The sequence below is a fragment of the Macrotis lagotis genome, chromosome 1 (assembly GCF_037893015.1).
Source record: "Macrotis lagotis isolate mMagLag1 chromosome 1, bilby.v1.9.chrom.fasta, whole genome shotgun sequence".
Taxonomy (NCBI): Eukaryota; Metazoa; Chordata; class Mammalia; order Peramelemorphia; family Peramelidae; genus Macrotis; species Macrotis lagotis.
Window position 1 is genome coordinate 548840983 of NC_133658.1, and position 72089 is coordinate 548913071.

A 72089-nucleotide genomic window follows, 5' to 3' on the forward strand; every position below is an offset into this window, starting at 1 on the left:
CAGAATCCCTTCAGAATCTGATAAATACTTTATAAAATTATCTCTTTTGTATCTCTTTCCCTTAATCTTAATTCCTCATACTGAAAATTAGTAATCTCTAAGTATGTTTATCAAAATATGTATGTACAATGCTAACCTGAGTGTTTACTGGTGAAGAGTGGGAAGGGAAGACAGAAGGAATTTTGCAGCTTACAAATGTACATGTACAAATGGATGAAAATAAATAATTAAGTTTTTTTAAAAGAGAGAATGAAAAGAAACAACAATCCAGTCAGTTACCAAATATTTTCATTTCTAATAAAGATAGGAGCAGCATTTATGCTTCTTTCCTTCCATTCACAACATGAGGAAGCTTGAGTTAAAGGAAGAAAAAGTTATCCCTATGACCTAATTTTTCTGATTCAACTTCCTAGTGCTCTAAAGACATGAAATGTAACAGCCATATAAATCTTTCAGACTTGGTGGATTTTTGAGGACTAAGTGAGTTATCATGTCCTTTACTATAGCCTGCTCTGATACCCAGATACATCTCCACAGAGACAAGCTGAATGAAGTCTATAGAAACTAAGTACCGCAATATTCTTCTTGAATATACCTACTATATTACAGCAAAGGACACCTCCTTTCTTAAAAATGTTCAATGATATTAGTCAAATTTCATATCAACATTAAACTTGAACCAAGAGAATGGATGAGGTAGCCCTTGATACTATCTCTAAAATATATTAAGTATGCTCCTCTTTTCTTCTCACACAACCACTTTAGTTCAAGGCACCAACATTTGTTATTGGACATTTGTCATTGAAATGTTCAAGGAGGTCTAGTACCTGTGGCATGAGAGTTTGCTAAACCTTTTTTCAGATTGTCTATCCACCTTTTGTTTCCTCCTGTCATTCAGCTTTTTTTCTGTGGTTTCAGAAGTTATGGTAGGTGTAGTGACTACACATCTGTAACACCATCCTGGCAGAGGAGTCAAGCCAGGTTGAGGTTTGCTAACATTTATCAAACCCATCATTTAATGAATATCTACTCAAAGCATGTGAAGACCTCACCAGTTGAAATGGGCAAATGAGAATAACTTGTTAAAATGGCCATGAAGGCAGCTAAAGTAGAGGCTATAAAGTTTAGTCACACTGTAAATGTCAAGGTTATCCACTACATCTCATTCCATCACCAGTTTTCTTGTTCTAATACTTAACTTTGATGACTCTGGAAGAAAGAATAAAATTGATGACTTTGCACAACTCTATCTCACTTAAATATAATTCATACAAGAGTCAAGACATCAACCATAGTATCATTTGTTCTCTTGTAAAACCAAGGTTGAAAAACAATAGTAATATACTCTCATGTTGGTTCTTTTCTTCAAGTCTCTCCTTTCTATATTCCATCTTATATACAGGTACAAAACTGATTTCTCTAAAATGATGATATGAACATGGCAACACACTACTCAAAAGTACTTCCAGGATCAAACAGAAATGTGTCTATTGCCATGTGAAGTTTTTTTTTAACCTTCCTAGTCTTCATGTACTCTGGGATCAATCATAATAGCACATGATGTTACATTTCCCATCCTGGGACTTTGTTCTAGTTTCTTAACTCATCTGTACTTTTATTTTTGAAATAATCTTTTTCCTTATCTTAACCTATAAGAATCAATGGTTAGATTATTATTATATTCAGATTGAACTAAAATTATTTCCTACAGGATTGTTTGTTTTTTTTTTAGCAGCTAGTGCCTGTTCTAGGTTACTTTGTGTCTTTGAATGAGTCTTATACATATTTATATATGTTCATGTCTTCTCCTCTAGAATGAAATTTCTTAAGAATAAGTATTGTTTTGAGTTTACTTTTATAACATTATCTGATCAAGTGGCCACATCTGCCTATATATATAACATTATGCCCTCAACATTTCATTTGTGTCTGACTCATTATCCAGTTCCCTACAGTTATTCTTCCAAATATTTTCATGCCTCTTCAAATTTTCATATAATCCCCTCCTATTTTTCTCCAATTATTGTTAATCTTTTAATTTTAAAATCTCTTCTCAATCCTGATTCTGCTCTACTTCTCTGAAGTGCTTTATATTTTGATCATCTTCTTCTGAAAACTCTCTCTCCATTAGATTTTCAAATTACTATTGTCTTCTTGTTTTCTTACTATCTGACTTACTTTGTCCCTTATTGGTTCTTCAAATATTCAATACCTGTTAACTGTGTGTTCCCCATTGTCCTGTCTTGGAGACTTCTCTTCTTATACTAATTTTATTGATGATTTTAGTAACTATTGAAAATTGAATCATCAATTATCACAGTTGCTATATCTATATAGTCAACCTTATTATCTCTCTTTAACATTAATCCTGTAGGCCCTGTATTCTTTTTGAACTCTATGTTTATAAAGTAAAGCTCAAGCTTTCCCCATAACCTCTCCCTTCTTAATAAATAGCTTATCATTGTGGAGGACACCATCATATTCTAAGTGACTCCAAGTCATCTAATCTATCAACCTCAGTGTCATTATGAACTCCTCACTCTCATTCAGTATTTCCAGATATTGCTAAATCTTGTCATTTCTACTTTCATAGCTCTAATGTCACCTTTTTCTAACTTATACAACTACAACATTAGTTCAAATACTAATATCTTATCGCTTATACTTTTGAAAAAGCTTTTTTAAATGAATTTCCTTGCCTCAAATATTTCCTCAAACTGATTTATTCTCTACTAACCTGTTAATGTGACTTTTCTAAACTCTATCTGTCCAAGTTAAATTTTATTTTTTCTTTAAAACTCTATGAAGCTGAGTTCCTTAAGAGACTACTAGCCTTCTTGTACTTTATTCTTCTCTATACAGTCTATGTTCTAATAACCCTGGCCTATCTAAAGTTACTCAAGACTTCTGGCCAAGATGGCGGAGAGAAGACAGTGCTGATATTTCCCTATCTATCATATGAAACAAACCTCTTAACAGAAATCCAACCCACAAAACCCATAAATAAAAGCCAGGAGAAAGCACATCTACCTCAGGATTTGTCTTCCAGGGCAGGATTGGGTGAATTTGGGTGGGTGAGTCTAGGCAAGAGGGTGGATCAGCCCCAGATCAGCCAGATTAGCTGCTGAATTGGAGCCAGGGAATCTGAAGTCCAGAGAGCCAGACCTGCTGGATCAGTGATGGGGCAAGATGATGGGGGCTGTATTCAACTAGGGAGCAGAGGCACTGGTGTTAGTGCTGACTCTCTGGAGCTTGCCCACAGGGCTGGGGGGAGAGTACAGGTACAGGAGAGCTGTGGACACCATCCCTGTGCTACTCTGGTCTGAGGAACTCTGAGTCCACACCTCCATTACAGCTGAGGCCTTTTGGGGAAAAAAAAACAAAAAACAATTGCAGACTACTTCTGCCTCAGGCACAGGTGTGTGAGCAGAAGAACCAGCCCACCTGAATAGGGAGAGGAATGACCTCACCCCAGGGTAAAGCCCACTATTGATTGAAGGTAAAATGATTCAATAGCTCCAACCCCTCCCTTCAAGCTAAAGGAGAAAGCCTCAAACAATGTCACAAACACCCCAGAGAAAGCAACCACCACCTCCTACTGGCCAGCCAGAGAAACTGCACTCAGTGATTAAACCTCCAATGATCCCAACACCAAAGCCCTGTAAACCAGCCCCTCCCCAACTCAAGGTTTTAGCAAAATGAAGAAGGGTCAGTGGAAAGGTGGATCCATGGAAAAATTGCTGGAAGCAAAAGACCCTAAAGACATAGAATTTCTGAGGAGAATATGATCTGGCCTTCCCCACAGAAAGACTTCCTTGAAGAAATAAGGAAGGAGTTAAAAAATCAACTGGAAAATTTGGGAGAGACAATTGATACCTTGCAAAAAGAAGACAAATCCTTAGTAAATACAATTGTACAAATACAAAATGAGAATAAATCTCTCAGATCCTCAATTGGGCAAATGCAAAAAGAAAATAATTCTTTCAAAACCTCAAATTGTTACATGGAAAGCTCTTTCAAAAGTAGAATTGACCAATTGGAAAAGGAGTTGCAAAAGGTTAATGAAGAAAACTCCTCCCTAAAAACAAAAGAATGGAGTGTGCAGAAACTAATGACTTTATGTAACAGCAAGATCCAGTTAAACAAAATAAAAAAAATAGAAGAAAATGTAAAATACCTCATCAGCAAAAGCACTGACTTCCAGAATAGTTCGAAGCAGGGCAACCTGAGAATTATTGGATTTCCTGAAAACATTGAAGAGAAAAAAAAAGGCCTGGACTTAATAATATAGGATCTAGCCATGGAACACTGCCCTGATATCATGATAGGGCAAAATAGTTATTGAAGGAATACATCAATCCCCTCCAGAAAAAAGATCCTAAAATGATCACACCAAGGAATGTTATGGCTAAATTCCAGAACTATCAGATAAAAGAGAAAAGCCTGCAAGCAGCTAGAAAGAAACAATTTAAATATCAAGGAGCCACAGTAAGGATTACACAGGATCTGGCTGCATCAACATTAAGGGATTGAAGGGCCTGGAATGAAATATTTCATATATCAAGGGAGCTTGGAATGCAGCCAAGAATCCACTATCCTGCAAATCTGAGCCTTCTCTTCCAGGGAAAACAATGGGCATTTAACAAAATGGAAAAATTCAAAAAATTCCTGATGAAAAGACTAGAGCTGAATAGAAAATTTGCACAGCAAACAGGAGGTTCAAGAGACAAATGAAAAGGTAAAAATAAAAAGGGGGGGGAAGGAAAAAAAAAACTTCTATCCATTAAGTTGAAACTGGCTATATGCCAGCATGGGGAAAAAGATTCTCATAAATCTTGAGAATTGTAACTCTGACAGAGAGAATATACCTGGGCAGAAGTAATGGACCTTCATGACCTATCCATAAGACTGCTAGCCAATGGGATGTAACAGGCTTTAAACCCACTTGGGAGAAAGACTCTAATAACTCTCAAGAATTTTAACTCTATTAGATATAATGTACTTAGCTAGAAGTGACAGATATTCAGAATTTTCTATGACTCAGATAGAATGATCTAAAAAACACTACGTCCTTATAAAGGGGGGACAGGAAGGAGACAGGAGGAGGGAGGGGATTGAATGGGGGTAAATCTCATTACACTAAGAGGTACAAAATACCTATGGTAATAGAGGGGAAGAAGGGAGGAGATAAGAAACACCTGAATCTTCTTCTCATCAGACTTGGGCTTAAAGTCAACTTACAGATACTTAGTTAACTTAAAAAAACATCTACCCTTTCCAGTATTAAAAGGGGAAATGGGGAGAGGGGACAGGGAAAGGTACATGGAGTGGGGAAAACAAGGGAAACTAACAAGAGGAAGGGAAGGGAAAAGGTAAAAAGGGAAAGGGAAAAGAAAAGGTAGGGGGTGATATAGGAGGGCAAACACACTGAAGGGGGTGGTATTCAGAAACAAAATACTAGATAATATGGATAAGGGGGAGAAGGGGGAAATACAACCAGAGGGAAGATAGCATGAAGGGCAATAAAGAATTATTAATCATAATTTTGAATGTGAATGGGATGAACTCTCTCTTAAAACATTAGTGAATAGCAGAGTGGATTAAAAACAAGAATCGTACAATATTCAGCTTATAAGAAACTCATTTGATGCAGAGAGATTATTAGAGGAGAAGCTGGAAGAACTACAGGAAGACATAGACAGCAAAACTCTACTAGTGGGAGACCTCAACCTTCCACTCTCAGATCTAGATAAATTGAATCATAAAATAAGCAAGAAATAAGTTAAGGAGGTAAATAGATTGTTAGAATAACTAGATATGGTAGACGTATGAAGGAATTTGAATGGGGATAAAAAGGAATATACCTTTTTCTCTGCAGTACATGGAACTTATACAAAAATTGACTATGTACTAGGACGTAAAAACCTAATGATCAACTGAAGAAAGGCAGAAATAGCAAATACATCTTTCTCAGATAACAATGCAATAAAAGTCATATGCAATATTGGGCCAAGCAGATATAGACCCAGAATCAATTGGAAACTGAATGGCCTCATTTTAAAGAATGAGTGGATCAAAATACAAATTATAGAAAGAATTAACCATTTTATCCTAGATAATGACAATAATGAAAAAACATACCAAAACCTGTGGGATTCACTCAAAATGGCTCTCAGGGTTTTTTTTTTTATAGCTTTAAATGTTTACATGAATAAATTGGAGAAAGAGAAAATCAATGAAATAAACATGCAACTTAAAAAATTAAAGAAAGAACAAATTTAAAAATCACCAATTAAATGTCAAGTTAGAAATTCTAAAAATTAAAGTAGAAATTAATAAAATCAAAAGAAACAAAGCTATTGAATTAATAAATAAAACCAAAAGTTGGTATTATGAAAACCCAATAATATTGATAATCTTCTGGTCAATTTGATTAAAAAAAAGAAAGAAGAAAACCAAATTGTTGTATCATAAATGAAAAAGGTGAACTCACCACCAATGTGGAGAAAATTAAAGTAATATTTCAAAATTATTTTTCCCAACTCTATGGCAATAAATTTGATGATCTAAGTGAAATAGATGAATGTTTCCAAAAATATAAGTTGCCCGGGTTAATTGAAGAGGAGATGAAATATCTAAACCACCCTATCTCAGAAAAAGAAATTCAACAAGCCCTCATTGAACTCCCTAAGAAAAAAGTCTCCAGGGCCTGATGGATTCACAAGTGAATTCTACCAAACATTTAAGGAAAAATTGGTTCCAAGTCTATATAAATTATTTGGAAAAATAGGGAAAGATGGAACTATGCTTAATTCTTTCTATGAAACCAATATGATAATGTTACCTATACCAGGAAGAGTTAAAACAGAGAAAGAAAATTATAGACCTATCTCCCTGATGAATATAGATGCAAAAATCTTAAATACAAATCTTAGTAAAATGATCACAACAAATTATCGCTGGGATAATACATTATGATCAAGTAGGATTTATCCCAGGAATGCAGGTTTGGTTCAATATTAGGAAAATTGTTAGTATACTCAATTATATGAACCTATCAGAAATTATATGATCATATTAATAGATGCTGAAAAAGCTTTTGACAAAATATAGCATCCATTCCTACTAAAAACACTGGAGAGTGTAGGAATAAATGGACTGTTCCTTAGAACAATTAGCAGTATCTACTTGAAAGCATCAACAAGCATTATATTCAATGGGGAGAGGCTAGAGGCATTCCCAGTAAGATCGGGGTGAAACAAGATTGCCCAATATCTCCATTACTATTCAATATCATATAAGAAATGTTGGCTTCAGCAATTAGAGAAGAAAAAGAAATTGAAGGAATTAGAATTGGGAAGGAAGAGACAAAAATACACACTATTTGCACATGATATGATGGTAAACCTAGAGAATCCCAAGAAATCATCCACAAAACTACTGGAAACAATTGACAATTTTAGCAAAGTTGCAGGATGTAAAATAAACCATTGTAAATCCTCAAATTTTCTATATATGTCTAGCAAGATATAGCAGATAGAGCTAGAAAGAGAAATGCCATTCCAAGTAACCTCAGACAATATAAAATACCTGGGAGTCTATTTGCCAAGACAGACTCAGAAACTTTTTGAAAACAATTATAAAACACTTCTTACACAAATTAAATCAGATTTAAATAACTGAGCAAATGTCAACTGAACACGGATAGACAGAGTTTATATGACAATTCTACCTAAACTAAACTACCTGTTTAGTGCCCTACCAATCAAAATTCCAAAAAATTACTTTAATGAATTAAAAAAAGTTTGTAAATTCAAATGGAGAAATAAAAAGTCAAGAATTTCCAGGAACTTAATGAAAAAAAGTGCAAAAGAAGGGGGCTTAGCCCTACCTGATGTAAAATTATATTATAAAGCATCAATCATCAAAAGTGTTTGGTATTGGCTAAGAAATAGAGTGGTGGACCAGTGGAATAGACTAGGTGCAAAAACATGAGATGATTACAGTAATTGGCTGTTTGATAAACCCAAAGATTCCAGCTATTGGGATAAATTCTCTCTTTGATAAAAACTGCGGGGAAAATTGGAAGTTACTATGGAAGAAACTTAGGTTAGACCAACACCTAACACCCTTTATGCAGATAAAATCTAAATGGTTACAGGATTTAGACTTAAAAAAAATAATACTTTAATCAAATTAGTAGATCAAGGACTAGTTTACCTGTCAGATCTATGGAAAGGGGAGCAGTTTATGACTAAGGAAGAGTTGGAGAGAATTATCAAAAACCAACTAGATGATTTTAATTACATTAAATTAAAAAGCTTTTGCACAGATAAAACTACTGTAACCAAGATCTGAAGAAATGTAGTAAATTGGGAAACAATCTTTACAACTACTCTGACAAAGGACTCATTTCTTAAATATTCAGAGAACTGAGCCATATTTTTAAAACAAAAAGCCATTCCCAATTGACAAATGGTCAAAGGATATGCAAAGGCAATTTACAGATAAGGAGATCAAAGTAATCCATAGTCATATGAAAAATTGCTGTAAATAATTACTTATTAGAAAAATACAAATTAAAGCTTCTCTGAGGTACCAACTCACACCTCTCAGATGGGCCAATATGACCAGAAAGGATAATGATCATTGTTGGAAGGGTTGTGGGAAATCTGGGACACTATTACACCATTGGTAGAACTGTGAAATCATCCAACCTTTCTGGAGAGAAATTTGGAACTACTCCTAAAGAGCAACAAAAGTGAACATAACCTTTGATCCAGCAATACCCCTACTGGGTCTATACCCTGAAGAGATGATGAAAAAGGGTAAAACCATCACATGTATAAAAATATTTATAGCATTCCTGTTTGTGGTGGAAAAGAATTGGAAATCATGTAAATGTTCTTCAATTGGGGAATGGCTTAGCAAATTGTGGTATATGTATGTCATGGAAGACTATTGTTCTATTAGAAATCAGGAGGGATGGGAATTCAGGGAAACCTGAAGGGATTTGCATGAACTGATGTTGAGTGAGGTGAGCAGAACCAGAAAAACACTGTATACCTTAACAGAAAATTGGGGGTGATGTTCAACCTTGAAAGACTCGCTCATTCCATCAGTGCAACAATCTGGAACAATTTTGGGCTGTCTGCAAAGGAGCATGCCATCTGCATCCAGATAAAGAGCCATGGAGTTTGAACAAAGTTCAAGGACTATTACCTTAAATTTAGAAAACCAACAGACATCTTATTGTCTGATCTTGTTATCTCTTAGACTTTTTGTCTCTTACTTAAGGATATGATTTCTCTCTCATCACATTTAATTTGTATCAATGTACAACATGTAAACAAATTAAAGAATGACAGAGTGCTTTCCATGGGGGGGGGCATTGGGGGGAGTGAAGTAAGATTGGGGGGAAATTGTAAAACTCAAATAATATCTTTAAAAACAAATAAAAATATAATAAGTAAAAATTAGAGACATTAAAATATAAAACAAAAAATAAAGTTACTCAAACATGATACTTTATTTCCTATCTAATTTCCTTTAAATTTATTGTCTTTAGTCCTGGAATGTTCTACCCTGTCCTCTTTGCCTCTTAATTTTCCTGATTTTATTTCTTCTATTCAGCCTCAAGTATGACTATTTTTCAAAAACTGCTACCTTCCCCAGGAATCCTCAACCCTCTCCCAAAAATTAATGCTTACCCTTCAAAGAGTAGGTTCAATTATCTCTAGCAATAACTTACATATACCCAGTAATTTGTATATTGCATCCTTCATTTAAATGTTGAGTGTTAATTGGACAATATTCAAGACGGAAAATGCCATCCACGTTCAAAGAAAGAAGTATAGAGTCTGAATGCAGTTTGAAACATATTATTTTCATTTTTTTTGTTTTTTTGTGCTTTTTTTCCCTTTTTATTCTGTTTCTTATTTCATAACATGAATATGATAGAAATATGTTTCTTTGACTGCACATGGATAGGCTATATTAGATTTCTTATTATCTTGGGGAGGAGGGAGGGAAGGGAGATGAAGAAAATCTGAAACTGAAAGTCTAACAAAAATGAATGTTAAGAGGCAGAGCCAACATGGCAAAGTAAAGGTAGGAAGTTGCCAGGGCTCTCCCCCAACACTCTCTAAATATCTTTAAAATAATGACTCTAAAAAATTCACAAAAAATGGAATTAAACAATTTTGTACAACAAGACAACTTGAAATTTGGTAAGAAAAGTCTTTTGCACCAGGGTGAAAGTGGAGCACAATTCAGGAAAAAATAAAACAGCCCTACCCCAAGAAAACTAGGAGCAAGCTTTGGGGTGACTGAATCAGTGGCAGCCATGCAGGTTTTCAGATGCTCAGCCCACTGATGATAAAGATAACTTTGAAGATCAGAAGGAAAATTCTGTCACACCTGGGAAGAGTGGAGCACATTTCAGGACTGGTCATGACAGAGAAGTCCTAGACCCAGTAAATTCAAAAACTGAATTAGCAGCAATAGATGATTCTGGAGCACAACCCACAGAATGTAAGGGGTGGGGGGCCCAACAGCTGGTCAAAAGGAGATTATAGGGGTCACTTTGCTATCCCTGAGACAGGACTTTACTACTTTGCACAAGTACAAACTAGTTTGCAGTCATGGGTCACAGTCAATGGGAGAGGACCAGTAATACATCAGGATTTCAGGCCTTAGGGGAGTAGGTGTCTTTCTCATAGTTCAAGGATAAAAAAGAACTCACAGACCAGATGTTTGGACTGGACAGCAGCATATATCTTTCCTTGGACCATACTTAGAGTTCCATAGAATTATGTCTGAAAACAACTGTACAAAATTGTAGAAATTCCAGAAATTGTAATTTCCTCCCTATAAGCAGAACTCTACTTTGACAGAGTAAAAATCAATTCAAAGATTGGAAAAATGGACAAATACTAGAAAAAAAAATCTGATTGTAGAAAATTACTATGGTGACAAAGAAGATCAAAACATACACTCAGAATATAGCAAAATCAAAGCTCCTACACCCAAATTCTCCAAGAAAAAAATATGAATTGGTCTCAAGTCATGGAAGGGCTCAAAATGAATTTTGATAATCTAGTAAAAGAGATAAGGACAAAAAACTAGGAAGAAAAATAAGAGTGATGCAAGATAATCATGAAAAACAGGTGATCAACATGATAAATGAGGTACTAAAAATAGTGAAGAAAATAATACTTTAAAAACCAGACAAGGGCAAATGGGAAAAGAGTCCAAAAGGGCAATGAGGATAGCAATGCATAAAAAGCAGAACTGATCAAATAGAAAAACAGTATAAAAATTCATTGAAAAACAAAACTACTTAAAAACTATAATTGGTCAGATGCAAAGGGTACAAAAACTCACAGAAGAATTAATATTCCTTAAAAATTAGAATTGAGCTAATGGAAGGTAAAAATATTAAGAAATCAATAAACAATAAAAAGCAACCTCCAAAAACAAAGAAAAAAGAGGATAATATGAAATATCTCTGGAAAAAGAACTTCCCTTCAAAATAGATACAGAAGAGATAACTTAAAAATTATGAAACTAACTGAAAGCAATGATCAAAAAAGAGAACTTAGAAAACATCTTTCAAGTAATTATTCAAGAAATTATTTCAAGAAAATTTATTTGATATCCTAGAACCATAAAGTAAAATAAAAATTGAAAGAATCCACCAATCATCTCCTGAAAGAGACTCAAAAATGAAAACTCCCAGGAATTTTATTTTCAAATACCAGAACACCCGGGTCATGAAGAAAATATTGCAAGAAGTCAGAAAGAACAAGATTTAACAACTTCAACATTAAAGGATCATAGGACTATAAATACGATATTCCATAAGGCAAACAAGTTTGGGTTACAACCAAAAAATCAACTACTCAGCAGAATAGAGCATACTCTTCAAGGGGAAAAGAAGGGCATTCAATGAAACATGAGACTTTCAAACTTTCCTGTTGAAAAGACCTTGGCGAACAGAAAATTTAATCTTCAAATATAATATCTAGGTTCTTTTTAAAAATAGCTTTCACATAGTTTAATATCTTTCAAATTACCTCTCAATGTTTTTTCATATTCAGATGTGAGCCATATAAAAACCATATATATATATATATATATATATATATATATATATATATATAATTCTTTTGATTTTTTTATTGTTTTAAGGTTTTTATTTTAGGTAGTTTTGAGTCTGTTTTAGCATCTGATCTATTCTTTTTGAACTTATTTTCTTCAGTTTTTTGCATCTTCTTTTTTTCTGTAAAGTCTTCCTTTTTATGTTGTAGTTGATTTTCTAGTATGTAAATAAATTTCACAGTTAGTAAAATATGCTTGTCTGAATCAATGAAACATGAAGATTACAAATGTTGTCTCAGAAGGAAATAAATCCTAGAAATGAAAAAAATGTCAGACATACCAAAATCCTGTGATTTTATATGTCTCCAAGCTGATATTTCTGGGTGCAAGAATCAATAAGAATAAATTTTAATATTTAGAAATCTTAATACAGTATCAGACTTTTACTTTACTCTAGTGGCTTGTGCCTCCCATGGGTTCTATAAAGTCAGGATCACACATAATAATTGCCATTTGAAATTCATGAAGGCTGCCCCCTTTTAACATTTTTTATGTAATATATAAAAATAAATCAATTTCTTTAGCCTTCTAATTTTGCTTATTAATGCCCTTTGACTATTAAAGGTATCAAGTAGGTAGAACTGACTTGGCAAATGATGAAGACTCCAATTTTTGTAATTGGTAATAACTTCATTTAAGTACTTTATGGAATGGTATTTGTCAGAAGGATCCTGAAGGCATACTAATGTTTTAACAAAGGCATAAAACCTTAACATACATACAAAACAGATAAAGTGATAACGTACAAAAACAAAAGGGAAGAGATAAAGTTTTGGCAACTGCCATATTTGTCATTAAAAAAAAGCTTTCAAGATCATTTAAATAATATAAACATGGTAAAAGAAACTACTGCTGTTTTAAAATTTTATTTTAGCCATTTAATTTTGTGACTACAGAAATTTCCTTTAAAACACATTCTATTCCTCAGCCATTTACTTTTTAAAATTTTAGAGTTGTTAATGATGTGTATACATACATATATGTATATATGTTAGCGTGTTGCCTAGTTTTTACATTTTAATGATCTAGACTGAACAATTTAATAAATTGAAGTCCTGATTTTCAGGGATACTCTTAAAAAGCAGGAAAAAATAATTTTCTTCCTCTGTAACTTCTAACTCATCATCTTCATCATCTTGTTGATCTTTTCTTATCCGAGTTGTGGGAATCTGCTGTCCTGTTCCAATTACACACTTGGCAGAAATAGATCTCTGAAGAGGGGATTTTGAGTTTGCTCGAACAATATCTGAACGAGTTGAATAGTCAGGTGGATACAGAGAGCTCCAAAAAAATCTCTAGATCTTCTTCTTCATCAATCTTTTGTATATTTTGATAAGTAGCAGTGTAGACTTCTAAAGCTTTGCCATGGAACAGCATTCCAATTGTTATAATTCTGAAAATATATTCATGTCCTTTATTTTTTGCTTTTCAAAATTGTCACTTGTTTCTTCCAGATGCCAACTTGTTCTGGTAGCATCCATTGTAGCTCTCTGTAATTCAGTTTCTGCTTTAATGATCCATCGTGAGAAACTCCATGCAATTATCCACCTGTGATATAATATGTCGATCTGATGGATTCCGTTGACGTGTCCTTTCTAGTTGAGTTAACTGCTTAGCTTCTCGATTCTTTGCTGTTAGAATTGCTCTGAGGTCCTCCTGTAGACATATTTACGTTCTGGTAAGTTACTGCTTTATTTACCCATTAACTCGGAGCCGTTTCATTTTCACGATAGTTCCATAAACTTACAAAGGTTCAACTACTTTGGCTTCAAGTCTTTCAACCTCGGCCTGCCGGTGGTCCTGAAGTTTGGCAAACTCCTGGGCGAAGTTCCTGAGGCCGTGCCTGAGGTTGGGCATCTCGGTGGCAGAGTAGGCACTGACCTCTGTCACCAGCAGGTTGGCCTTGTCCCACAGCCGTGCCATCTTGCGCACGTAGCCCGCGAAGATCTGGCACAGCTCCCCGAAGAGCTTCACCACTTTGGAGACCACGTCCTGCAGCAGGCGGGTCTGCTTTTTGCATCTTCTTAACCAATCTTTTAGCTCTTTTTAAAATTTTTATTTATGTATTTATTTAGATTTTTCAAGGAAATGGGGTTAAGTGGCTTACCCAAGGCCGCAGGGCTAGGTAATTATCAAGTGTCTGAGGTCGGATTTAAGCCCAGGTACTCCTGACTCCAAGGCCGGTGCTCTATTCACTGCGCCACCTAGCCGCACCAGCTCTTTTTTTCAATTCTCTTGAATTGCTTCCATTTCTTTTCTGAATTTTCCCTCAATCTCTCTTACTTTTTTCAAGAAAATTTTGAGTCGATCCAAACATGTTTTTTTAATTCTAAGACCAATTCACCTTTGTATTTGTGACTTTGTATGTAATTGTTTTCACATTGTGGTCACCTGCATTTGTTTTGATATTCTCTCTCACATAGTAACTTTCTTTTTATATTTTTACTCATTTTCTAGCCTATTTCTTTATTTTTAACTTCATGTTAAAATTGAGTTCTATTCCCAGGCAGAGGATTTTTTGATGTAGTCATTTTCAGAATCATTTCATGGAGGATCTGTAAGTTTTCAAGTTTTCCAAGGTAGCATGAACTGAGAGGCATAGTTACTGTTCTAGTTTTTGCTATGGTATGCAAGTGACTACATTATTTTCCACTCTGGAGCTGTTTCTAGTATCCCTACTGCTCTTTGCCCTGAGATTGTGACTCATAACCGGGTATGGTCAATGAAACTATGCACAATGAATCAAACTTTATGCGTTATCTTTCAGAAAGTTTGCTAATCCCCAACTATCTTTACATTGAGTGTTCTGGAAGCTAAAATTGCAGCTACAATTGCAGGTACAATTGTCCTCATGGCCTAGTTTTCAGTTGCCAGGTTGTGGTACTCCACTCCTACTCTAGTGAGTCAGACCTTTCCTTCAAACCTTCTAAGTACTTTTGACCCAGAAAATTTTTTCACCTCCTTTTCTTAGGTTTTGGGTTTAGAATTATTATTGTTTGCAGGGGAATTTGGTAGAGTATGAGCGAGTTCCTATATTTGCTTTGTCTTCTAATTTCTTTTCTGCTTCTTTTTCCTCTAACATTCTTGCTTCAGTTGTAAAATTATTTTAAAATATTTAATAATAAAAACCCTACTTACTTAATTTCTTCCAAGTATTTCATTTATATTTGTGACAAAATTGTTCATAAGATTTCTGAACTACAGGTTTGTGTTTATTATCATAGTTCTTTTGTTATTAATATATTCTCACATATTCTGAGGCTTACTTCAGTCTGGGAAAGGGAATAGATCTGACTTTCTGCTCTACTACAGGATACGAGCTTCTGTTTTGTATTGCTCGTTAATTAGTTCATATTATAAGGCTACTGTGAAGTCCTTGTTGTGGACGGCCACTCAGAACACCCATATGACATATCCTTGTTCTTCATTCTTAGTCACAAATCCCTGCCTCAGCCCATACTTGATTTGTGACCAAACTCTGAGTCATGAACAATACAGTTCCATTTGGTTTTTACTCCTCTTTCTTCAGTAGTATGAGAATCCCTTTTTAGGATGTAGAACATTTCATTGTCTTGGTACACATCTTCTATCCATTATTCAGGATGTATTGAAAGGCTCTTCTTATGTACTATTGACAAGCCATTGTTCTCAGCATACTATTTTGACCTAAGTTAGAAACTATGATTCACTTTGCATTTCTTTATCAGAACCTGATCTGGTATTCTTTTATGATCATTTGAGATTAATTATAGGGGGTAGATGTGCATATTACTTTTTTATGCTTTAATTTTTCAATGACTCCCCTGAGCTGTCATGAAGGGAATTAGGAATTTCAAGAAGTCAAAATAAGAAATTCTGGTATAGATGTTAGGCATTGCAAAGATGTGAAAATAAAGGTGGTATAAAAAAATAAGCAGGCCAGTATGAGTGCATTGCAAGCTATGAGAAAGGGAATAAAAAAAAGACAAGACAAAAAAGAAAAGGATCTCATTTCAAATAGATTTAGATGTAAAATGAATGGATTTGTATTTGATCCAAGAGGATATGGGGAAGCTTTGAAGTTTATTGAATTTCAGTGGCAGATGTGGTTGCTATTATGAAAAGGACAGAAATGAACTGTGGGAAAATCACTGCGGGGAAGGAGATCTAGAAAAATATAGGGAAATTGCATCATGCTAGGGCATAAGAAATCTTAGATTACTATTAAACATGCTATTTGGGCATATTGAGTCACCACCCCAATAAGACAAAAACATTCCAAGAATGTATCAAAAGGATCCTTGGAGTTATTTATGGATCTTAGAATAAATGAGCTTAGTAAGGTCGAGGTTGGAACCCAAAAGTAAAAGACATATGGTTCCCCATGGTTTTAAGTGGGTCCAGCACCTTTGTTTTTTTTTGAGGCTTTATTTTGTTTTACAATTTTCCCCTATTCTTCCCCATCCCCCACAGAAGGCTTTCTGTTAGTCTTTTCATTGGTTCCAAGTTATACATTGATCTCAGTTGACCTTCTTCTTAAATATAAATGAAAACTGCATAGATCTCTGAGAATAAGAAGGTAAAATGAAATTAAAAAAGAATCAACTTATCTCCTGACTAAAAAAAAGTTAAAAATTCCAGGAACATCAATGATAGTCAAAACACAGAACATCCAGAGGAGAGAAAAGAAAAATATTACTAGCAGTCTTAGAAGTTAATAAGAAAAAGGCTTGAAATACAATAGTACAAACAGTAAAGATTATAACAAAATTTATTCTATCTACAAAATATTAAGGAAGAAAATCAGTCTCTAATGGAATAGGTGACTTTAAAGCATCCCTGATGAGAAGGTTAGACTTGTATTTCTTCCAGGTATTTTATTTACATTTGTGAGTAATAGGATGAAAAAAAAATATTTATATGTTGATATAGGCATAAACAAACATTTTCAAAATCATAATATCTTTAAGGTTAAAATGACACTAGGTTTTGCATTTTGTTTTTTATTAATATATTTTACTTTGTCTTTTATTTTAACTTTCAATAGTTTTTGTTTATTATTGAATTTCTTTTTTCTTTCTGATCCATTCTAATATATAGGTTTGAAATAATAATGTCATTAAAATTGAATAACAGAAATTTATATGGTCAAAATAAAAATTTATAAAGGAAGAGGTGGGAGAATGGATTCCTCATGAACTTCTTTTTCACCCAAATTAGAGGCAAATTAAGCAGTAATGTAATTTTACACAAACAACTACATATAAACATATTTCAGAATTAAAATGCATTGTCCTTCAATGAAAAATAAGGAAGGACAGGGATAAGTTATAGTATATAGAAGAATCAAATAAGAATGCTAAGACAGGTAAGCAAATATTCAAAAGCAAAAAAGAATGAATGTCAGAAAAGGAAGATAAGTTTAAAGGTAGAGTTTAGAAGGAAGAAGGATTAAAATCTGGCTTGTTGATGTAAAAAGAAAAACCACTGCAGAGAGGAAATGGGTTGTTTCATTTTTTAGATTATAATTTTAAGGCAAAATCTTTTAATATTAAGATTTGCTTATTTGTAAAGCTTGAAATGAGATTAAAAGAAGAAAAAGTAAAAGGTGACAGATTGGAGAGAAATATTAAATTAATTATTGTGAATGTAAATTAACTCACTCACAACAGAATAGGAAAACAGAATGGTTAGAAAGCTGTTGTTGTTATGCTATCTACAATAAATAAACTTAAAACACAAAAATCCACATGAAATTTAAATGATGAATTGGAACAAAATACATTTTGTTTCATCCGAACTTAAAAGTCATGAGGCATAATCGTAATTTAAGACTATAGAAAAATATGGAGATGACCAAAAGACATAAACAGGGAAAATATATTATGCTTGAAGATAACAATCAATCTCTGGACTTAATGTATGAGCATAGAATAGATAGTATCTAAATATCAGAAAGAAACTTTAATTGAATTATAGAAAGAAATAGTGTGAAACTATAATAAAGGGCAAATAATATACTCCTTTGAGATTCAGATAAATGTATTCAAAAGATAAAAAAGAAAGAAGTTATGAACCTGAATAAAACATTGGAGAATTTATGCAATCATATCTCTGGGAATTCCTGAATATCAATAGAAAACAATTACATATCTCTAAACTGTAAGCTGAACTTTTTCCAAAAACAAAACAAAACAAAGCAAAACCATACAACAAAGCATAAAATAACAAAATGTGAAATTTAGAGGTACAAAGTACATTATTTATTGATCAAAATGGAAGAAATTCATATTCAGTAAATAATCATGAAATATTGACAAGAAAATGGAGGTAAATAACAGAAGCCTAATTGACTGATGGGTCAATGGAAAATTTCAACAATGAAAATCGTAATGATGAGACAACATACCAAACCAAAAGGAAAGCTCTAAAAGTGTTATAGGATAAAATTTATATCTTTTAACTTTTTATTATAAATAGAACAAATGAATGAATTTTAAAATGCAATTTTAAAAATTGAACAAAAGGAAAATAGCTCTGGCAATAAAAAAGAACTGAAATTTTGCAAGTACTTTAAAAGAAAAAATTAAATTGTTAAATAAAACTGAAAATTCTTTGAACTAATCAAGTATGCAAAGATTTAGGTCATTTAGTATTTGAAAGAGAGGAAAAAATCAAAAAGTTTAATGAAAAACAAAGCAATGGAAGAAAAAAATGATCAGAACATATTTTGCATAATGGTATTCTAACAAAAATAGGAACTAAGAATCATATATAAATACTTATAAAAATAAAATTATCTGATAAATCATGGAAGACATATCATATAAATAGTGCAATGTTGTGGGAAAATGGAATAAACCCTAAATAATGAATTCCTTAAGCCAAACCAAAACAAAGAAAATATAGTAAATACCAGATGGATTTAGAGGTAAATTTCCTCAACCATTCAAAGGATAATTAATTTCAGTTTCATATGATGTATGTCAATGATGAGAATATAAAGCCCTCGTTCAATTTATTTCAATAATATGAAGATATTCTAAACATATAAATCAGGGATTAACAAAGAAAGAAAAATACTGATCAATATTCTTAGTGACCAAAGATGTAAAATTTAATTAAGAACATGATAAATTAGCAATTAATTAAACAATTAATTAACAATTAATAATATGAATGTCCATTGGGTTTACTATTTAGCACAGTGATAACAGTGTTGGATTTAAAAACATGGAAATATAAAGAATTTGAGAGAATGGCATGGATTAAATAAAAACCAAAGTCATCTTTTAGTGATAGAGCATGTGTCTATAATATTCACCTAGATACAATACAAAGAAAACAACATGCCCTCTTTACATCAAGGCATATCTGAACAATTGGAGGAATATTAATTTCTAATGAATAATCCATGTCAATGTAATAATTCTGAGATCAAAGCCAAAAATGGCAGAGAAAAGGTAGAGATTTTCCTGAATTCTCCCAAATTCCCTTCAAAACAACTTTAAAATAAGTCTTCAAAATGAATTTTGGAGCAATAGAATTAAAAAAAATAATTATAGGATGAAACTGTTTCCTAGTCCAGGATAAGCTAGAATATTGAGAAGAAAGTTCAGTAAGAGAGAAGCAAAGCCCAGCAGTAACCATGACCATGCACATCAACAGCAGTCCATGGGGTGACTGAATCAACAGTAGTGTCTTCCAAAATTCTAAGCACATAGAGATTAAAGGAGTTGAACAACTTGTAAAAAAGAGTCATTGTTTGAAGTCATAGCCCCAGATGAAAAGGAACACTAGCACATTAGAGAATGCACTCACATGGGAACAGAGACTATGGCCATAGTTCCTTCCAGGGTGGAAAAGAATTCAGTGAGTATAAAGCAAAAAACCAGGAGAGCAGGAAGCACCCTATTTTTTAGATATAAAACTGTTTTAGGATAAAACTTTTGACAAAAAAAAATTTGTTTATTTTAGAAACTCTAAAAAACAAAATAAAAGAAACTTTCTTTAATAAAGAAAATAATACTTATTGAAATCCTAGAAAATTTTTAATGAAAAATGTGGGGGCCTTTCTAATAAAATCAGATAAAAATTATGAAGAAATGAAAACTTTATAGACCCTCAGAATTAGCCATGAAAACAACATCACCCCCCTTCCCCCCCAAAAAAATGAAAAGAGTCTAACAGCATATATAGTTAAAAGTAAAGAAATAGGTAGGGATTATAAGACTTCCAGGAGACAAGATAATGAAGTAAGCAGTAAGTCACCCGAACTCTTCCATATTTACCTCCAAATTGCTATAAAATGATGGCCCAAAGCAACCTGTAGAATTTCAGAAATAGCAAGAAGAAAGGGTGAAATAATCATCAAATCCAAGATATTTGAAAGGTGGCAAGTAAGGGTTGTTACACTCAGGTAAAACAAGAATGTAGTCCAGAAGCAACATCCTGGGAATTCAGCACAGACCTTGCCTTATTAAGCCAAAGGAAGTTTCTGAACCTTAGTGTGGCTTTAGATGAGCAAGTAATTTTAGAATCACTGGACTACTTAAAAGCCATAAGCAAAAAAAGGATTGGAATATAATTTTCTTTCAAGAAATTATCAAAGAAAACTGCCCTGCAATCTGATAACCAGAGGGTAAAGTAGACACTGAAAGAATACACTGATCACCTCCAGAAAGATATCCCCAAAGAAAAATATTATGGAACATTATAACAAGTTCTTAATCTCCTGGGTCAAGTAGAAAACATATCAAAAATCCAGAAAAAAATGATTCAAATATTGGAGAGCTTCAATAAGTATTACGGAGATTTAGCAACTTGAACATTAAACAATTTGATGTCACAGAAGATGGCATTCCAGAAAGCAAAGGCATTAGGACTAAAACCAAGAATCACATACATGAAAAAATGAGCAAAATTCTTCAAAGGGAAAAACAGTAATGCAATAAAAATAGAAGGCTTATCAAGCTTTCATGAGTAGACAATTAGAGCTAAACAAAAAAAAATATTTTTAATGTCAAAACTGATGAGGAGTATAAAAATTAGAGAAAATATAAGGAATTCTATATGGTTAATCTGTAAACATCCCTTCATAGAAAGGTGATACTTGTAATTCTTTAGAACTATATGACTAACAGTACAGCTAGAGGAGTATGCATAGATAGACAGCATGTGTGTAATGGGAACTTTAGGGAATGAAAAAAATAACTAAGGAATGAGAAATTGGAGTACACTGAATACAAAAGGGAGGAAGAAGTAGAACATGGTAAATAATTTCACATGAAGAAGTGTAAAAGAAATAGTACAGTTGAGGGGGAAGCTAGGAGCGCATTGGATAGTGATGGCCCTGGAGTCAGGAGTACTTGAATTCCAATCCGACCTCAGACACTTAATAATTAACCTAGCTGTGTGGCCTTGAGAAAGCCACTTAGCCCCATTGCCATGCAAAAAAACTAAAAACAAACAAACAAAAGAAGATACTACAGTTGAGAAAATGATGTGAGTTTGGGTAGTAAGCATTGCTTGAACCTTACTTTCATCAAGATTGAATAAAGGGGAATAATATATTCAATCAGCTGAATGTAGAAACCTAGCTTACCATACAGGGAAATAGAGGGACAGGACATTGAGTAATGGGGGAGCTGACAGAAAAAAGCGCAAATTAGGGGTGGAAGAAGAATAAAGCAAAACATTGATGATGAGAGAAAGGAATAAAAATGGGGAGTTGTCTAGGATAAAGGGGAAAATGCAGTTATTAAGTATAATTGTGAATGTGAATGAGAAGAATTCTCCCATAAAACAGAATTAAATAGCAGAGTTGATCAGAAAATGAAATGTTACAATATACTGTTTACAAGAAACAAATGAATCAAAGAATCACACACAGAGTAAAGCTAAAGGATTGAGATAGAGTCTTTTACGTTTCAACTAAAGCAAAACAAAAGCAGGAAATTCAATCCTGCTTTTTTTTCTTTTCAGAGAAAGCAAAAACAAAAGTAGACCTAATTAAAAGAGATAGAAAAGTAGCTACATCTTTCTAAAATGCACCATAGATAATGGAATAATATCAGTACTAAACTTATATTGATCAGCTGTTATGGTATTCAAATAATTTAAGAAGCTAAGTGGGTACAGGAAGAAATAGACAGCAAAATTATACAAGTTGGGAACCTCTACTCTATTCTCTCAGATACTGTTAAATTCAACCTAAAAACAAACAAGAAAGATACTAAGAAAGAATCTTAGAAAATTTAGATATTATAGATCTTTGGAGAAAATTGATTTGGGCAAAGGAAAGAATATAGTTATCCCTACTATCATAGTCTCTAAACAAAAAATTACCCTGAATTGGTGTATAAAAAACTCAAAATCAGATGAAAAAGACAGAAAGATTTAATGCATTATTTTGAATCATAATACAATTCAAATTGCATTCAACAAAAGATAGTGAATAGAATAAAAATTTAATGGTAAATAATCTACTCCTAAAGAATAAGTGGATCAAAGAGTAAATTATAGAAACAGTCAAATATGATGCAGCCAAAGCAAATTTTAGAGTAAAATTTATCTAAATGCTTAAATTAACAAAATAAAGAACTAATCAATGAATTGTGCATCCACCTACAAAACACTAGAAAAAGAACAAATTGAAAATTCCTAATTCTGCACCAAATTAGAGATCCTGAAGCCCAAAGGTGAAATTAGTAAAATTGAAAATTAAAAAGCTGTTTATGGAGAGCAATATGGAGCTATGCCCAAAAGCAATAAAACTGTTCATGCTCTTTGACCCAGTAATTCTACTTCTAGGTCAATATTCAGAAGAAATTATTAAAAATGGCAGAAACTCTACATGTCCCAAATATTCATAGCAGCTCTTTTTGTAGTGGCAAAGAATTGGAAGTTGAGGGGATCCACATCAATTGGGGACTGACTAAACAAGTTATGATACATGAACACTATGGAATGCTATTGTTCTATAAGAAACCATAAATGGTCAGACTCTAGAGAAGCATGCAATGACATATGGGATCTGATGCCAAATGAAGGGAGTAGAACCAAGAGAGCATTGTACACATCAACCATAACATTTTGAGATGAACAAACTTGATAGAAGCAGCTCCTCTCTGCAATCCAGAGAGCTAGGACAGCTGTATAAGACTAGCTATGGACTATATTATCCCTAGCCAGAGTAAGAAATATAAAACAAAACAAAACATCCTCATCAAAATACAACCCTTCATGGGGTGGCTAGATGGCGCAATAGATAGAACAGTGGTCTTGGAGTCAGGAGTACCTGAATTCAAATCTGGCCTCAGATGCATAATAATTACCTAGTCATGTGGCCTTCTGCAAGCCATTTAACCCTATTGCCTTGAAAAATCTAAAAAAAAATAACCCTTTTGAATCTGATGAATACATTATAAAAATATCTCTTATGTATCTCTTTCCCTTAATCCTAATTCCTCATGTTGAAAATTAATAATTCATAAATAAATTTAATAAAATATGCATGTAAAATGCTAACCTGACTGTTCCCTGCTGAAGGGGAGGGAGATGGGAAGGGAGAGTGAGGGGAATTTTGTACCTTGGAAATATGCATGTGCATATGGATGAAAATAAATACGTTTTTAAGAGAAAATATATTGAGATAACAAATAAAAGTAGGAGCAAGTTTTAGTGAAAAATAAAACAATAATTTAGATGAGCCAATGACTAATATGATTTTAAAAAGAGCAAAAAAACTAACAATCCAGTATCAAAAATGAAAAAAAAATGAAAGCACCATTAATGAAGAATAAATTATACCAATCATTAGGATATATTTTTAATACTTTCATGCCAATAAATATGACAAGCTGAATGAGAACAATGAATTATTTATTGAAATATAAATTATCTAGATTAGCAAATCAGGAAATATAATGCTAAATTTAAAAATAATTTAAAAATAAAATTTAAAATTTAATTTAAAATTTAAAAATATAAATTGAACAAGTCATTAATTAACTATTTAAGAAAATATCTCCATTGTCAGATGGATTTACAAGTAAATTCAGCAAAATATTTAAGAATAATTTATTTCAATACTATGTAAAATTTTGGAAAAATAAGCAAATTCATCTTATTTATCATAAATATGGTGATGACATTCAAACCAAGCAAAATTGAAATATATATACAAAAATATAGACCAATTTCCATGCCTTACCAGGAATGCATGGTTGGCTCATTATTAGGAAAACTGTCAGCATAATTTATCATATCAATGACAGACAAAACAGAAATCTAATGGTTATCTCTATAGTTGCTGAAAAGCTTTTATAAGACTTCTGGGGTGGAGCCAAGATGGTGGCTTGAAGTTAACATGCTCCCAGAACCTTTCTCTACCAAACATGAATGAGCTTCTACTCTGACATTCACACTAGGGATCCCATCAAGAAAAAAGAGAAGATGCAAAGATTTCAACTGTAGGAATCCTGGAGGATCTTCAGTGAATCTCAGTCTCTTTGGGAGAAAATTGGAAGTAAAGTCCATAAAGGAAAGCCAGCAGGAGACTTCTAGCCACAGGGCAATCCAGGTCCTGACATTTTAATGATAAATGAGGTACCAGCAGCTAGATAGCAAGCCAGCAGGGAGGATCTAAAACCCAAACAAAATGTGAACCTTGAGAGCATTGGGGTAAAAGACAGGACAGGGTCAGGAACAATCCTCTGTTAATTCAGGACATGGACATAAAAAAGGAGAAAAAACAAAACAAAAAAAGCAAAACCCTCTGCCAAGGCAAGGTCTGGACTGCATGGGCAATATCTTGACCAACATCAGGCCAGGGAACAGGAACTAGCCACAGCAAAATAAAATCTTGGATCTATACACCATATACACCAGGAGCAGAACTAAAACAACAAAGATAAACAGAAAAGCTAAAAGAGAGCTCACAATAGACAACTACTTCATAGGTAAAGATGACAGCAATGCAAGGTCTGAAGAAGAAAGCTGTGAAAAAATCACTCAAGGGAGAAATATCAAAACAGAGTATAAATTGGACTCAAATACAAAAGTTCATCAAAGAGTTTAAAAAAAACAGTTTAAAAAAACAAAGAAAAAAGAAAGAAGAAAAATCAGAAAAATGAAAAGAAAGTCATGCAGGAAAAGTGACATGTTGATCAACGAAATCAACTCCATTAAAAGTAAAAATAACCAACTGGAAAAGGAAACAAAGAAGATAACTAAAGAAAATAAAATCCTAAAAATTAGAACTGAACAGTTAGAAACCAATGAATCTACAAGACTACAAGATTCCATCAAACAAAATAGAATAGCTGAAAATATTGAAGAAAATGTGAAGTACCTTCTAGGGAAAATGAATGACCTGGAAAACAGATCCAGGAGAGACAATCTATGAATCATTAGACTACTTAAAAGCCTGGACCAACAAAAGAATCTCGAAAACATCATGCAGGAAATTATAAGGGAAAACTGCCCCAGTCTACTAGAACAAGATAGCAATATAAAAGTTGAAAGAATCCACAGAATCCTTCCAGAAAGGGACTCCAGGATAAAAACTCCAAGGCCAAATTCCAGCACCATCAAATAAAAGAGAGAATATTGCAAACAGCAAAAAGAAAGCAATGGAAAAACAAAGGGTAAATAATCAGATTAACAGAAGACCTATCAGCCTCAACAATGAAGGATCAGAAGAACTGGAATAATGTATTTCAGAGAGCTAAGGACCTGGGATTACACCCCAGAATGAATGCACTACCCTGCAAAATTCAGCATATACTTTCAGGGAAAAAGATGAATGTTCAAAGAAATACAGGATATCCTGAATTTCCTGACACAAAGATAAGAATTGAACAGAGAAATGAGCCACGAAATACACAACTGAAGTATTACCAGAAAAAGGACAACGAAAAAGGGGACTAAAAAAGCAAAAGTGTTATAAACAAATGTTGGTCCCTAAAAGGGAAGATAGAACAATTCTAATTCATTAGAACTTTACTTCTCTAATGATAATTAGAGGGTAGAACATAATTGAAGAAAATGAATCTAAAGGATATGGGTTTGAGTCTTGTCTCTCAATTGAAGAGGTCCAAGATCACATCACTATGTTTGAGACAAAAACCCCTGGGGGGGAAGGCAGCACTATTAGCTTTAACTTAAGTGTCTCATTATACTTTGATTCACTTAAATCATTAAATACTAAGCACCTTGTCTAATGAAGTCAAGGACCTGAGACAATGACTCTATTACTTACAATCATTTGTAAGGTTTTCAGGTGAGACCCCCAGAGCCTCCCAGTACTTAGAGGTCTTCAAGATTCTTTCAGTGAATTAGATCAGGGTTTGAATTAACCAGTGCTTCACTTAACAAGGTGTCAAGTACCTTCAGTAGGGAGGGGGGTGTTAAAGAGGGAACAACAATAGGCCTTGACTCACTTAACAAGGCTATAAGTACCTTGGATGGGGAGGAGGGAAATAATGGGTGAAGGAAAATGGACCTGGGGGAGGGGCACAAATAGTTCAAGAAATCATATAAATTTGGATGATACTGTGACTAGTGAGAATTGTGTGTACTTGAAAGATACTTGAAAAGGGGGTAAGGTTAAAAACTGATTATAATTATAATTTGATGCAATTTGAGTCAATGCTGTTTAACAAGCAATCAAGTCAAAAAATCTGTGATATCTTGATAATAATAGTAGCTTATCAAGAAATCAAATAATTGAACTGTTATTGATGATATATGATTAATAATATTAGAGCACCAAGAGAAGTGGAACAATGATTTATAATTTTAGACAGAAAGATGGGAGAATATGAATGTGGAATAAATTCTATTCAGTAGATTTACCCAGAAAGGAAATATGATACATTCTCATTTAGGTTTAAAAAATACAACAATCTACATGAAATGGGGGGGGGGTGACTGAGAAAGGGAAAAATAAGGGAACGAAGGACTGATGAAAGGGAAGGGAACATGTAAAGTGAAAATAAACTGAAAGTTAAATTGGTAAAAGAAAAGTCAAAGGGGAAAGGTACTAAAATTTTGGTGAGGAGGAATAAGAGAAAAAGAAAGAGATAAATATAAATGGAGAAATATAGCATGGAGGGAAATGACAAACTAGTTATCTTAACTGTAAATGTGAATGGGATGAACTGTCCCTTAAAATGGAAGTGGATAGCAGGATGGATTAAAAACCAGAATCATATAATATATTGCTTACAAGAGATGCATTTGAAAGAGAGAGATACACGCATGGTAAAGGTAAAAAGGTTGGAGCAAAATGTGTTATGCCTCAGAAGAAGTAAAAAAAAACTTGGATAGTGATCCAAATCTCAGACAAATTAAAACCAAAAATTAATCTCATTTAAAATATTAAAGAAGGAGACTACATCTTCTTAAAAATCACCATTGGAAATGAAGTTATATCATGACTAAACATGTATGCACCTAGTGGTATACCATGCAGATTCCCAGAAGAAAAAGCTGGATGAATTACAAGGAGAAATCATCAGCAAAGCTTTCATAATGGAGGACCTCAAACTTCCTCTTTCAGAACTAGATAAATCTAACAAGAAAATAAACAAGAAGGAAGTTAAGAAGGTGAATAAAATCTTAGAAAACAGAAATGAAAGACCTCTGGAAAAAAAACTAAATGGGGATAACACGACATTACATGGTACCTTCACCAAAATTGACCATGTACTAGGGCACAAAAACCTTAAAATCAAATGCAGAAGGGCAGAATTAATAAACACTTCTCAAACCATGATGAAAGAAAAATTACATGTAATAAAGGCTCAGGGAAAGATAAAGCAAGAACTAATTCGAAATTATCTTTAATAATTGGTGGATCAATCAGCAAATAATAGAAATAATCAATAATTATATCCAAGAAAATGACAATAATGAGACAACCTACCAAAATTTATGGGATGAAGACAAAGCAATTTTGAGGGGAAACTTTATATCTATAAATGCCCATGTGAATAAAATAGAGAAGGAGGAGTTCAATGAATTGGGTATGCAAGTAAAAAAGCTAGAAAAGGAACAAATTAAAATCCCCAATTATATGCAAAATTACAAATTCTGAAAATCAAGGCAGAGATTAATGAAGGAAAAGCGAGAAAACTATTGATCTCATAAATAAAACTGAGAGTTGGTTTTATGAAAAAGCCAATAAAATAGACAAACTTCTGGTTAATCTGATTTTTAAAAAAATATCTAAAATGAAAAGTGTGAAGTAACCCCTAAGGAGGAGGAAATTAAAGAGATAATTCAGAGGTACTTTGCCAAACTATATGCCAATAAATTCATCAACTGGAGTGAAGTGGATGAATATTTACAAAAACATAAACTGCCCAAATTAACAGAAGCAAAAATAAATTATTTAAATAGCCCAATTTCAGAAAAGAAATTGAAGAAACCTTCAATAAACTCCCTATGAAAAAATTTCCAGGTTCAGGTGGATTTCCAAATGAATTTTACTAAACATGTAAGTAACAATTAATTCCTATTTTAACTCCTATAATTAACTCCTATTTTAAAAAATAGGAGAAGAAGGAGTTTTGTCAAACTCCTTTTATAACACCAACATGGTAATAACAGTGAAACCAAGAAGAACCAAAACAAAATAAATTATAGGCCAATTTCCCTAATGAATTTTGATGCAGGAATATTAAATAAATTTTAGCAATGAGACTACAGCAAGTTATTACCAGGATAATACACCATAATCAAGTCATACCAGGCAGGCAGAGATGGTTTAACATTAGGAAAACACTCAACATAATTAAACATATCAACAGTTAAAGCAACAGCAATCATATGATTATCTCAATAGATGCTGAAAAATATTTTGATAAAATACAACATCCATTCCTATTAATAACACTAGAAAGTTTAGGTATAAATGTAGTTTTCCTTAAAATAATAAATAGTATCTATCTAAAGCTATCAACAAGTATTATATATAATGGGAATAAACTCAGAGCAATTCCAAGAAATTCAGGAGTGAAACAAGGTTGCTCATTATCACCATTACTATTTAATTTATTATCAGAAATGTTAGCAATAGCAATAAGAGAACAAAAAGAAATTGAAGGAATCATAATTGTCAATGAAGAATTAAAACTTTCACTCTTTGCAGATGATATGATGGTATACCTAAATAAAAGAAGAAAATCATCTAAAAGACTCCTTGAAACAATTAAAAAAATTCAGCAAAGTAGCAGGATATAAAACAAATTCATATAAATTATCAGCATTTTTCTAAATGAGCAACAGAGCCCAATAATACGAGATCGAAAGAGAAATTCCATTTCAAATAACTGCAGACAACATTAAAGACTTGGTAATCTACCTCCCAAGACAAACCCAGAAACTGTATGAACACAATGATAAAGTTCTTCTTACCCAAATAATGTCAGATATAAATAACTGGAAAAATGCCAAATGCTCTTGGTAGGTCAAACTAACATAATAAAAATGACAATTCTACCCAAATTAAATTAATTATTTAGTGCCATACCAATCAAACTAAGTAACTTCTTTTATGAGGTAGAAAAGATAGTAACAAAATTCATCTGGCGCAATAAAAGGGCAAGAATAGCAAGGGTATTGATGCAAAAAAAGGTAAAGGAAAGTGGCCTAGCTCTACGAGATCTAAAACTATACTATAAAGCAGCAGTCATCAAAATTGTCTGGTTCTGGTTAAGAAATAGACAAATGGATCAATGGATTAGGATAGCTTCAAGAGAAACTGCAGTAAATGAATACAGCAATCTACCATTTGTCAAACCCAAGTCATCAGCCTCTGGGATAAGAACTCACTATTTGACAAAAATTGTTTGGAAAACTGGAAAATAGTATGGCAAAAACTAGGTCCACATCTCACACCCTATACCAAAATAAGGTAAAAAATGGGTACAGTATTTAGACATAAAAAGTGATACTATATATATAAATTAATGGACCAAAATTACTCTGTCTACTTGATCTATAGAAGAGGGATAAATTTGTGACCAAACAAGAATTAGAGCACATTCTAAATGAAAAATGAATGATTTTGACTATATTAAATTAAAAAGTTTTTGCATTAATGAAATCAATTCTGCCAAAATTAGAAGAAAAGTAGAAAGGTGGGAAAAAATCTTCACAACTAGGATTTCTGATAAAGGTCTAATTTCTAAAATATACGAGAATTTCATCAAATTTATAAGGTCACAAATCATTACCCAATTGATAAATGGTCAAAGGATATTAACAGACAATTTTCAAATGAAGAAATTAAAGTTACATATAATCATATGAAAAAATGCTCCAAATAATTTTTGATTAGAGAAATGCAAATGAAAACAACTATGAGGTATAACCTCATATCTATCCGATTAGCCAAGATGAGAAAAAGTGAAAATGATCCATGTTGGAGAGGTTAGAGGAGGATTGGGTCATTGATGCATTGCTTGGGGAATTGTGAACATTTGCAGTCTTTCTGGAAAGCAATATGGAACTATGCCCAAAGAGCAATAATATATTTCATATCCTTTGATCCAGCAATTCCAACTCTAGGACTATATCTAGAAGACACTGTAAAAATGGGAAAACTCCTACATGTTCCAAAATATTCATAACAGCTCTTTTTGTAGTGTAAAAAAGTGGAAATTGAGGGGATGCCCATAAATTGGGGAACAGCTAACAAATTCCAGTCCATGAATACCATGGAATATTATTGCTGTATAAGAAGCAATAAATAGTCCACCTCTAGAGAACCATGGGATGCCTTACAGGATTTGATGCTGAGGAAAGGGAATAGAGACAAGAGAACAATTTACATAACAACAACATTATGAGATGAACACCCTTGATGGAAGCAACTCCTCTTGACAGTCCAGAGGGCTAGGACAACTATAATAGACTGGTAACGAGCTATATCATTCCCAACCAATAGAAGAAAAACAAAACACAACAAAACACACACACACGCACACACACACACAAACACAGACCACTCCTACCAAATATGAAAAACACTATAAAATTATCTCTTATGTATATCTTTCCTTTAATCCTAATTCCTCTTACCAAAAATTACTATTTATTTTAAACAAAATATGTATGTAAAATGCTAACCTGATTTTTCCTACTGGGGAAGGGGGGTGTGAAGAGAGGGTGGAGGGAAATTTTGTAACTTGGAAGTATGCATTTTCAAATGCATATAAATTAATTAATATAAAAACAAAAAACATTAAGGTAAGGTGCTTTTATTCCAATACCTTTAAATATCTTTAATAAAAACAGATAGTGATTTTGCTAATTCTTTGTTAGTATCTATTTTTAATTTTTTTATATTTACTTTAAACCTTAAGTACAAAAGTAGAAATAAATACATCATGTAAACAGCAGTACTGAGAGGATTTAATATAAAACAAAAAATTCCATTTCAAATAAACTTATATAATAAATAGTACACAATGTTTTAAAAAATAAAAGAAAGGCTTTTACCAAAATGCAGTATACATTCTTATTAAAACATTAAAAAGCAAAGGAATAAAAGGACCTTTCCTTATAAATGATAAGTAGTATGTATTTACAATCATCAATAAGCATTATTTGTAATGAGCATAATTTAGATTTAGATTTGTAATTGGAATAATTTCGATCATGGATGAAGTTACAATTCTGTCCATCAAAAAGAGATAGAAAGAGAAATACTGTTTACAGTAACTATAATCAGTGTAAAATCACAGGTAATCTATCTGCTAAGACAAAACACCAGAAACTTTAACGACATAAGTATAAAATATTTTTAACACAAACAAAGTTAATCTAAACAATTCAGAACATATCAATTTCTTATGGCCCTAGTATTCTGAAGAGCTATTTAAAACTGTACCTCTCATATGACTAAAATGTGTATAACATTTGATGCCACTCTACTTCTAGTTGACCTGTATCTGTATATATTTATGTGTGTGTATGTATATATATATATATATAATATGTATATATATATATATATATATATATATTTTATAAAGAACTTTATAGCCATTTTAAAAAATTCAGTGAAAAAATCCCAGACTTTAATATTTTTTGTTTCTATAATTTTTTCTTAGGAAGACAAAAATTTGGACTTGTCATTCTGGTTTGTTATGGGATAATAACTCCTTAAATTTCCTTCCCCTCAACTCAAAGACATTTTCAGTTAGTAGTAAAAATTTCAAAGTATTAATACTTTCTACCCTCTTCCTAGTAATGAAGATTCCTCAGATCTACTGTCTTTGGCAGTATTCTATGTGATAATGGACCTTTTAAAAAGGAATGAAGATATAAAAGAATCCTCCCCTTTCCCATTTGATTCTGATTTAAGACCAGGGATGGTTCTCATGGGGTCACACTTTGTGTGTATGACTTTGTTTTTTGTTTTGTCTTTAATTTTTAAAATTTGTTTTTTAACCATTTTTATGGTGGTCAATATTTGGAAAGTTTGGAGCTGGCCTTATATTTGAGAATTGCTAAAATATTGTGGTAATCAGATATAATGTTGAAAACATGATTAGATGTACAATTTCAGAGATAACTGAATGGAACATTCTAAAACTAATAATAAAAAAATGCAATCCAAAACGTCATAAGATTTCACCTTCTACTTAGCAAATTGGTAAAGAAGACTAAGAATGAGAATAGATAATGTTGAATGTCAAAGATTTTTTTCATGGAGATATATATTGATAACAACATTTTGGAAAACAATTTCGAATTATGTATAGAAAGTAACTAAAATGTCTATTCAATTTGAACCTTCTATTCAATACTAGGCATACAACATAAAGAGGTGAATGATGAAGCTAGAGTTTCCATATAGACTGAAATATTTTTAGCAGCTTAAAAAAAAAAGCAAGCAAGCAAATAAAGCAAACCAATAGAAATAAATTAGCTCCCCATTTATCAGAAAATGAATAAACAAGCTCTGGAACATGAATATGATGTATTATTACTATTTTGCAAGAAATGTATATGAAAGTAAGTATGGGGAAGCATATAAACTGATGTCAAGTAAAATAAATAGAATTAAATAAGCAATATACACAAAACTTAAAATTATGTAAATGTAAGCAATAATAGCAAAACAATCAAATCTTAATGCTGCTGCAAAATTAGAATGAGAACACTTCTCCTTGAATAAGAGATATGAGAAGGCTCCACACATTATTTTGGAAGGTGCTACGAATGTCAGGTGGACTTCTTATATTATTACAATGTTTTTAGATGTTTATTTCTATAAATTCTCTGTCTCTCTTTCTCTCTGTCTCTCTGTCTGTCTCTCCGTCTCTCCGTCTCTCTCTCTCTCTCTCTCTCTCTCTCTCTCTCTCTCCTGCCCTCTCCACCCTCCCTCACACACACAAAGACACACACACACACACACACAAAGACACAAACACACACATACACACACACATAAACACACCCTTTATTATACAAATGGTTCTCTCAGATTGGTGAAGAATATAGTGAAGAACATAGAAAACAAAATTTCTCACCAGTTTTTGTCATAAAGTCTTTCTGCCAGAAAATTTGGTTTTTGTACTACTTCATTAGTATAATATTGTATAGTATTGAACCATGATTTATTCTCTTCATTTTTACTTTTTCTTATCTTTTCCTATTGTATTCAAAATCTATTTCTTCTCTGGATGATTTTTTAAATTGTATTATTAATTTCTATTACATATACCCTTGGGAATTTAAAGTTAACCTTCCTAAGAAGAATTTATTAAAATCCTTTTTATATGTTTTGCTCTATTTGATATTAAGAATACAAAGAAAATTTTGATAAAGCTACCCCATAGAGTGTTTATTCTATTGAGCTGACAACATGTGCATATACACATATATAAACAAATGTTAGTATCACCTAAAAAGAAAGATTATTTTTTTCCTGCTTTTCTCTCTTTTATAACCAATATGAATGCCCTCATCAGATTATGAGATACTGAATGCTACATATATCCTCCAGCATGGAGATTTGTGAAAGTCTTAAGTATAACTGAAAAAAGCAGAAAGATCTTGAACTGGGAGCAGGCATTTATCATTTAAGGAAGCTCTGACTCTAGCAAATCTGACAAAGTATATTTTTCTTAATGGACAGGTGCAAAAACAGCTTTTATCAGCTCCCACCTTCTGATCGTGGAATTGTATAAGAATTCAAAACACCATGCATACATAATCAGCAAATTTAGAGAAATCTAATAAATGTATATATATATATATATATATATATATATATATATATATATATTATTCTAATTCTATATATTTTTATATTTTTTCTTGGTACCAAACTTTGGAGGTTAAAGTTTGTCCCTTATTAAGAAAATGTTTGGAGAGTTACTTTATATTCTTTATTAAGGCTGAACTCATGAAAGTCATCAATATATGCATGTTTATGCATAACATATATACATAATTATGTGTGCATATATATGTAAATCATGCATGCAAACAGTAAATACAATAACATCAGCAATTCTAGACATCAACTTTATGATATCATTAGTCTTCTTCAGGAAAAAAAAAGATGAAAAACATGCTAGCTAACTATCCTCTTCCTCCTCGTGCTCATCCTTCTCCTGCCCCTTCCCCTTCTCCTTGTCCTTCTCCTTCTACTAAAATTAAAAAAAGCATGGTGAATTCTTAATGGAGAAGAAAAAAAGAGTTTATCAGAAGCAACAACAAAAATATCATTCAGGCAAAATAGAAAATTGAGTAAATCTATACAAATAAAAAGTAAATAAAAAAGCAATAATTGGAAACTGACAACTCAACTTCCCCAAAATTATGAATCATTTGTTAAGGATGAGAAATATAGGAAAGATAGATTTACTCAAGCTTCATGAAATATTTAAAAATTAATGACTTTGCCCTAAAATTACTATTAAAAAAGAAATAAAAGCACTGCACATTATTTTATTATGAATTAATATAAAATCAATTTTATCCCCCCAAAAAGAGTTTCTAGTGAACAGTCTCATCATAACATTTAATGTAATTTTTATTATTTTTAATTTTCCCCTTATTCAGGATATCAGGAGCATGAAGCATTCTTCAGCTCTATTGAAGTCTTGTATCTTTTGATTACATTTTTATTATAAACATTTTTTGTTTAATGGAATTAAAATGTATTTTTTATTGTTCAAGATTTCCTCATGACCTAGAAAACGCTTTTCTTAGTAAATATACTATATGATTCTGGGACAAAAAAATATATATATAATTTAAATTTTCCATCAGAAATTGTCAATTGAACATACTTTATACATACTTATATTTTAAAAGAATCTGTTTTGGTAAATATGATCTTTTTATTTAACTTCCTGTTATATTTTCTCATCTATGAAAAAATTAACATTAAAATATTTAAATTATATTTTAAACTATCAATAACATTTTTTCACTTTTTTATTTTTATATTTTCTATTTCATATGCAATTATTTGACAACATGCAAAAGTATGTTATTTCTGAGCTGCCTTCAGGCCTTAATCTAACTTCCCAATTTGTCCTGCTTAACCGAAAACATTTTTAAATGTTGCTTTATCTGAAAACATTAGTGTAACCACTGTAATTTTGGGGAAATGGCAGTGCTCTAAAATAAAAATCTTGCCCTATTCATTTTAAATTATATCTATGGGTTTTTCTTACATTTCTTACATTTGGCAAATTTGCTGTTTTATTTTATGTTATTGTGTTTTATTGAACAATTTAATTCCCATTTTAATTTAATTTGTTAGATATTTAATTTTTAATTTTTTTCCATTTATAATGAATCACTTTTTTGACTCATTAAATAATATACATCTTCATATTTATATCTATCTGTATACATGCCTCACTAGTCATATAACTCCTTATTTAGAAAGTTATGTTAGAAAGCTAGAGAGATATGAGAGATCAGCTCAAACAGATTAGTATAAGCAAAATAAATCACAGAACCTGAACACTTATTTTAAAGAGTTAAAATTGACATTTTTTTATTCTATCATTGTGTGTGTGTGTCTCTCTCTGTCTTTTCTGCCTCATTTTTTGTTTTACTAGAAGTAAAGTATTATATTTAATCATTTATATCCTTATTCTTAATATAGTTAATTTTCTTAATATTATTTAAACTAATATATCCTTATATAAAAAGTCTCATTTTCATTCTAGCATCATTTTTATTCATTTCTCCATTCTTATATTTGAAGAAGTCAATGAACAAGATAAAAGCTTCATGAAATATTTAGAACTCCTTTTTATTATTATTATTATTTTGTTAGCAGGGAACTGGAAACAATACAAATTTTCATCAAATAGGGAATGGTTAAATAAATTGTGGTATATTAATATAATAAAATATTACTGTGCTGTAAGAAATGATGAATATGATGAACACATAAAAGACTGTTTATATACCTACATGAACTGATACGAAATGAAGTAATCAGAATGGAAATTGATATAATCAATGACTATAACAATGCTCATAGAAAGAACATTTATAAAATCATCATTATGGGAATTTTATGAAATTTAAAAAAAATAATCTTAGCTTCAGATAAGAGCTAAGGCTCCCTTCTGTCTTGGTTTGCAGAGACTAAATTTCATGAATTTAGAAATTGTAGAAAAATACAATCAACATTAGGTTGTATGAGTGCTTTAATTCTCCCAAACTGACAGCATGCAAGAAGGAGAGATCCAGTTAGAAACTGAGTCTCCTTTTGGGGTTAGGCTGCACAGAATTTAATAATGAAAGCTTCAAACCTGGGTGAACCATATTATGGATATGTTTTGGTTCAGTGCAATACTGTCAATTTTCCAGGAAGTGTTCACCTCACAGAAATAAAGAGACAAAGAGAATTTGGTCATATATGCATATATATTGCATATATATATAGGTATATATATATATATATATATATATATATATATATATATATATATATATATGTATTAACTAGACCATTCAACTTCATGTTCTCTTCTCATGAAGTATCTTCTTTTCATGTTTTGCCATTAGATCTGATCTAAATTTCCTTAACAAAAAACCATAATGGGGTTAACTATAATAAAACAGAGATTGATATCTAATTATTATATAGTTACTCATGCACTCACATTATTTTTGCAATGCTTCTTAACTACTATATTTACTCATACGAGTACTTGTACTAGTACTCATACTAGTACTGATGTTGCTGCTGCTGCTACTACTACTACTACTACTATTACTACTACTACCACTACTACTACTACTACTACTACTACTACTACTACTACTACTAAATTATTTCCCTGAAAATAAGATCTGGCATGATTTTTTTTCAGGATGTTCATATTATAAGCTCTACCTCAAAAATAGGCCCCCATTAGTATCTTCATCCAGATCATTATGTTTATACAAACTACCAAGGATTTATATAGTACTATAAGGTTACCAAAATGCTTTACATGTATTACCTAGTTTTAAACTCATGACACACTTGTCAGTAGGTGTTCTTTTTTAGTCACCTTTTTATAGATGAGGGAAAAAAAGCAGTTAGAGGTCAAGTGCTGACCTAGTAAGTGTGTGAAGTTAGATTTGAACTCAGTTCTTCCTAAAATTAGGATACTGATCTGATAAATTCTTTTTTCATCTCTGCATCCATCTGTAGTATATCCATATATATACATACACATGTAATAGTATAAATACATATTCAAATATACACATGTGAATTTGCATTTTTGTATTTGTGTCTATGTGTATATAAAATAGCTTATGTTTATATAATTTATATATAATATACATATATACTGTTTATGTTATATGTTGCATCATTTGTGTGTGTGTGTATATATATGTGTATATATATATATATATGAAAACCAAATTTGTAAATGTGTTCAGTTGTAAGTATGTTTATGTGATGTCTATGTATGTAAATATAAGCATGCATGTTTGAGGGTATATATATGTATAAAAAGACATAAACATGAACACAATTCTATATGTGTAGAAACATAAAGTAACTATTTCTGTGAAATATATGAATATTTCAACAAAAAAGTCTGGGTAGAGTCAGGCCTATATAATTTTGTTATATTTCATAATTCATTTTCTTCTCAATATTTCTATCACTTGCAAAAATGGTGACTATTTAAGGAGAGATTTTGTATTTGGGACATAAGAAAATTTAAAATGAGAATAATCATTTTATATGTTAATTTGGGTGGCTAGTAGTACCAAATCAAACAAAATAGACATCATTAAAGATATTTTGAATGCAGTCTCCTTAATCAGCATCATTTATAATGTTTGATTGATTCTTATCTAATAACATAAGTATACAATATTTAGTAATTCCTATCTTCCTCTTACACTATTTCTTCCTCAGTAAAAGACAAGAATGAGAAAGAGACAGACAGATTGACAGAGAGACAGAGAGAGAGAACCAGAGATGAAAACAGATAGCAAAGAGTCTAAATACTGAGATTCAGACTTGGTTTCCTGTAAGCGAAGTCTATAAGAAGCAAACTATGTGCAACACAATCTTAGACCAGCATAAGTGATTCTGACACCAAACTAGTTACTTCAGAAATGCAAGTCAACATTTGTGGGATGACAATAGTTGATACTTAGGACATATCTCCTGAAGAGTTCCTGGACAATATTGAGTTTATTGATCGAGCAGAATATTTTGGGACCAAGCAACAGCCCGAGATAGAACCAGGGTACTGCAAGGAATACACAAAGTGTGGAGGTACAAATTAGAACCCTGTTTTTGCTACATTATGTTAGTATGCTAGGACTGGCATAGGATAAAAGGGATTCCCCTTCATGGAGATTCCAATCAAATGAATGCTATATTTTAGGATTATTTTGACCTTCAAGGAAATGAATAGCACTGGAGGAAAATGACTACTTTCCCCTTATAGGGGAATCTTAAATATTTGGTAATTCCTCTTAGAACCTGAGGCCAATCCAAAAGAGAAGAAAATCTGTCTTGATTATTTATGAACTTGGGTTCAATATTTTGCATTTGGATGTGTTAAATAAAATGTTTTCAGTGGTCAGTATATTAATAAGTTGGAATCTTATGAAAGTTGAGTTTCCTTTTACATTTTCCATAGATACTTAGACATGTTATTAGATAATATTCCTAAGAAAGACCTTGGATTGAGCCAAAACAAATAAAATTCTTAAATTCAAAACAGGAATGTAAATGGGGTTGGGGTGTTATCCAAAGAGGTCATAATTATTAAGAAGTCTGAAAACTGAAGCTTGTCTATGTAAATGAATATATTTAGTGCTGAGCAATGGATTATATTTTGGGATTTCACCCCAATATACTGTGGGAAATAAAATAAGAGACATGATTGGTTCCTGTTGATACATAGCATTGTGTCTAATGAGTTGACTCATTGTCCTTCCAAACAGGAAATATCCTTTCTTCTTGCTTTTGCTCATACCATTTAGAATAGATATTTCTACCTTCTAAATATGATGATTCTTCAAGAAATTGTTCTATTCGAAGTCTTCTCTGACTGCCTTATTTAAGAGTCCTATCTCAAGATGCTTTATTTCCATTGCAATTATACTATTATCTTTTTTTGTATGTGTCTCATCTTCATACTAGATTTTATGATCCTCAAAAGAACTAGGACAACCTATATTCATGATTTGTATTCTTGACAGAATAGGTATTTCACAAATCTTTGTTTAATGATGATTTACCAAACACTGTTAATCTAAAACTTTAATGTGACTGTAATTCAGTTATTTTACACTGCAACTTAAACAAGTTAATGCTTGCAACATTTACAACTGAACAGGAAACAGACTCTCCATCCAATACCCCAACATACTCCACATAGTTAAATAGTTTGTTGCTTTATAAAATATTGGCATTGATTTTCAGAATAATCAAATTCAGTTTCTTCATTAGATAGTGTTTTCTTTGTCCATGAGTCCTAAGTTTTATGCCAATATCTATCTTAAATAGTGCCAATTACATTATTTTTAAAATCTCAAGCTGTGACAATTTTCTACTATACATATTAAATAAAAATCCTGTATAAAAATCTTCTCTTGATGTTAAAAAAGTTCATGCTTTTCTCCCAGGCAGTTACTTTTATTATACTGAGCATGAACAATTTACTCTCTTTAGTTATATTTTATTTTTAACTCAAGTCCTAGAAGCTAAAACTCCATATTGATTTATAAATGAATGAATGCCAAAGTTAATAAGACATTTAAAAATCAAGTGGGCAGATGTTTTGTCACTTAACAAGGATAAATACCCCCCTTAGATATCAATATCTATGTTACTAGTAAGGGAAAGGGTGTAATCAGGCTCTTAGAAATCAATATAATAAAGTGAAAAGTTGACTAAATAAAGTCAGATAACCTAGGGTGCTGCTCCATTTACTATGTGACCAAACTATCATGTCTGTGAATCCATGTTTTTTCTGCAAAATGGAAATGACTGTGATACTATTTATTTTATAGGGTTGATTTGAGGATAAAATGAGTTAACACATGAAATTGCTTTGTGAAAACAAAACACTATAAATACAACCTATCATCATTATCATCTTTGTGATAATTACCTCTTTTTGTCTGAGAGATTCTAAGAGTATAAGTCTCTGAGAGCAAGGTTTAAAGAGGAAACTAGATGTTACAATGTTTCATCAGGAAGACCTAAATTCAAATCTTTCCTCAGGCACTTAATAAACTGTATCAACCTGGGCAAACCATTTAACCTCTCTTTTAATCTCTTTTTCAGTTTCCTCAAATGTAAAATGGGAATATTATTAACATCTCTTTTATTTGACCCTCCTTATTTGATCTATTTGACCTTCCTTATTTGACCCAGTTGACCCATTTATTTGACCCATCAAATGAGATCTTATTTGTATAGTACTAACACAGCACCTGCACATAATAGGTCCTTATTTTCTTTCTTCTTTCAAATTTCCTTTGTTACATTTACTGCCATTAAATTTCCAATTAATCTTGTTTAGTTTCAATTTTCTCATCACTATAGTGACTAGATAATCTTCAAATTCCTTTGTAACTTTGAATCAGTGAACCTGGAAACTATGTCAAGTTTTATTAGCTATTTAGTTACTTGATTAAAATGAACTGAATTTATCATTTAATATATGAACAATAATATATTAGGCCACAAAGAGACTATAGATGCAGATATTGGTATTTTTAAGTATCTTTATTTAAATACTGTCTTCCTTGTTTTCTTTTCTTTGCATCCTCAGTCTTTAGCATAATGCCTGGCACATTTTGGTTCTTAATAAATACATATATACATATATATGTATATATATACATATATATGTATATATATATATATATATATATATATATATATATATACATACACTTTTTAGACAGATGGATGGTGGACATCAAATAAATGAGAAAATGAACAAAAGGAGGATAGAAGTCTTCATGAACAAATCCTCCCAAACTAGCCTCATTTCATTTTCTGTGATAGGGCAGTGGAGAGAATTTCAACATTAATGAAATAAAAGATTCATTTGAATACTTAATAGAAATAAATGAAATGTTGCTGATATAATTTATTTGATCTTTGCAAAGCCTTGGATGAAGTTGTCCCACTATTGCTTAAGAATAGATGACAAGATGTGGACCAGGCAATAGTTCAGTTTGCTTTATTTAGAAGTGATTAAATGGTGGAATTCATGAAGTAATGATTAATGGCTTACTGTCAGATTAGAAAGAGGTCTTTATGGGAGTGTTCCAGGGATTTGTGCTTGACATTTTGCTTTTTAAAATGTTTATCAATGACTGAGATAAATATCTTTATGATATACTAATCAAATTTATAAATGACACAAGGATGGCAGGTTGAGCTAACACACTCAATATCAGTTAAAATACATGATGAGTTGGCAGAGGAAAATGCTGAACTGCATCACATAAGATAAAAGTTATTAGAGATGAGAATGAAGTCGTTGGGTTCAGAAAACAAAACAATTTCACAAGTATGAAATGAAGAAACATGACTATATAGCAACTCATCTGAAAAGTCTGAAAATTTTAATGAAATGTAATCTCAACTCTGACTCAATATTATGATAAAAAGTCAAGAAAAATATATCTTGGAATTCACATGGGATTAAGAAGATGAGCAGATATCATCTTAGTATATTCATTATGGAAAATATGTTTTAGAAATGACATTGATAAAATTAAGAGTGTTTAGAGGAGGACAGCTAGAAGGGTATACCTTATAAGAAACTTTTGATGCATTTGGGGATAAGATGATTTTGTCCTGCATTCCTGAAGAAGACCAAAACATCAGGGGAGGTGATGCCATGACAAGCAAGTGAATTGTATTGGAGTGAGAAGGTGCTGTACTAAGTCACCAGCCTCACTTTCTTCTCTGGAGTCATCTGGGTCCAAAGACCAGAGATAAATATTGGAAATAGGAAACTTATCATAAGTTACTTAAATGACTGCAACATTGTGAAAAGATTAATCACATTCTGCTCTGCTTGGGAGGCAGAACCTGGGGGCAATATTCAAAATTTGCAAGGAGGTGAATATTAGGGGAAAAAATATCTAACCATTAGAAATCTTCAAAAGTGGAATAAGTTGTTTCAGGAGATGGTGAATTATACTTAACTGCAAGTAAAGCCTGAAAGGTTGCTTATTGATATATTCTAGGGGACGTTCGTGTATAAAGTCTGATCTGGAATGCTTGGGATTTGATATCTTCTTTCATCTCTGAGATTTTATAGGTAGATAACCTTTTCCATTCATTCTCTGATTGTAAACATCAAGTAGTGTGTTTAACAGAAAAAAACATAAACAATATTCAATAAATACTTGCTACATGAAAAAACACTGATCTAAACATAGGGGAAACAAATACAATAAGTTATCTAGTCTTTGACTTCATGCATGTTGTATTCTTATAAGAGAAATTAAGACAGATGGAATAGTAGAAAAGTAGCTTTTCCTTAGTCATCACATGATTTTTGAGATGATGGTTTACAAATGAGATGAAGACTTTGTTCTAGGAGAATTAAAGTATAAGGTCACTTATCAGACCCAGGAATTGTTCAAGGTCCAGAAATTGAGTCTAAAGATACTATTCAGAAGGGAAAAGATGATGACTCGAATTCAATGTCCATAGTTTGGATCTGGTGGCCAAGATTTAAAATCATAAAACTAGAATATTCTTGTTCAGGTACAAATCAGGTCTATAAAGTTCCTTACAAATCCAAGATTCTTCTGTTTTCTGACTCTGTGAAATGTAGGAAGTAGAACCTAAAGTTATAGATTTTATTATTATTGTTTTATAACTTAAATTACCATTCCAATGTAGAAATATAGCTTTTAAAATATGCTTCTTTGGTAACGGTGAAAGAAGTAGTGGATGTCTTAAAAGTTTTAATTAAGATTTAAATTGTAATAGCTTAACTACTGAATGAATTAAATATTAAATGAGTATTTGGATTCTATTTTTTATTCAATAATACTTTAATAAATATCTATTAAGTATAAGATATTGATCTAGGTGCTGGGTATATAAAAAGACAAACAAAAAATCAAGCTGCTCCTGGCCTTGAGGAACTTATATGCTATTAAATGTTTATTCTACATGTACCAAATTAATTTTTATCTTAACTCTTTCCCTTTCCCATACCTTTTGGCTGTCACTGAGACCTGACACTCTCCTGATGGCAGAGCCTACTGTGATCTCCTTTTCCAAAATTGACTGAACTCTCACATGTTTCACCCTAACTCATGGATCAAGGTAATGGAGTTAAAATAATATTTGCTCTTTGTGATCAATTTTCAAATTCTCCCTCTAAAACTAGTACTCAACAACCTTCTTTATTGAACTGTAAGCCTTTTTAGGGGAGGAACATTCTATTTTGCCTTTCTTTTGTATTACCAGCATTTAGCACAGTGTTTGACACATTTAGCAAATGGCTCAATGAATGTATTCTCAGTGGTCTACTTGTAAAAATGATAAAGAAACATTTTGTCCATGTCTATGACTGCTTTTGTTACTGGATCTTTTAGATATATGTTTTTAAAAATCAAATTCTATTTTGCACCCCAAAGTTCAGAATATTATTTTTCCTTAGCAGTTTATGTTAAAATTTTACCTCATACACCTAGCATTAATACTTTACCAGAGGGAAAGAAGAGATTATAGCTAGAAATAAGTATGCATGTGTACATGTACATGCACATGCATATGTATATGCACATGTACATATACATGTGTGTATGTGTATGTGTATATGTATATTACCTATATGTATGTGTGTGTGCGTATATGTATGTGTATATGCATATGTATATGTACATGTACATGTATATGTACGTGTACGTGTATATGTATATGTATATGATCCAAAATAATTGATAACAGATTAAATTCATTAAAAAATATATGACTGAAAACTTTGAAGAAGCTGAAACAATTTATTTAGACTTGTCAAGAAATACTTTTTGTATTGTTCAAAGTATTGCTTTGAGAAACTCTGGGGTACAGAGAGAGAATGAGAAATGGCCAGAAGAAAATGTTTTCTAAAGAATGATGTGAACTCTAACTACATTGTCAAAATGAAAGAATTATTTATAGAAACCTAAAGAATACTAATAACTAACTTTGAAAATCCTGAAAAAACATAAGATAATTTGTGATATTTCTTTAGATAAAAGATTTTTTAAAAATACCTACTAAGAAGGTATAGTAAACATTCATTGTTTGTCAATATATGCCAGAATAGGTGATTACAAAAGGCAGAATAGCTTAAATATATAGTCACTTTCCTAAGTGCTTTTTTCATCATGAAAATGAACAAGCAGTTTAAAGGATACCTCATACGCCCCCCCTCAAGTTAACTGATTTGGCATAAAGTTCCAGGAAGGAAGAAAATATAATTCTCATAACTATATGATGCTTTTGGATTAAAAAAAGCAACACAAAAACAAAACTTTTAATAAATGAATCTATTTATTTAAATCAATTTATCATATCTTACATTCATGGCATGGTTTGCCTATTTCTATCATCTGCCAATATCTATCCTCTCCCTCTTTATCTCTCTAACAATCATCTACTTTATGTCTCTATCAACGCTGAAGATGGGACCATAGAGATCATCTAATTGAACATTATTTTATAGTAATCATAAAAGTGATATTATATTATACCTACAATATTACCCAGTTAAATAATGACCTATCTTTGATTTGAATTTAAGTTACTTGAACAAGAGTATAATTTCGGATTATGAGTATGGAAATTCATCTTGACAAAAAATGATTTCAAAGCTTCTTTACCAATGATATTCAACATCATTATTTAGCATTAAATAAACATTTTGTGACTTCATTTTATCCAACCCATAGAACATATATTAGAAAATATGAGGACATTGAACCAGAAAAGTGGCAAGAAAGAAATTTGAGTAATAGGGAGGTATGAAAAATGGCATGAAAACAGTATTTTTGAGGTATTTTCTGTGATTCAGTAATACTCAAGAAGCATATACTCCAAATATATTTCCCATTTATGCACAGTATAGCATCACTTTCATGGTAACAAAGAAGTGAAAATTAAATGTCTATATAATGGAAAACAGTCAAACAAATTTTGGCATAAAATATAATAACTATAATTATGCTGTGAAAAATGATAGATATAAAATTTAAAAATACTTGAGAAGACTTCATGAATTTGATGTAGAGTGAAGTAAGCAAAACTCAGAGTTTTCCTGCAACTACAAAAAAAATGAAAGAATGTAGAATGATTTTATAGCTCTCATCATAAGGATAATGAAACTATTACTTAAGAGAACAAGTCAAGAATTATACTTTCTGTCTTTAGTTAAAGAAGTTGCAGAATCCAGAAGCAGAATTAGTAATTCATTTTCTTTTTTTGTTATTTTTTATTGATATTTTAGTTTTCCAAATGTATTTTCTGAAATTTTTTTTTTTTACCATTCATCCATTTGCCTATACTTCTTTCTAAATTACAATTTTTTTTTCCCACTCTCCTTTACCACTCCCTTCCCCTCGGTGATGAATGGTTGTATTTGCACATTGTGTTAAGCATGTTTACAGTATAGCCATTTATGGTATGAGGATTTATGATTAAGGGAAAGAAATATATGACATAATTTTTATAAAATGTTCATCAGATTCTGAAGGATTCTTTTGTTTTGTTTTGTTTTTCTTCCTTTAGATGGAGTTAGCATTATCCATAGCTGGTCTAGTAAGGTTGTCCTAGTTCTCTGGACTGCTGCGAGGAGCTGCTTCTATCAAGGTCGATCATTTCACAATTTTGTTCTTAATGTGTACATTGTTCTCTTGGTTCTGCCTCCTTTGCTCAGTATCAGATCCTGTAATTCCTCCCATATTTCTCTATAGTATTAGAAGTCTTTCATTTTTAGAACAATGAACTGACTTTTGGTAGAAGAATTAGTTTTTTATACTAAGGCTTAATTTTTATATATTAGTTGCTGTTGGATATAATATATTGGTAATTTGTGTAAATTTTAAGATTTAAAAACTCTGATATTATTTTATGAGGCTTTTATCTTTGTGACATTTCTATATTTTTCTTATAGGTTGACTTTGTCCTATATTTGGTGCATATTTTATTTTCTTGAGATTTTTAGGCTTTAAGGAAATATGGTAACCATCTGTTTTGCCATCTTGCCCCTCTGGAGAATTTTCTAAGCAGAAGTGACTTCTGGGAGCATTGATTTAGCTGTGGACTCCTCTGAATTCAAAGAAGGGAGGAATTAGGTGGTCACTGTAGTGTTTTTTTGAGACTTAAGATTATATAAAATGAGATTGATAAACTCACACATACAGATAAAGACTTTATACACACACACACACACACACACACACACACACATATATATATATATATATATTCATATACATATATATGGAGAGAGGGAGAGAGAGAGAGATTGAGAGAGAGATTTCTTCTAACCCTCTTTAATGATCATTATTTATATAGATTTTTAGTCATGAAACTGGCATCTATTAGTCAACCCAAGAGAGTTGAGAAGCTGCTTGCTTAGATATAATCTCCAATGTCTCTATTTGTGGTAAATTTGTCTTTTTCAGTTATTTCAGTTGTGATCCCAGTTGGCATTTCCTGTCAAAGATACTGGAGTGATATGCCATTGCCTTTTCTAGATCATTTTACAGATGGTGAACTGAGGCAAATAGGTTTCTATGACTTGCTCATAGAGCCAATAGATAACTGAGGTCAGATTTCAGCTCAAGTCTTCCTGACTCCAAGACTGGTGTTCTATCTACTGCATCACATAGCTTTCCTTTGTAATACAAATATAATGTCTAAATGTTATTTTAACTTTGATGCTTTCTTTTACCTAATTGGTTCCTTACTGTGAAATTTAATAATCCAGTTTTTCAGAATATAGTTTGACTGAGGTTTAAAATCTTAGAAAACAGTCACCTAAGACACCATTTCAAATTATCATTCCAAGTAGCAAAATTATCTCCTGTATTAGTAACTTATCTGGAACTGTTAAAAAAATAAAACTTTTTTCATTCCTTTTGTTCAATCCTCATTATGAATTGCTATTCATACTGCCAAAATCATTGTTTCCATAAGGATAATAGAAAAAGAGAACTTTGAGATATAGTAGATTTTCATGTATATGAAATCCTTATGACCATATTCCTCATACAGATAAGTAAAAAAGAATTTTTCTTTAAAAGAAAAAAAAAACCTTTAAAACTTTCTGGATGATATCCAGGGTTCAGTATAGATTCATTTAAACTTCCTATACCTCATATCTTTAGTAGGTTTAATGTCATTGATGGTTAGAATGATGTATTGAAAGCACTGAAAGATATTGAATTGTGTTCTGAAACCCACAAGATTAATGCATGCTCTATATAATTTCACTGTTAACTGTGTTTTATTGTATTTTCATTCCTTGAAAATTGATGATCCATATATGCAAACTCTTAAAGGGAATAATCAATTAATCTTGACTCCCTATTCCTCAATTCTCCCAGGTCAATGAAACTTTCCTATATCATTCCATAAGAACATGATTTTTGTCCATATAAATTGCCAGTCATAAAAATCTGAATGTTAGATTAAATTCTGTGCATAAATTATTCTATGCAAGTAATACAGACACTTGGAAGGACAAAAATTTCTCCGGACATGGTCATTAACATTGGACAAATTTTTGAACAATTTTTCAATGTAATTATATATATATATATATATATATATATATATATATATATCTGAAATAATTAATATTTCTCCAATTTATTCCCAGAAGTAAATTAGTTAACATGGGAAATGAGACTGACTAAATGTAATAGCATAAATTCCTTCTTTCTAATTTATTTCTCTGCTTCCATGCTAAAATCTTTCCTCAATTATTTCTTTTTATTCATCCATTCAATTAAAATAATTATTTGGAATTTACTTAAAACACTTTACTGGATACTGTGTCAGAAATCAAATGCAGTAAAGAATAAGTTTCTATCCTCAAGTAGCAGATATTCTTATAGAGTTGTAAAACCTAAGCAGAGATAAGTGTAGTATAACATAATATGCACTGGAGACTTTAAAATGTTCTATGAAATCTGTAAGAAAAGGTAATTCATATTAATTTGTCATTGTCTTTATCTACTTTTCCTTTTTGTGATAATTGAAGAAAACAGAACCTCCAAATTATATTGTATAGTTGGTGAATTTGTCTTCTGTATTCCTGGCACTTTGCTTTTCAATATCTCTTTTCTAATCTGAAAGACATATTTGTATTATTTCCAGTTGTCAGATCTTTATTCCCTGGGTTATCACATTTCCCCTGAGGCTTGATATCTCATCCCTCAGGATTTGATATTGCCATATTTACTCTTTAATGAAAATATTCTGTCCTTTCTGTTTTTATGCATTCATAAGGCCGTAAAAGACAATTAGACAATATTAGTTCACTATTAACTTATTTGGTTAATATCAGAAGCAAGTTGATATTATGCAAAAAAGTGATAGATTTAGAGTTAGAGGAACTGATTTCCTGATCCAACCTTTTTTGAAGAACACTTGGAAATTATGCCCAAAGGACAATAAAACTGCATGCCCTTTGACCCAGAAATGCTACTACTAGGTCTGTATCCTAAAGAGAACATGAAAAAGGGTTAAAAAAAACACATGTACAAATATATTTATAGCAGCTCTATTCATAGTGGCAAAGAATTAGAAATTGAAGGGATGCTCATCAACTGGGTAATGACCTAAGAAAGTATGCCATATGAATGTGATGGAGCATTATTTTTATAAGGGACAGAACCTCAGAATAATCTGGAAAGATTTGCCTGATTCTAACTGAGCAGAACCAGAAGAATATTATAAACATTAATAACAACATGGAGTGATGATCAACTATGTTGGCCTTGATCATTTATGCAATACAATAATCAAAGACAATAATAAAAGACTAGTGATGGAGCATACCATCACATCCAAAGAAGGCTTTAGAGTCTAAATGCAGACCAAAATTTACTATCTTCAATTTTAAAGAAAAAAGTTGTCTCATGAATTCTGTATTTTTTCTTTCTAATTATTTTCTTCTATTTTAATGTGATACTTTTTTTCACAACATTATTAGTATAGATCTATGTTTAACATAGTTATTGATGTAGAGCCTTTATTAGATTGCTTTCTGACAGGGGGAGGGAGGAAAGAAGAGAGGGAAGGAGAAAAAATAAAAAATGATTTTTCAAAACTATTACATATAGTTGTAAAAATAAAGAAATTAGAAGTAAAAAGAAACTGAGTTCCAATTCCAACTCAGTAACCTGTATGACCTGACAGAAAAATCTTTTTGTCTCTGGGTCCCAGGTTCTTTATCTATAAAATGCAGTTTTAGGATTTGATGATCATTCTAGCTCTATATACATATTAAAGTGATGAATTAGGAAGCTTGATATAATGGAAAAAACCCTAACTCCAGATTAAAATCTTACAGCTTAATTTTACTACCTATTTGACCTTAGTCAAATTACTTCATGCCTCTGAGCTTCAATTGAGTGAATGTTAAATGAAGGCTTGGACTAAATGATATTTGAGATTCCTTCAAGCTCTGAATCTATGATTCTATGATGATAACATCAATACTGTACAATCTGCCCTTGATACATAATGATTTTGTGAACTTAGGCAAGTGACAAACTCTTAATACCCCAGGCAACTCTGTTACAACTCTAAAATTCTCAGAAGGTACATAAAAATGTTAATGGGAAATATTTTATAATAATAATTTTCTGCAAGCAGATTTTCATTATTACAATTAAGTTCAATAGAAAGTCTAATGTAAAAATTGCAAGCCAATGAGGAACTATGTTGTAAATTCATGGGATTACCAATGTTACATATATATATATATATATATATATATATATATATAGTATTCAGCTAAGGTTAAATAGAATATGACTCCCATGAAAAATTTAATTTGTTGCTTCTCTAAGAAATAGTCCAAACTAGAGCCCTCATAAAAAGGTTATGTTTGAAATCAGAGCATCTCTCTTGCTGTCTTGCTACTTTTGTCCTTTCTGATGTCACTTCTAGTTCTTAATCTATTATCTAAAATCCTGAATGGGAAAACTAACCAATACCCAAAGTAGTATTGAAACTAGCAAATGATAGTAGTTTATATTACACAGTCTATTATGATACTAAAATATTCTACATGAATTTCTTTTGATCCTCACAAAAATCCTGGGAAGTTAGATGGTAGAAATCTTTTTGTTTGTTTGTTTTTGTTTTTTGCAAGGCAGTGGGGGTTTAGTGGCTTGCCCAAGGCCACACAGCTAGGTAATTATTAAGTGTCTGAGGCTGGATTTTTACTCAGGTACTCCTGACTCTAGTTCCAGTGTTCTATTCACTGTGCCACCTAGCTGCCCCTGTAGTATTTTTTTTTTACTCATCAAATTTATATCATATTCCCATTTCAAGTACTCTCCATGAACACATGATCCCTATGAACCAAAGCATCAAGCAAAGTCAAATCATTTCAACAACTATTTATACCCTCCCCATCCCCAGCATACAACAATTTTTATTCAAAGTGTCAAGCAAAGCAAAATTTTTTCATGATGGCTTCATATCCAATCTCTCTTAGTATGCTCTCTCCCTCTACATTTCTCCAGTCATAGTCCTACAACCCTCCCAAACAAAAGTATCAGGTATACTCTCTCCCTCTGTCCCTTTAGAGTTCCAATAGTACTATAACTCTTGTTAACTAAAGTATGGATTAAAGTGAGATCATTCACTAATTTATGTCAAGCCCTCTAAGTAAGCTCCTACCCTCTCCCCGTATTGTACTCCAATCTTCCTTAACTAGGGTAGCTAATGAAGTATGGTCACTTCTGCTTTAATTATGTATAGAGTTTCTAAGTAACCTAACTACTGGGACATGACAAAAGTGTCTCTTAAGAACTTTAGAATTGATTGTAAGGCATGGTACAGGACCGCCTGGCACAGGACCACCCAGCACAGGGATCCCTCCTTAGAGAAAATGCTTGTTAACTAAAGTATGGATTAAAGTGAGATCACTCACTAATCTATTTATGTTATACATAACCTTTTCTGCAAGAGAGGAAACATGAGATATATAAGTTTACAGTGAACATCTCAGGTGTTCACAAGGACTATTTATGCCTAACCTGTGGCAGTGCATTCTGATTTCAAATTGGTCTGATCAGTAACAGGCAGAGGAACTGCAATTTGACTCAAACATCATGATGCCATTTTGGTCTCTTTGATAACAAAGGTCAAGAACCAATCATACCCATAACCTCTGAGTAAAATCCCTTCAACTAAATTCAACCCTTTAACAATAGGAATCTTATCAAAAGTGATCTACTAGTATTTCTAGCACCCTCCCTTTTAATTTTTCTTATTTTTGGATCCTAGACCAAGTCTACAATTTCAGTATTCTGAATGTGTCAAGGAGACAAAATAAAACAAAATTTATGGCCTCTAACCTTTAAGCAATTTGTCAAAAATGAATAGAACTGCCTTGACTGTTTTAATTATCAGTGTTTCTTTTAATATGGTTTAGAATAATAGAACTCTACTTTGTTGAATGCCAGAATTGGCTCTCTATCAAAGACCTGAAATCTTTACCTGTCATCATTTGGAATTTATATTTTGCCTTAACTTTAAATTCTAAATCTAAAGTAATAATTAATATTATTTCCAAGTCTCTACAAGAGAAAAAGGTACCTTTGAAGGAATCAAATAAAGAAATGACTTGAATGTCAGAGTCTAATTGAGATGCAGAATGAGAGTTCAGGGCTGGTAGAAATGGAGATATTACCCCTGAATCTCTCCAGTTCCCAGTTTTAGAACCTGTAGTCACACTTAAAGTGGCAGAAGAACTAATTTCTTTAATGATATAGACAGAAACTGCAACTTGTCCCTTAATTAATCTAATTATTTATGCATGGTTTTTTTAATTTGGCAATTGCTAGGCCAAATGATCTCATTTTACTGAGGAGTGTATATTACAAAACTTGGATGCTACCAGCAGTAGTTATATTTGCTGGAGTTGTGTATGAGGATGGATAGGGGAAAGGTAACAAGGGAGACAGATACAGACAGGGAGAGACAAACAAAGAGAGTAGAGGGAAAGTAAGCGAGAAAGGAAAATGGAAGATACTGGAGTGAGGGAGGAGGGAAAGAAGAATAAGAAAGAGAAAAACAGTAGAGAAAGGTAATGAAGAGAATGTAAAAGGGGAGAAAAGTGAATGAAAAGGATAAATAATGGGGAGGTAGACAGCAATACAAAGGGAAGGGAAAGTGAGAGGGAAGGAAAAGGATGAGAGAAGAAAGTGGGGAGAGCTGGGAGTAAGGAAGAGAGAGAGAGATGGAGAGAGACAGAGACAGAGAGATGGAGAGAGTCAGAGAGAGGCAGAGAGAGATAGACACAGAGACAGAGACACAGAGATGGAGACACAGTGAAGGAGACAGAGACAGAGATGGACATGGAGCTGGAGAGAGAGACAGACAGAGAGACAACAGAAACAGAGAGAAAGTGATGGAGAAAGAGAGAGAAATCAGCTAATTGGTTCATATTAACTTTGAAGATCTGGACTAAAACTATTTGCCCAATTCCTGGAACCAGACTTCATCAAGGAAAATAGATTTTGCTTTTGCTTTTAATCTATGTATATCTTTATTTTTGTATCAGTTTCATTTCATAATATATTTTCTTTCTCCCATCCAGATAATAATCTGACATCAATAATTAAAAAAAGAGAACAACTTTCATTTATGCAAAGAAAGAAGTAAACTCAATTCTTATCACAACTCTTCTTGAAGAAGCATGGTCATTTTAATGAAAGAATATTACATTTCTATTTTTACTAGATAGCCACGTGGCATAGTGAAAAGTACTGAACTTTGAGTTAGGGAGTTAAAATCTTACCTTAAATTTCTTCTACATCTATTCACCATCTATGGAATATTATTAACAAACCTAACATAAATCATATGATTTTTTTTCAATAGATGTTGAAAAAAAAAACCTTTGACAAAATACAGCACCCATTCCTACTAAAAACAAAAGACAGCATAGGAATAAATGGATCGTTCCTTAGAATGATAAACAGTATCTATCTGAAGCCATCATAAAGCAGTATATGGAAATGGGATAAACTAGAAGCATTCCCAATATGATCAGGTGAAACAAGGATGCCCATTATTGCCACTACTATTCAATATTGTATTAGAAATGTCAGCTTCAGCAATAAGAGAAGAAAGAGAAATTGAAGCAATTAGAATTGGGAAGGAAGAAACAAAACTCTTACTCTTTGCAGATGACATAATGGTATAACTAGATAATCCTGAAAAATCATCTAAAAACTACTAGAAACAATTAGCAATTTTAGCAAAGTTGCAGGATATAAAACAAACCCACATAAATCCTCAGCATTTCTATGTATTACTAGCAAAATACAACAGCAAGAGCTAGAAAAGGGAATTCCATTTAAAGGAACTTCAGACAATATAAAATACTTGGGAGTTAACTGCCAAGGCAGACTCATAAGCCATGAAAACAACTATAAAACACTTCTAACAAATAAAATCAGTTTGTTTTAAATAACTGGGTAAATATCAACTGTTCATGGATAGGCTGAACTAATAATAAAAATGACAATCCCACGTAAATTAAAATATTTATTTAGTGACTTTCAAACATGCAAAAATTACTTTAATGAGCTAGAAAAAATTATAACCAAATTTTTATGTAGAAATAAAAAGTCAAGAATATACAGGGATTTAATGAATAAAGTGCATAAGAATGTGGCTTAGCCTTACCAGTTATACTATTATATTATAAACATCAGTCATCAAAACTATTTGGTGATGGGGGTGGCTAGGTGGTGCAGTGGATCGAACACTGGCCTTGGAGTCAGGAGTAACTGAGTTCAAATCCAGCCTCAGACACTTAATAATTACCTAGCTGTGTGGCAATTTACAGATGAAGAAATCAAAGCTATCCATGGTTATGTGAAACTTTTCTCTAAATCCTTACTGATTAAAGAAATGCAGATTAAAGCAGCTCTGAGATACCATCCTATACACATCAGATTGGCCAATTTGACCAGAAAGGACAATATTCAATGGTGGAATGGATGTGGGAAATATGGAATGCCAATACATTGTTGGTGGATCTGTGAAGTCATCCAACCTTTCTGGAGAGCAATCTGGAATTATGCCCAAAGAACAATAAAAATGTGCCATAATACCCTTTGACCCAGCAATAGCACTACTGGGTCTATACCCTGAAGAGTTCATGGAAAAGGGTAAAAAAACACTTGTACAAAAATATTCTTACAAGCCCTGTTTGTGGTAGCAAATAACTGCAAATTGAGTGAATGTCTTTCAATTGGGGAAACCAGGAGGGATGGGAATTCAGAGATTCCTGGAAAGACTTGCATGAAATGGTGCTGAGAGAGATAAGCAGAACCAGAAGAATATTTTACACCATAACAGCAACATGGGGGTGGTGATCAACCTAATTGTACTTGCTCATTTCATCAATGCAATTATCAGGGACAATTTGAGAGTACCTGTAACAGAGAATACCATCTTATCCAGAGAAAGAAATGTGGAAGAATTTTAAACAAAGACCAAAATCTATTATCAATTAGTATCAATTATTTTAAAGTGTCTTATGTACCACATAATTTTGCTATTTTTAATAATTTGTTTTCTCCTCAAGGATATGATTTATCTCTTAGCACATTCAATTTCAGTCAATGTATAGCATGGAACAATGTAAAGATTATCAGAGTGCATTTTGTGGGGGATGGGGAGAGGGAAAGGAGGGTGTGGGAAAATTGTAAAATTCAAAACCTTACAAAAATGTAGGTAGAAATTATTATTGTATGTAATTGGAAAGCAAATACAATATTAATAAAAAAGGAAGACTAAAATTTGAATTAGATGAAATTTGAGTTTAATTGATGTAAAGAATATTATGTTAAGACTAATATTAATGGTAAAAAGGGAGTAATATGATAAATGTTTGGGAATGTTTTAACTTTATTAAGATAGGGTATTTGTGTTCCTGGAATCAAAATTAAATATAATATAATTTATAGAAATACAAAATCAAATAAGTAAAACAGAAATAGCATGTTTATATCATAAATATACATTGAGCATAAATTAAAGACAAGTTTGAAAAGTTTACAAAAAAGACTTCTGTGTGAGTTTGAGCAATTCATTTAACTTCCATTAGTCAGTTCTTTATCTATAAAATGGGAGTCATAACAGTCATACTGAGAAAAGTCATGAAGACAAAAAAGGGATATATGTACAAAAACTTTGCAAACTTTAAAACACTAGAAAATTGTTGTTTTTCAATTTTTTTCTGACTTTGTGATATTGCTTGTATTTTTTTGGAAAAGATAGTTGAATTATTTGTCGTGTCTTTCTCAAACTCATTTTATGAATGGGTAAACTGAGGCAAACATGATTGAATGATTTGCTCAGGGTCACATAACTAGCAAGACTTTATTTGAACCCAGGAAGAGGTCTTTCTTACTTTAGACTTGGGTCTCTGTCCACTGAGCCACCTAACTCTCCCATTGAATTGGAATCTACTTTGCTACTTAAACTTACAAATAAATAATTAGATAAAAATCAGTATAATGCTTTAGTTCATGCAAGGATGTTCATTATTTTTTAATTCTTGAATTTTTAGGGTGTATCTAGTCCTTGGATATCTGGGATAAATGATACAGACCTTTATCATTATTTTCTTTTTTCCAGAAGGTTGAGATCGATTTATATCTACCAAAGAAGTACTGGGTTGTCAGTCCTTCTATGACTTTTCCAATATTGACTCTTCCATGATTTGGTTCTGTGCTTGTTGGTTATATCCAATTAAAATAATATAGAATCTGATTTAGAAAACTGTGATGTTCTTCATAAGTAGCTTTTTTTAAAGGATAACAGTTCAGCATATGAAAATGTCTCACTGTATTATTAACATACATAAGTAGCTATCTCAGATAATGTTATGTCAAGAAAGTACTCAATTTTATCTTTTAAAAAAACATCCAAATTAACCTTGAATAAACAGATTGGAAACCACATGAAGAAAGTTTAGCCTACTCTTAGGGTTATGGATTTGGCATTGCACAACTTCCCTGTTACTGATTAAATGTTGAATTCTGAAAATTGAGAGGTGAAATTATCCTGTTTATCTAAAGAAAGATATGCCAACATGATAAAAATCATGTATGTATACAGAGTACTTAATTATTTTAGCTTAGAAATCTTAATAATTATGAGCAAATTTAGAAAAATGTTCTCTCCCTAATTATTTTGATAAATGGGTAGTTTTTCTTTCTATTGGAACTAGACCTCCTTGCTATCTTCTAGTCACTCCCTGATGCTGCCATCTTTTTCTGTCTATCATTCTCATATCTACTCTCATACTCCAATGGAACCTCCAATTCAATTTCTGGATACTGGACTATTGATAGGTGAACTCTTGCTTTATCTTCCCCAGAACAAGGACTCAATACAACTTCTTGTATCTAATATCATGTGAGCTCCTGTTGTCTTTTTTTCAGCTCTCCTTTAGGGGTAATTTTTATCATTGGAATTTAAAGTCATTCAGAACAAAGAAAGCCTAGCTTATTTTTATTTATATCTTTAGTATTTGCACAGTTCTTGGAATATAAATCTTTACTAAATAATACTCCCTTCACCCATTTTATCTCTGTCTTTATCTGTCTCTTTCTTTCTCTTGTTTGGAATAAACATTAAATGATCTTGTGAGCTTCCTTCACTGACTATGAGTATGTCTAATCCATTATCCAGAGAGAAAACATAGATGTGATTAACTTTAGTGTTTTTTCCTGGCCGACCAGGGTAAATTGTCCATTGTTTCCTATACCATTTCTTTATCTATCTGCCAGGTTTTCTTTCTATGAGAGAATTTCAGAAGGGAAAATTGGGATATGGACAACTGATGAAGAAACAATGATTTCATTTTTTTTATCTTGTCCATTTTTTAGTTCAATCTGTATGATTTCAGTGAGACTTTGCTGAAAGAGTTATAAATATCTGGTAAAAGGAGCAACATATAATGATTGAAGCAAATGGTATACATGAGCTTAAGAGCAAATGATACATTTTTATGGCAAAAAGAAAGTGTGACAAGATCTGATTTAAGGGGATGGTAGTAAGAAAAGCAGTTGAATCTAATTTATTACCAGGGAGGCAGGAACATTGGGACAAGTGACCATTTTCTATACTGTAGATTCTTATGTCCTGATGAAAGAACCTGTGTTTTTAAATAATCATGTATAGTCAGGAAAATTTTAACAGCTGCATACTGGCAACTTGGCATACAAATTACTAGCTCTATTCAGGCCACGTATACACTTAGTTGATGAGAGATTTGAGAGGGAAGCACTGTCAACAGCTTCTGGTTAGAAGAGTTAATGAGCATTGTGAAAATTAATAAAAATATGTAACATTAGTATGATAGGCAAAGGGGACTGAACTGAAAGGAAAGAAATACCTAGGATAGACTTCTGTAGGCAACAAAAAAACCCTTGGAATTCTTGTGGTACTGTAATAAGTTATTTTTCCCATTAGCACAAGTTGCATTTTCTTGAGTCCAGTACTTCTGTGTTTTGGAACAGCTGCAAATGTTATAATTAGGTCAGAGTGTTTTGTTGTCAGAATTCTCTGCTGCTTGCCTAAGTCTTATAAAAAGGGTATTGTGCAAAGAGGGAACTAACTGGCAAAAGAGATTCCAGCTGGGTAGCTGTCCCTGACATTATGCAACGGGAACAGCTTGTGTCCCACCAGGGTCTGAAGTTACTTATCAGAAAGCTACACTCCAGTCTTTTTGAGGATACTCATTATGCATTCCTCACTGAACTTCACCTCATGCCTACCAACCTATCTTCATGATTCATTTATCATGAGAAACTATGCCTATTCATTTATTCATGGATGGCACAATGACTAAAGTGTTGGAATTCCAATCCAGTCATCGATATTTGTTGATAGTGTGACCCTAGATAATCATTTAGCCTTCTTCAATCTCATTTGTAAAAATGAATATAATAATAGCACCTACCTCTCAAAGTCATTTTGAGGAACCAAAATTAACACAGACATGTACATAATATGTACAATATCTTTGCAAATCTCAGAGCATTCTCTGAATATGACTTAATATTACAATTCATAATTGACTGAATGACAACAGTGTCACAAGTGCTGCCATAAGTTTTGGGATACAATAAAGTAACTGGCTTTTACAGAGTACTAGAGAGTTCACAAAACACTTTCCAAATGTTCTCACTTAAATATTGCTGTAACTCCTTGAGATAAAGTACTGAAATTATCCATGCATATTAAAGACATGAAATTTGGTGCTTAAAATTATTAAGTGCTTTTGTTCTAATATACCTAGCAAGAAGGAAAGAAATTCAATACTTTAAAATGTTTTATTAGTAGAGTAAAAAATTTGCATTTTATTATTTATGGAGTATTTCTGGCAAAATTTGAACTCAGGACTGATCCAAGTCTGGCCCTCCACTAATGCAAACATGACAAAATTCCTCATCTTAAGAAATTTGCCATTCTGTGGTTTATTTATTCTACATAATCTGTGATCAATACAAAGTCATACATCAATTAGAACTATTCAAAAGTGTGTCTGTCACACCTCCTCAACTTAATCACAAGTTTTATAGAGGGAAGAAACACCCAGTTTTACAAGTCCTAACTATTTAGTTGAGTATATTATGTGTCTGCCAAAACTTTGTCTGGACTGCTCTATGGGACATTCTTGTAAACAGTTGCTAGCATTGAAGTGATTTTCATTTTGGAACAATAAAACCGGATGTGAATACATAGGAAACCAGAGATAAAGCTCCTAGAAAGAGATCCAATGTTGTGTAACTTCTCCTTGGTTGGTTGCTTATGATAAGCAATCTGAATGTTTCATCATATTCACAAGGTAGAAATGAATACCTCAGATAACAAAGAATTAACTTTTAGTTATTGTTTTAGTTAAGTGTGAGATGCAATTATTTTCTTGACTTTTCAGGAAAGGCAAGAGGGAAAAAAGAAACTTTTTTCTTTCAATTCATGTTTACATTTATATATAAAAGTTATAATACACAAGTATTATATACAAATATATGTGTTATAAATTGGATGGACAAAAAAAAAAGACAAATCATACCTGACTGCCCATTTCCCAGTGTGAACTGGTGCTGTAGATATTTCCTGCAGGAGCCTACAATTGTTCCTAGGTTAAATTTCTTGGTAGCAGTAGTAGTCTTTGAATTCATCCCCACGAAGTACTCCATATGAGAGAATTAAAATCATATAATTTCTCATGAGACACCACAGAGATTATACAGTCCATTTGGTTTTTTCATTTAAACACAAAGAAACTCAAACCCATAGAGGACAAGAATATTGCCTAAAATCCCACAGATAATGAGTGATTAATAAAATAATAAGGACATTATTATGTCCTTTCAATTATATCAAATTTTCACTTTAAAACATGGCTAATCCAACTTCCTTCTCTCAATTAGTCACTCTTGTTCAATAATCATAGTTATAAATGATATATAGGAAAGCTATTTATTACTTAAATTCATCTCATTGCCTATATTCTCTCCCTTTGTAGATAGAAGTAAGACTACCTTCTCTGAACTTTTTTTAAATTTAGATTTCACATTCACTTGATCTATATAATATTGATAGAAATAATTAAACAGACACTCATTTAACTTCTAACTTTTCCTTTTGTGGAGGGAGAGTTTGTCCTGCTTTTTTTCCAGTGTGAGTCATTTCCTGGTGTGAAAACTAAATATTTTCTCACTGTCTGTCTCAGGTCACTTGAGTAGTGCAGTTTCTGGACTAGAATGAAAGGTAGCAGCACTCATCAGATCTAGCTCTTAACAAAAGTGGATTAATTAGTTACTGTATGGACATTTATCAAGGGTAGTGCACTGTTCCAGTTAAAAGTTGACCTTTTCTACATATGGAAAAATGTTATGACAGCAGAATATGTTGTATTATAAGAATTACATATACTCACAGGACAATCTTTCATATCTTAAGGACATTGATACCTTATATATTATGTTTTATGTTTTATGAGACCAGAAAGCTTCTTCAACTACTATGACCCTAGTTCCCTGTACCAATCAAGTTTTGGGAACAACATCCTTGTTATTTGGGGAAAAAACAAAACAAAACTAGTCTATCCCTTTTAGGATATGTATTCCAACTCTTCACAGAAGGTCAGTAACTCCTCTCTAATTTAGAATCTGGGAAAGGTCCCTAAAACATTGAGACGAGTGATTTGTTTAGGGTCACATGGCTAGTATGTGTCCAAATCAAGACTTGAATCTATGGCTTCCTAATTCTAAGGCTATTCACTGCTCCAGATATGACAACACAGGGTGCATGCATCCAGCAACATGACCTAATTTGGTTCAGGTTAAATTAAAATATTACTGTGAAATTATTAACATTAAAAAAAATAATTAAATAGATACTTTTAAAATTAAGACATATAGTTCAATGGTTCCAATTTTTGTATAAGTTTGATAATTCTATACTATACCATGCTTCATTTAACTGCTAGCTAACCATAATCTGAAATTCCAAGGCTTTTTCTGTCAAAACCATAGCATATCTTGAGCCAAACTATTCTTTGTATTGAACAAAGCCCATAGCATAACCCTATTATACTATATCAGGTAAATAGAAAAGTTCATACCAACGTGGCAGATTGATTTATAACATGAGTCTTGAGTTGTCATGGCTTTTGGAAAATGTATGGTGACAGATTAGGAGAGAAAACTGAAGATATTCATGTTTTGTTTTTCTCTTCTTTTCTTTTTTTATTTTAAAACCCATGTTACACAATGTAGTTGTATGGATTCTTATACTTGCAAAATCTCTTCAAATGGAGAAAATTTCCCATCTACGTCTATTTGTTAATCCAGGGACTTGCTGGCTAAGCCTGGAATTAGTTTTGGTGGTTTATAATAAATATAAGGAAAAGGTAATTATTCCTTCTATAAATAATTGTTCTGTTTTACTTAATGGTTGCATAAATGCCCCTCCCATTCAACTCTACCTTTGTTTATATTACTGTACCTTAGAATGCCCTCCTCTCTCATATGCTTATCAAGAGCTATTGTGGCATAGTGAATAGATTATTGGACTTACAATCAAGAATATCTGAGTTTATATTCTGCTTTGACATTTACTAGCTATATAACTATTTGCAATTTATTTAATATCTCCAAACCTCAATTTTCTCATCCTTAAAATAAATATAATAACTCTCATATTGCCTGCTTCAGAAGGTTGATTAGTGGAAAGTGCTTTGAATCAATCAACACGTTAAAAATTGCTTATGTGTCTTGTCAAACTCTCTCATTGATTCTGGTTATACAAGGCAAAGCATGAAGAAATCACAATTTACAGAAAGCTTACATTTTAATGGAGAAGACAAGGACATGGACAAGTATATACATTATAAATACTAAAAATACATATATGATACCATTACAATTACAATATGGTTAAATACAAAGTTCTTTTGGAAAAGATCCACTGCAAGTTGAGGAAATAAAAAAAAAAAGGCTTTCATACAGAAGATAGCCATTCAGTTGAAAGATTGTAAAGTGATATACAAATGGGATTTTTTTATTATGTTACAAATCTTATTCATTTTCAAGGTCTACCTCTTCCATGAAACTTTCTTTGACTAATGAAGTCCTTAGATTGCTATGTCTTCTGACCTCCTCCAGGACTCATATAGCGCAACTTAACATTAAATTGAACCTGATATTGTTTATTGCAGTCTTTTTTTCTTTACTCCATCTGTTTAAGCTTCCCATCCAAATCACCAGCTCTGTGAGGGTAAAAACTCATATTCCTTCATCCTGTGTAGCATTATGAACTATGTCCTCATTCTATAACTGATAGAACTGTTATATTTCCCCTTCTCTGAGTATCCAGTTACCTTTGAAGGGATGTTGGTTGATGTATTTCTTCTTTGCTGTCATCAGTTCCAGTCCCCACTAGCTATGTTTCTACCATTTTAGGAGTCTAGTAACTATCATTGGTAACTATATCTATAATGATATAACAATCATTATAAAGCCTAAACTCTTCTCATACTCACCCACTTTCATTTTAGATGGTATTTACAATTTGTAGTAGTTCCTAAATAACCCTGGTTTCATGAAATTGACACCCAAAGTTGGCATCCTTTCTGACTTTTGTTGGTCTGGCATGCCATATTCTTGCTTCTCAGAGTTTCATTGCTGGGCTGGCAGCATTACATAACCTGAATTCATTAGATCTCTCATATCCTCATGGTTTGAACTCCTGGCCCAATTTTAAAAATTACTCCCTGCATCTAAAATGGAAAAGAAAAAAAGAACATATCCAAGATTCAGGCTTGTTTACTGGAGGTGATATGGCCTCAGTGTTGAATGAAGGAGGTACAAAGGCTCTCTCTTCCTTTGTTTTAAGAACAAATAGGTCATGAGTTTAGAAGTCATCTCATTTTACCAATCTAGAATAAAGTAAAGCTCTCCCCATTGAGCACTCAGAGTACATGAAAAGAAAAATAGTTCCATCTATTTGTTTATTGGAAAAAGTCTCCTCCAGAGCCAGAGTAGAATGCTCATTCATCCTCTACATCTTTCAGATCTCCCTGAATCTCCCTAAGATCTCCCATATGAATGATGTCTTCTTAACCACCTGATATCATCACATATACAATACCCCTATTGCAACTAGCACATAGTTGAGCACATGCTACAGCAAGTATATGATACTTACTGATCAATTAATTTTCATTGTTTGAATGGGTGAAAAAAAATAATTCGCTGTATGTGCAAGGAAACCATAAAACATGAATCAGAGACAATTGAGTCATGATAATATGAAGGTTGAATCTGAGTTCCTTCAATACATGTACATAAATAATTAAATATAAAATAATCTATTATGATTATAAAGTAAGAAGAATAACTTTCTATTTTACTTGTAGAAATAATTGTTTCATTTGGTAACATGCATATAGATATAAAGTTTGTGGGGCATTTTTCTTGACATTTGGACATTTTGCTTCCTCACTATGGAATTTCTTCACTTGAAATCTTCTCCAAGAAGACATATTTACAATTTTCCTTATGTTCTGTGAGGTTTAGTGATGGACCTACAATTCTACAGTTAATATGTGTATGTGTATATATATATATATATATATATATATATATCAGATCTAAGATTTTAATTCAAGTTTTCTTAATTCCAAGGTTGGTCTTCTATCTATCGCAAAATATTGGCCCTCCTGCAAAATAACAAACATTTAAAATATCTGGTTCATGAGTTTGGGGAAAATTTGATACAGCATTGAATTTCCTAGTATGAGAATGTTCATGTAAATTGCTTTTTTAAAGCATATTCTGGGGAGGCTAGGTGGTGCAGTGGATAGAGCACTGGCCTCGGAGTCAGGAGTACCTGAGTTCAAATCCAACCTCAGACACTTAATAATTAACTAGCAGTGTGGCCTTGGGCAAGCCACTTAGCCCCATTGCCTTGCAAAAACTAAAAAAAAAAACCCCACCATATTCCTCCTAACAAAATTCAAACTTTAAAAGAAATATTCCTAAATGAAATTATCAATAGAAACATCAAAGCACATTGCCATTTTGCTGCCTGACTTTTGAACTGAACAATAGTCAATCACGTAAATCATATTCTTTCTTCAATTCAGTGACATGACTTATTTTTGAAAATTTAGAATTCAACATTTATTAAATACCTAACATGTGTATAAGAGAGAGAGAGAGAGAGAGAGAGAGAGAGAGAGAGAGAGAGAGAGAGAGCTGTCCTCAGGCAGGAAGACCTGGATTCAAGTTCTAGCTATGTATTCTTTAGAAAGTCATGCATCTCAGTAATCTTGCCAATGCTTGACAATCTTCAGTTTTAACTTGAAGTAACAAAGTGGTAGGCCTTGGATGGTAGGTGTTTTATATTTTATTCAATTGAAAATTGGAAAGGACAGAACATTATTGAATTTTAAATCAACATGGTCAAGGTGATCCTTAGGAGAATTACTTAGATAGCTATTGTAAAGAAAGATTCAAAAGGGGCAAGACTACAGATAGGGAGATCAGTTAAAGGAATACTATGATAGTTTAGGCATAGTGAGAAGATCTTGAACAGAATTCCAGGAGAAATGAAATGTAGGGGCTTAAGTACAATATACATTACAGAGCTAGCTATGATAGGAACTGTAAATGTATTCTATCTGTTCAAGGTAGCACAGACAATCAGCTGAAAAGATAACTGAAAAGATAAATATTTTATGCTTTTAAAACAAGCTGTGAAAAATAAAATGATCCTTTTTATTCTATACAAAGAAATTAACATACTTATTAGTGTTTGTGAAGTTCAGAATAACAAATTATTAAGTTTAAGAAAGTACTTATGAATATTTTGTTATTTGCCCATTTTTTTCTTTTAATGCTGCTAATCCCTTTTTTTCTCCAATTGTATCTAAACATTTATGAGAAAGAGAATCAAGGAAATTAAATAAACTCCACCCCTTTGTAAACAAAGGCTACACTGGTCCAAATGACAATTGCAGAGAGATTTCAGGTGTCTTATAAAGTTTTCCTAAATGAGTAATGGAAAAAAATAGAAAGCAATAGAATAGAAAAGGCAAGAGATCTCTACAAGAGATATTAAGGGAAAATTTCATCCAAAAAAAGCACGTGATAAAAGACAAAAGTGGTGGTAAACTTTGAAAGAAGCAGAAGACAAAAAAAAAGAAGTTATAAGAATGCACAAAAGAACTATCTACAAAAGGTCTTAATATCATTGATAACTAAAATGGTGTGGTTCTTGATTTAGAGACAGACTTTGTGAAGAATGATGTCAAATGGGTTTTAGGAAACATTGTTCACAATAAGAATAGTAGAGATGATGGAATTCCTACTGAATTATTTAAAACCCTAAAAGATGGTGCTGTTAAAGTGTTGTGTTCAAAATGTTAGAGAATTTGGTAAACACAACAGTGACCACTGACCTGCAAAAGATATGCTTATGTCTCATATCCTAAAGAAGGGAAATGCCAAGGAATGTTCAAATAACCAAACAAGTGGCTCATTTCACATACTAGCAAATGTGTGCTTAAAATCCTGTAAGCTAGTTTTCAGCAAAATATGAACGAACCAAGAATTACCAGAAGAGAAGACTAGTTTTCAAAGAGCCAAAGGACATACATATCAAATTGCCAACATTGTCTGAATTATTAAGAAAGCAAGGGAATTCCAGAAAACAAATATGCTTCTATTTCAGTGTTTGCACTAAAGCCTTTGACCATGTGGATAATAACATAATGTGGCAAGTCCTCAAAGAAGTGGGGGTACTTTATTCTCTTACTTGTCCCCTGATTAAACTGCATGCAAGTCAAAAATAAGAACTCAACATGGGAAAAATGATTGGTTTAAGATTGGAAAAGAAGTATAGCAAGATTGCATATTGCCATCTTGTTTATTTAACTTATATGCAGAATCCATATGAAATGCCAGACTGGTTCAATCAAAAACTAGAATTAAGGTTTCTAGGAGAAATGTCAGTAATCTTAGATATGCAAACAAAATCACTCTGGTAGCAAAAAGTGAAGAAGAAGAAGACTCAAGGAAAGTTAAAACTGGTGAATATAAAAGTTAGTTTGATTTTTGACATCAAAAAATTAAGACCTAGGCAGCTAGTTCCATTATCTCTTGGCAAGTAGAAGGAGAAGAAATGGAAGCAATGACAAATTTAATATTCTTGGACTCAAAGATCACTGCAGATAGTGATAACAGTCATGAAATTAAAAGATGCTTGTTTTTTGGAAGAAAAGCTATAGCAAATCTGAACAACATAGTAAGAATCAGAAATTTCACCTTGCTGGCAAAGGTCTGTGAGGTCAGACTATGTTTTCTTTTTTTTTTCTAATAGCAATGTATTACAGTGAGAGTTGAATTGTAAGGAAAGCTGAGTGACACAGAATCAGATCTTTCCAATTGTGGTCTTAGAAAAAGATTTTAAGAGTCCCTTGAATAGCAATGAGATAAAATCAATCAATCATTAAATTAATTCAGGCTATTCACTGGTTGGCAAAATACTAAAGCTAAAACTTAAAGATTTTGGTAACAAGATGAGAAGGTGAGACTCATTTGGAAAGAATCTTATATTGGAAAAGATTGAAGGCAAAAACAAAAGGGAATGGCAGGGGGGGGGGGGCGGCTAGGTGGAGCAGTGGATAAACCACTGGCCCTGGAGTCAGGAGTACCTGGGTTCAAATCTGCTCTCAGACACTTAATAATTACCTAGTTGTGTGGCCTTGGGCAAGCCACTTAACCCCATCTGCCTTGCAAAAACATAAAAACAAAAAGGGGAATGGCAAAAGATAAGATGAGAGATGACTTGATAAGATCAGGAAAAAACTAAACATGAACTTGGACAGACTTCTATCAAGAGATAGAAGAAGTTTATCATGCTATGTTCTATGGGGTTATGAAGAATCAGGCATGACGGAATACGTATGTCACATAGAATTTATTCCTTCATTGTAACTATTGGTATGTTTGAGGAATGTCTCATACAAGTAACCAAAGAAAAATAGACATCAGACTGTGTAGTTGCCAGGTCTCAATACAACATATGTGTCTCTATTTATTATGGTGACAAGATCAGATAAGAGTGACTAGAGAAGTCATGAACTACTCTATTTGCAACTGTAATGAAGTAATGTTATATTGGTCACTAGGGAAAGATGACTCATTGGTAATGATGAGTAATATTTTCCACATGTGTTGTACCTCTTTAGTTAGAACCATAAAGAATTGTTTTCTTCTCTCAGACATGCATATTGAAAAGAGGATGGCAATACATTGCTTAAATTATGGATTTCTCACATTTTTTTGTGTGGATAATGAGTGAGAAAACTAAGAAATCTCCTCAAACATTCTCAATACTTTTTGTCTTATAAAAGTTCAGCTACAAGATTATAAGGCCCTCCAAAGCAAGAACTACAAAATCAGAAGCCTGAGTGGCTGAAAGGATGGTAATGACATTAAAATGCAATACATTAAGGGAAAGGGGAAGGTTTATCAGGAAAGATGATGAGTTTTGTTCCATACACATTGAATTTGAGGTGTCAATAAGATATTCTGATCCAGCTGTCCAACATACAATGAAAAATCACTGACCTGAGTAGTTTACATAGGACAATAATTCCTTATATTATGAACAGTGGATAAAATATCATAACAGGCACTCCATAAACCAACAAAAAAAAGCAATGCTTAAGCAGCTGGGGGGATTTTTTTTTTCTGATGGCAAGTTAGGAGACCAAGTGATGAACAAAATTGGCAGTTGGATTATAGTGACAAAGGCAGAGAGTGATGTACAGAGAATGTACTGGAAGTGGGACTGAGAATGACATGTGTGATCACATTCTATCTCTTTTGGCAGCGTAATGATTTTAGAATTAAAGTGATGAGATGCACAAAAAATGTTAAGCATTGATAGCTCTAGAAAATTCATTGTATAGCTATAAAGAGGCTTTATTCCCTCATTTTAGCCAAACTCCTGCTAAAGCCATATGGGAAATGCCTCTGAGATTTTTGTTTCAAATCCAGGTAAGTAGTTTGCATTGCTAATCTGTTCAAATTTTTAAGGGAAATAATCTCATCCTCTACCTCCTATTCTATCATATTTTGAACACATTTTTTCCTCCAAAATATGTGAAGGTACTCGAGGACGCAATGGTTTACTCTGATCTGTGTCCAGAGCAGATAAGTAAACAAATCCAAGAATCTGGTTGCCATGGAGATAGATTTTATCATTTTTATTTTAACCTTATGTACATTGTGTTTGCAGGCATAGACATTTGGAATTTCAAAACTAATCAGGGATGGAAGAGAGAGGAACATAGATTCTATTCCTTTCCTCCATGGGTTCCACTTTTTTACATTAATTTTTTCTGACACCCTTTATCTCTTTTTATTTTCCTTCTCTGGGTACCTGTTTGCAGTAAATCTCAGGGAATCCATTTACTTTTCTGCTCACAATAGTTAATCCATTTGAGATATACTTCACTCATATGGACCCTAAAATAGGCTGTTTCAGACTTTAGGTACTCCATGGGAGTACATGCACTTAAAATCATAAATCACAAATCCTATGGATATGATGACTTAGACTCCAATTGGTAAGAATGAACAAAACCAAAGACATTTAATGAAATACCATACTAAAAAGAACAGCAAAGGAAAATTTCTCCACATGAAATTGCAGTATTTTCTTCTACACACATTATTGCTGGCAAAAATCAACCTACTTATCTAAAAATGCAGAGCACATTGTGGCAAATACATATTTGTAGGAAAAATGTGGGTAGCACCAAGACAACTAAATGGAATGGTGACTCTATTGCTGAAGATTTTTGCTGATATTATTGCTTTCTCCTGGAAGCAATTAGGAATAGGGCCAAAGTCAGAAAGAAATGAATTCAAATGCTAACTCAGATACTACCTTTGTGGCTCTGGGCAAGTCATTCAACCTCTGTTTTTTCTCAATTACTTCTACTGTAAAATGAGAATAATAATAACACATACTATGCAGTGATGTGATAACAAAATGACATAAAATTTTAAAGTGATTTTGCACTTTATATGGAATATAATAGCCACTTATTGCATCATGGTTTCTCTTCTCTCACATGCTCATTGCTAGATAAAGCTTGATTGATACTGTGATTCTTACTTGTTGCTTTCAGTCATGGTTTCATTAAGTATTATGTAATCAAATCCTTCCTTCCTAACTAGTAAGGTTAGAATGGGCTTCTACATAATATCAGGGAAAGCAAATCAATCCCCAATGTTGTACTTTGAAAGCAACTCCTGATTTACTTCCTGCTGAAGAGATATCTGACATACTTCACTTATTTTCTCCCCAGCATCATGGTGTAATAGTAGATATCTATCTTGCTAAAACAGTCATAAAAATGGGAGACTGGGAGGTTCATATAGGTAAAACATCTCTTTGCCTTATCTCATGAGTTAGGCAGTTCATAGCTCAGGGAACCTCAAGATCAAAAGCAATCTTCCCAAAACTCTCATCTCCCCTTCCTCAGTTTGGCAAAAAGCGCAAGACTGCAATTCAATTATGCTAGAATAGTAAAAGAGAGAAGGAATGTAAGAGGAAAATGTAGGAGGAAACCAGGGTGGATCTCTGGTAGGTAACAGTGGCTGTAGTTCAGGTAGGACCAATCTAGTCGTTCAGAAATTAGGTAGCATCTAAGACCTATGAAAAATGCATTCCCTAGTATTGGAAAAGGCTGAAAATTGCTTATAGATTAGTCCCAGGAATGGAACTCTTACTAAAGATAGAACAACAATCAGAAAGTGAGCAACAGGAAAATATTAAAATCAAGAGGGTAAAGTATCACCAGTAACACAAAGAAGAAAATTCAGTTAAAAATTTAGAGCACTAAATTTTGATCAGTTATATCCCTCTTTCCAAAATTTGTTCTTCTTCTTAACACATTAATGAATTTTTAGGTTTCCAATTTAACAATTTCTTCTCTATTTTCAGTATCTTTTCTTTTGTAATTATTTTTTATTTCCTTATTTATTGGATTTTTTTCCCTTAAATGCATATTGAATCTATTAACCCTCTCCTTTTATACTTTGATAATGCATATTCTTGGAGATTTAATTTTTCACCAGAGGATAACTTTAGCTGAAGCACAGGAATATTGGATTTCTGCTTTATCATTATTGATCATTGAAAATTTTAAATTATTGATCCACATATTATTTAGAATTTCTTTAAGTATCCAGTTAGATCTACTTATATTGTCTGTGCTTACTGCATTATTTGCTATTTTTCTTACATTATTGCCTGTAAAGGATGTTTCCATTATTCCTTCTTTTTCACATCCATATGTAATATTCATATACTCTAATGAATTATTAGTTTTGCAAAAAAACCCCAAAATAACAAGTTTTCCAGCAATTTGTTCAATTGTATTGTTCTTTTCTTTAACTTTTCAATAGATTTTTTTTCCAATGCTAAGAAAGGGACATTGAAGTATCCTATTGCTGTTTTTACTCTTTATGTCTTCTTGGAATTCAGTAAAACTTTCTTTTATGAATTTAGATGACATATAATTTGAAGACTATCAATTCTATACTTTTATGGATAATTTACTTTTATAAATACGTGCTATGAAAATGTTTAAGCATTATTCCATAAGTATATGTATATTTTTAAGTTAATAAAGTTCCTTCTGCCCTCCCTTCACACCCCCCCTCCCCTCAGCATTGGACTGTCAGATACTTTGTACATTTGTGATAAACATTTACAGATTAGTCATTTTTGGTATGAGGAATTAGGACTAAGGGAAAGAGATACATAAGAACTATTTTTATTATGTATCCATCAGATTCTGAAGGGTTTTTTAAATTAATTTATTTTTGGTTTGATTTTGTTTTGTTTTGTTTTTATCCTCTGGATGGGGATAGCATTATCCACAGCCAGTCTAATATGGTTGTCCTAGCTCTAGGAACTGCTGAGAGGAGCTGTTTTCCTCAAAGTTGATCATCTTACAATGTTTTTGTTTTGTTTTACTTTGTTTTAGGTTTTTGCCTGGCAATGGGGTTAAGTGACTTGCCCAAGGCCACGCAGCTAGGTAATTATTAAGTGTTTGAGTACAGATTTGAATTCAGGTACTCCTGACTCCAGGGCTGGTGCTTTATCCACTGTGCCACCTAGCCACCCCCTTATGTTGTTAATATATACATTGTTCTCTTGGTTCTGCTCACTTTGCACAGCATCATATTCTGTACCTCATTCCATGCTTCTCTACACTCCAATCATTTGTTTTCTTAAAGAACAATAATATTCCATAGTATCCAATTACCATAACTTGTTTAATCATTCCCTGATCGATGGGCACACCTTTAATTTCTAATTCTTTGGCACTACACAAAAAGCAGCAATGAATAGATTAGAAACTGTGGGAATTTTCCCATTTTTTTTATGATTACTTCTGAATATAGGCTTAGAATTGGAATTGCTGGATCAAAGGAGATGAACAGTTTCTTTGCTCTTTGGGCATATGTTCATACTGATTTCCAAAATGGTTGGATCATTTCACAACTCCATCAGCAATGAATTAATGTAACAGTCCTACTACTCCCACTCCAGCATTGCTCATTTACCCCTTTTTTGT

The 72089-nt window shown here is 32.3% G+C and overlaps 1 pseudogene; it reads right to left on the minus strand.

The window, feature by feature from the left end:
* Window positions 1-13187: 13187 nt before the first annotated feature.
* Window positions 13188-60096, minus strand: LOC141505298 (CBY1-interacting BAR domain-containing protein 1-like; annotated as a pseudogene).
* Between the last annotated feature and the right edge of the window lie 11993 nt (window positions 60097-72089).